Source organism: Nuphar pumila, chromosome 12 (genome assembly GCF_984573655.1).
Source record: "Nuphar pumila chromosome 12, dmNupPumi1.hap1.1, whole genome shotgun sequence".
Classification (NCBI taxonomy): Eukaryota; Viridiplantae; Streptophyta; class Magnoliopsida; order Nymphaeales; family Nymphaeaceae; genus Nuphar; species Nuphar pumila.
This window is the reverse complement of record NC_143260.1, coordinates 14,300,019-14,372,107: the sequence shown is the minus strand read 5'-3', so window position 1 is coordinate 14,372,107 and position 72,089 is coordinate 14,300,019. Positions and strand designations below refer to the sequence as shown.

Sequence of the window (72,089 nt, the reverse complement as noted above, 5' to 3'; positions counted from 1 at the left end):
ATGGTACTTTTCTGGTTAAGCTGAGAATAATAGACATTTTTTTATAAATATTGCATTTTTGTTCCCTGTTAGCTTATGTTCCCTGTTGTCTGTACGACTGTATACTGATTGGTAAAAGAAAAGAGGACGCGATAGGAAATGTTTTAGATATTCCAATCAATCTTTTTTTCAAGCAAAAAATTCATTTTTTTGTTATTTATAACTTGAAAAAAACACACCCAACATGAAGATCGGATCGTGCCGGCTCAGCCTGCCATACATACGGTCGTCATGCTGACAGCATAAAACTTTGAGGCTAGTACCCCTGCCCTTAGGGCCCATTCAGGGCATCAGCTTATGCAAACAGGTGACGCCTATGGGAATCAAATCTTTGACTGCCCATCTAGCAGCCAAGGCCCCACCCCACCGCGCCAACCTCCCTTGGAGCAAGCAGGAAAATCATCTTGACTTTGGTGTTGATTTTGAAAAATAGGCCTCTTTCTGTTAGTGCGTGATCTTTGGGCCGAAATCTCCATGGTTCTTGTGAAGGTCTAATTGCTTCCTTTTGTACAAGCACGAACGAGAGCTTTACTTCTAGATTTTGATGTGGGGACATCTTAAAGCTTTTGACATCAACTTGGCATCATGCTACTGCACTCTAAAAATCAATTTTTTGGTCCTTTCATATAACAATCTAATCGTATAGCTGAGAAATTTTAAACAATATTGCACTTGCATCCTGACCCTCAGGGTGCCTTTGCATTGATGGAATTATGTGGAATTGGAACCCGATTCTGCTAAATCCTTTGACCATTTTCCAGCCACAGGGGAATGACTCCAGTTTCACTGAATTCCATGAATCCAAATAACACCCTAAGATTTACGACTTTCTGATAAACAAACTATACGATCAAAAGTTCTGTACTCATTGTGTATATATCCTACCAAGAATATATTATATTATAACTTCGTAAGGCACAGCTGAATATAGCCGAGCCACCATTGTTTGAGCTCAGCTTAATGGGCTTGTAAGACAGGCTTATCAAGTAGAATGTAAAACTATTTCACGATTCCAAACATGCTTGATTCCGATCTGAACTGACCTAGAATTACAGGTGGCTTGTTTCACTTTCGGTTTTTGAGGCTAATTCTAAAACAAGAAAAAGAGATAAAAATTGAAAGAAAACTGGAGAGAAGTCCATTGTTTGATAGTTAAGATGGATGGCTTAGATTTATATATGCTCGAGCCCAACGGGCAGGGATAAATGGTTAGATGATTAAGAAACAAAGGTTTCCAACTGTAAAATCTGGAAAATATCGGCTAATTCAACTGTACTGTAATCTCTAGCAGAAACTTACTGGTGCAAACTTTATACGATAAAATCTGACCTCGTGTTCAGCACCGTTCAATTGTTAGGAATCAGTCTTTGGTTAGAGTCCACTCTATCTGACTTGACTCTCGCTTGGCTATGACGGAAAACCTTATTCGATAAATCAATGTCATATGAATGTTATAAATCTGAATCAATGTATAGTAATTGAGTCGTTAGTTGGTGATTGTTAGATAGTTGTTACATGCATGGCTGTTATTTAGCTGTTAGGGTTTAACGAGGAATTAATGGCTGCAGTTAACTGTAGCATATTTCTCTAGTAGAAACCATATTTCGTTGGGGGTATTATTTACAGAAAATGATCGTATTATACGACAAAAATGACATTTTCTAAAAAACTCTTATTTTTTTTTAAAATCAGCCCGATATTCAAAATTGTAAATATCTGGATTTAAAAAGACTATTTTACCCTTTGCACAAACGACCTCATGAGGTTCACGTGATAAATCGATCCACCCATCGACTATCACAAACGCTCACTTAAATGTAGATTCGCATGATTTTTTATGCAGACCTTATAAAGTTTGCATAACCAAATTTGCAAACCTCCTGTTAAACTAAAACATTGCAAATATTTCACTAAATTCAGATATAGTGAACGAAGTTCACATGACTAAATATGCGAAGTTCCATTAACTGAAATGTCGCAAATATTTTACTAAATTCACATATATTGTGCAAAAATCACATGATCATATATGCAAACTTTCACTAACTGAAACTTCACAAATATTCTACTAAATTCACATATATAGTTGAAGCAGAGTTACCAGAAGCTTCTTAGGTAGGTGGAAAGCTCGCTTTTCAGAAACTCGCTTCGAAAGCGCGATACTACTTGCTTTCGAAACTTCATGGCAATCTCGATTCCCCCACGCTTCTTCTATGCTTCCCACACACATGGTCTATGCTTCCTATATGCTTTTCTTACGTTTCTTTTCATGTTTTTCATGTATTTTCTCTCACGCTTTCACACATTTTTCATGTACTTTCTTTAAATTAGTAACCATCATTGTTAAATTTTGACAAAAATTTAACTCTTTTACTGAAAAATCATGAAATATAAGCATGATCAATTTTATTTTAGTTTTTATTTGTTTCTTGTTCGATTCCTATTCAATTACCATACTGTTTCATTTTTTTTTAATATTTCACTTTTAAATTGATACTTTGCTTCTCACTTCCTATAAATTTTAAAATGCCTCGCTTCTTACTTCCGCTTCCTGTATCGTTTTCTGCTTCTGCTTCCTAGTTTGGCAACCTTGGTTTGAAATTTGCAGAGAGCCTTGTAGATATCATTTAACTAATCATCAAGGAGATCTGCAAATAAGTGGCTATCTGCGCATATAATACATTGCAAAGTTTTATGAAATTCGCATGCTCATTGAATCATATATAAAGTCATTTTTGTTCATTTTTTTCACTTAATTCTGAAAAGAACCCTCAATATTTTCCCCCTTCCCTTGCAGTGATTCCTATGATTTTTTTTTTTTTTTGCATTTCGATGAGGTTGCAATATTCTTCGCATCAACTTTCCCAGTTAGATTAAAGGTGAGTTCCATAACCACTTGTGTATTTGTATTATTTCATTCTAAACTTTTAATTTTGTTTGTAGATATAAGCATTTAATACCCCAATGTGTAATTGTGTTTGGTTGTTGTTGTGGATATTTTTTGTATATTTGTCTATATTTTATTTAATATTTGTCACTAAATTTACTGTTTAATGCTTATTATGTTTAAGATTTTTTTACAGTATGTGAGATCTTTTTGCAAAATGTATATTTGTTAAGAGTTGTTTAATGAATTGCTTTTTTTATTCTTTGTATTTATCTAGTATTTTTAAATGAACTGATCCAATGTCTTATATTTTTTATGTATATCTTAGGTAGTTTGCGATGAATACTTATAAGTATAAAAGAAAACGTGATAGCAGAATGGGATCCAAACCCCCATCCTCACCCCCAAGCAAAGACTTAGTTGTGTTGCCTAAGGTATCTTCAATGTCCTGAGTCATGTGTCTATACAACCAATGATACAATTTTATGTATGTATTTATATTCATTTTTCAATTAATGATGAGAACATGTTATTGACATAAAAAAACAATGGGCTGCCAGAACTGAAAAAACATGAATTTAACGAACAAGCTTTATTGGCAAGTGATGTAAGTGCTAAGTTTATACATTAGTTTATTTGTTCCTTTGATACACTTGTATATACACTCATTTGAATCTAACAAGGATATATCACATACTGCTCTTATATAGCATCTAAAAAGATTCATAAAAAGACTATAAGTTGCCCACAAGAAGAACATGGGAAACTGCTAAAGACCATTTACCTAAATCTCTATATTTGTAAAACTCAAAAATAAGGTTTTTGATATTTTTTTGTCAACTAATAGAAATTAACTGGTAAACATTAATTGTTTAAAGCAAATAGTCGAAACTAAAGGGATATAAGATGGAGGCTCGTTCATACTTGAAGACTGGCAAATTATCGTATACTTTCGATAAAGCTGACAAGGTATTCACTCTACAAATTTGTATACTTATAAAACATAAATTTGCACGTGCACAACGACTTTAAACTTGATTTATATTGCAGATCTTAATTTTTATCAATTTGGGCAACTAACACTAGGTTCTTTAAAAAATGAATATGAATGCAAAAGAGTTCAAGTTGTACAATTTCATGGAAAATACAACTAATGCATATAATAAAAAATATAGTACGATAACATTACTTATTCAATAATGTGCTTATTATTTTCTTGTACTTGGTAGGTTAAATGTTGGCATTGTAGGTTTATTTGTTTGCATCGTGGTTTGTCTATGATTGTTACACTGATTGGATGGTTTGTCCCATGGATGGTATTCCTCAACAAGAAAATAGGTAATTTGCATATTTTTGTTAACTCAATTCGTACATGTACATGTGGCTGACTTGTATATGATTGTTACAGGTATGATTGTGGCATATTTGTCTTACTGTATATACATGAATTACGCAGAAACAATAAATTAAACTTCATGTAGGTACGTGTTTATATGTTGTTTTGTTAAGTTTTTGAGATATAATCTATAGTTAGTTATTTGCTAATAATATTTTTCAGAAAAATGTAACAAAAACCGAGAAGGGTATGATTCAATTCTATAAACTCATGAGGGAGAAGACAACTTCAGAGGATGTCAAAAAGAAGGTTGAGGAGGAGGCAAAAAATAGAAAAGACCACAACAAAATAAAAATATTCAAAAAAAAACAAAAGGCAAAGAATGAGACATCGAACAATAAGGTGTCAGAGGACGAGACATCAAACAATGAGGTATCAGAGAATGAGACATTGAAAGTTGGGTTGTGGACAATTTTAAAAACTATATGTTGATTAATATTGTAAAACATTGGATGCAAATTTGACATATTATTTAATATAAATTTGACAGATTTTTTGATATTTTTAAATTATTGATATTCTTTTAATATTTATTGTTTTGTATATTATTAATTATAAGTTTTGGATGTTCTATACATTATTTTTTATAAGTTCTGGATGTTTTTTAAACATGTTTGTATGTTTAACTTCATTTTAGGTTTGCAACAAGGACAAGCATAAAATGTATTGATCATTGTAAATCATTAAGTTATTAAATTATCTTTGATTGAATGATCTAAATGTTGTAAATTTGAATTTGTATTTTTAAATTCTGGATGTAAATTTAAAATTTTGAATTTGAATTGTCATTCTATTGGTCTTTATTCTCTTATTGTAAATTTGAATTTATAAGTTTTGGATGTTCTGATATGCGAGGATAAGGAAGTCTACAAAAAAAGATTTGCAAAAAATAACAAATATTTATGAGGCTGAGGAAGTCCATAAATTTTTTTTACAAAAAATGACAAATATTTATGAGGATGAGGAAGTCCGTAAAAAAGATTTGTAAAAAATAATCAATATTTGCGAGATTGAGAAAGTTCACAAATCTTTCTATAGACTACCTCATCCTCGCAAATATTAGTCCTATTGTTCACAAATTGTTTATTGCAGACTTCCTCATCCTTACAACTATTTGTTATTTTTCGCAAATTTTTTTTAGCGGACTTCCTCATCCGCGCAAACCTTGATTATTTTTTGTAAATATTTTTTTGCAAACTTCCTTATCCTCACATATTGACAGTTTTACTTGCTCAATTCAAATTTATAACATTTAGATAATTCACCTGTTACATTTAAATTTACAACATTCAACATAATTTGCCTGCTACATTCAAGTTCACCTACTCAATTCAAATTTAACTTAAAATGAAGTTAAACATACAAATTTGTTTAAAGAACATCCAAAACTTACAAAACATAATGTACAGAACATCCAAAACTTACAAAACATAATATATAGAACATTCAAAACTTACAAAACATTGAATATTAAAAGAACATTAGCGATTTAAAAAACATAAAAATCTATCAAATTTAAATTTAATAATTTGTTTTATGTATATACAATCGAAGATGAAAGACTATTGTGGATGCATTAGGCGCACTCATAGGTCCTCGGTGACCCGATATTTGTTAGCGATAAGGTCAGCTTGAGTCCATATAATAGACTCTCTTGCTTGAAGCATCTCCTTCAACATACGGATTTCAGCTAGTGCAAGAGCCAAGTGGTCATCCTCTCCACTTGTAGTCCTTACATGATTCAGACTCCTCGCTCCAAGTTCCTCCTCCTTAATGGCCCTCTTTATGGAGGGACTACTTGTAAATTAGAGGTTGTCAGCAGCTACATCCTCGTCATTGCAAGCACGTATCATGAATGACAAACTGATGTATTCGCCACCTTCGCATCAGTCTTTATGTTCGGAGAAGAAGATCATGGGGTAATCCTTTGTCTGGTCCTTCATTGTGTACAAGACTGCTTTATTAATAGCACAAGCACGATTGGGTGATTGTTGAATAAAACTAAATTACTGAACAATCGACTGGCCATTTGGTGCATAACTTCATTCATGTTGTGCAACTAAATGTCCCTCCTCATAATGTCCTTCGCTTGCACAACCACATATGAGTGGTCCTCCTCCTTTGCGTCATCGTAGGGGCACCATCTTACCAATAGACCAAAGTTTTATTCATGATTAGTCCTATATCATATTATTTATAAAAAATAGAGGACATTGTTTGAATAATACTTACATGTGTCTTGGTCAGCCCGTGCAATGATGCAACACAATGGTCCCTTCTCACAAGAGGACCCAACACTCTCTGACTAGAACCCTTTTGTTCGTTGTGTGATCAACTCTATATTTCAACACATAGAAATTTAGGAAGACAGTCATATCTCAAGAGCCTTCCAATGGATATGTGCTCTCATATCCAAACCTACAAACATTAATACAAGAATTAATATGGATTAATATATAATATAGTATATCAACAATGTTTGAGTACAATAAAGGAATAAATACCTCCAATAAAACCAACATGGTGACCTTGTTTTTTCTTTCATGCCTTATGTTGCTCAATCTTTAATATAGATATGCAAGTAAGATTGATCACCATGTGTATTCATCGATGTGATCCAAGTCTTGCAACAGTTGAATGTATGAGTTGTGGATCGACTTTGTACCAGTATCAATGAATACACATGTACCAAATAAGTAGAGCAAGAATGCTCTCACCTCCATGTCTAACCTAGAAACGTCCTTTCCTCCTAACACACGGTAGCTTTCCCTTATTCTCCTCACCCTGTTGGAGTCATAGTGGTTCCTCAACCATGATAACTTCATTATTTCACCTTTGAATACATTATCATTCATTTATAGATAAATATCACAAATGCACTTAAAATCTCTCCATTGATGTGCACTCACTGGTTTCCTATGGCATTTAAATCTAGTGACTCATATCACATCCTCCAACGTTATGATCATCTCAATATTTTTGAATTGTAATGTGTTGGTTGCTGGATTCCATAACTGCACAATGACTTATAAGAGATTATGACTAATGTTTCATGGTGTGATCTTTAAGAATGTTTAGAAATGCATTTAATCCAATCAATACTTCACATCATCTGTTAGTGTTACGCATAACTCATGTGTTTAGAACTAGTAAAACTATTGCATATAGTTTGTTGGATCCTCTGAATCTTGAGACTGCAGATCCTACAGTCAATTAATTTTGATGGAATCAGTCAAATTAATCATTTAATTACGCACACAGATTAAAGATTGAAGTAATATATATATATATATATATATATATATATATATATATATATATATATATATATATGACAAGTCTATCATTGATTGAATATAAATTTGATAATGATTGCAAACATCTTACAAACATGTATATATAAAATAACAAATTAACAAAGTACTTGTCCACGAGTATTGAAACTTGTTCTCCGCTGCAACACCATCCTTGGAGCATCAGACCTTGTTTCATGCTATATTTAATCTTGTGCACTCTCCAACACAACATTAACTTTTAGCTAAGCATTTGATCCATCCACCTTCTCTTTCTAAGGACCCTCATTCACCTCCACTTTTTGAAGACCCTTTTCATTAACCTCAACCATAGGGTTCACATCTTCTCTTATTGAGGTACCATTTCCATCTCACCGTTGCCACTACAGGTGACCATGTCTCTAGCTTTCTCTATCTGAAGATTGAGGTTAACAACTACCTCAGAGTCAGTCAATAGGTGACACTTCTTCAGTACTGAGTCCCCTTCCCCTCCTTAGATGCTTTTGGGATGGGAGACATCAATGTAGTCATATACTCGTCAACTATTTTTTACATTCATTCTTAGATTGGGCTACACTTGAAATGTTTGTTGGTGTTTGGCATGTATTAAATGTGTTAGCTTATGCAAGTTTGAGCGTATAAGTTTCGGTCTCAATTTTTTGATGTTGTATTTTCTATGAAAAATGTTAGACACACAGACTTTGACAATGAAGCAGGTTCTCTCTCTACCCATGTGTCAAGCCTACTTCGTACTTCATAATAAGAACTATCACCAAGTGTATAAATTTTTTTTTTGTGTTCCAATAATATCAGATGTTATGAGTGTGGTCTGCTTCGAGTCAGTATTCTCAATCGCCATATTAAACAAATTCAAAATTTTCTATAATAACAACATGGGGAATATAGATAAACAGGCAAGCAAGAGAGACATGGCATAGGCTATTGAAAAAATATTGCAACATAATGACTAAGAATAGCCTACAAAAAAACCTCAAATCGTTAAAAAAACAATCAAAAGAAACAAAAAGTGTTCCCTAATCATGTTTATAATACAAGATATGCAACATATAATCACACAAACACTCACACACAAATGATTTAATCAAAGAAAAAAATAAAATAGGCTATTGAACATGCAAAGATTACTGGAAAACCAAGAAATTCTTTCACAACATAACTAGCACATGCCAATGTTTCAAATAACAATTGTCAAAACAATGTTTCAAAAAATAACAGGTTCAACCGTTAAAGATATGCTTACTGAAAAAATGCCCCAATTTTGTATTTTCTGTCGATGATTCACTAAAAATAGTCACTAGAAATTATTGTCGAGGGGAAGCACACTGAAGACCACAAAAAATCCTAGTTTACATGAAAATGGCCCTAGAGTGTGACAATCGATTTTTATATAAATAAAGAAGAAGAAATATTGCATTTAATGCTCATACAAAAATTTGCAAACAAACATATTCACAATGACATGATTTGCAAAGTTAATACCTAATTTATGAACTTCTTGAGGATCATAGGAAGTTTGCACTATATCCCATGAATTTAGTACAGTATTTGCAAAGTTACTATATATTAACATGAAGTTCGGACTATATCTTGCAAATTTCATGTTATATATGCAAATTTAGTATGATATTTGCAGCGTTTTGAGGTTTCAGTTTAACAGAAAGTTTGCAAATTTGGTTATGTGAACTTCATTAGGTTCGCAAAAAAATTGTGTGAATCTACCTTTAAGTGAGAGGATGCGATACACAGAAAGCGTACTGATATATCGAGCGAACCTCATGAGGTCCGTTGACTGAAGGTTAAAATGATCCTTTTAATGACAAACATTTGTGGCTTTGGACATCAAGCAAATTTTCAAAAATTATAGGGTTTTTTGATAAACACACCAATTTTTTTCATACAATATGGTCATTTTTTTATATTGTTTATGGGATTTATAGTAAAAAAACATGTATTGTTTCATTATATTGCCCAATTAGGTTCTTTTTAATGGTTCATAATGCATAAAAATTTCACCATAGAAATGTAAATCATATTTTTAGGGTTTGATCTGAAAAAAGTAAAAAATAGATGGCTTCTACTAATGGGTGCATAACAAGCCGAGCTAGTCCGAGCTCAACTTGTTTAAGCTTGGGTTGAGCTTGTTCACTAATATAAATGAGTCAAGCTTGAACATAAGACCAAGTTTGTCCTAGATAAAATTGAGCTTGATCAAGTAACTGAACTCAATTATGCTCCAAAAGTTCGATTAGGCTCATATAAGTCATGTAGATTTTTATATTTCCATTATGACATAGTAGTTGTTTGGGATTCAGATTTGAATCTGGCCATATCCAGTCTGAGTCCAACCCGTTTGAAGAGATCCAACCCATAGATAGATCCAAGATGCACCCTTCTTATCCATTAAAATCGAGTTGCAACTATGTCATCTAGTTTAATTGCTCGTAGATATGTCAATGAGTCAGATTTTATCAGATATTTCCCCAAATTTGATTTCGGTTGCATTTGCTAAGCCAAAACTATATCGAATTATAATCAGATACATATATGGTTTTTATTTTTTTCTACTCAATCTGGCAAGTATTCCAATTTGATGGATGTCCTAATTAGTTTAAATGTAAATAGGGAGATTTGATATGAGTTTTTCATAATTCAAATCCAAATCCAAATCCAAATCTAATTCCATTTAGCCAAGGTTGGGTTAGACAAATATGGAATTAGTCACATCCAATCCGAATCTAAACCGCTTATATCCCTACTTGCTAGAGAGAGAATGTTACACATTGGATGGTCCCCACAACGGCCTAGTTGCAAAGTAGTTGCGCCTTGAGTGTGGACCACATGTCCAACCCACTTTTGGCCCCTGACACATTTGAGTGCGCAAAGACTGAGGAGAGCACAAACCTGATTGGCGGTGTCCCCCCTTTTAAAAGTTTTGCTCTTTTGGGACCAAACATGTCATGCGCCTATTTCTTCAATAGGTCAGTGTGGTGCAACGGTCCTTCCTTATCTGATCGCTCGCTTGCCGTTGCGAAAGCCTTGATAATAGAGAGTGCAAGAGAGTGAGACAGAATAGAGAGGGATAGAAATTACAATCACTTGAATGTAATCACAACAAGAATGAACAAAAGAAAGCTCAACGCATTTATATTCATTCATAATTTTGCCTGTAGACTCATTACAATTCAGATCTACTGGCTAACCCTTCAGGGTATTAATCAACCTGAACCAAAGTGCAAGGGTGGCCTGAAGAAAGTTACAAGTGACTCGACACTTTACATCAAGACTCAACCAAAGCAAAACAGACTCTAGACACAACTGTACAGAGTAGGTCACAAGGGAACAAGCTTTCCCCTTCAAATCATGGCTGCCCTCGACGCCATCAGTTTCATGGTAGGCCTCGAATTCGTCTGGATAGCGACTCTTCATCTGGAATGTTGGCTCCCACGTCAGCTTTGTTGTCTCCTTCCATTATATAAAATACTTCTTTGCTTTGCTCAAGTAGTTGACCTTGTGGCGAAAGATCTTGCTGAAATGCTTCTTGGCTCGTTGTGCTGTCGAGGCCCTTTGCAGAATAGGAGCGTGTTGTGGCATGCTATGTTTTGGATCCCCCTTGTCTGCATAGAATGATTTTAGCTTGCACACGTGAAACATCGGGTGCACCTTGAAGTTTTGGGGTAGGTCTAGCTTATATACTAGGTTGCCCACTTTCTTGGTGATGGTGAATGGTCCCTTGTACTTTCTGATCAGTCTACGGTGCCACCTACAAAAGATACTTGTGCAATCCGGTTAAAGCTTCACCAACAACTGGTCCCCCACACGAAACTCAGGAGGTCAATGACACTTGTCCGCCCATTTGTTCATCTTCTTAGCCGCCTTGTGCTTCTTTGATGCTCATGTCAGTCTTAAACAAACTGATAGTTGAAGGATGACCTTCCCTTCTCTTGTGTGGCTAGAGTATGCGGGGTCAGCGGTTGCTACCCTATAGCTATCTCGAACGGGTTATGTCCTGAAGACTTACTTTTCTGAAGATTGTAGCAGAATTGGGCCACGTCTAGGAGTTTCACCCAGTCTTTCTGATTGGCATTAACAAAGTGCCTGAGGTACTGCTCCAATAGTTCATTGATGCACTTTGTTTGCCCATCGGTCTGTTGGTGAAAACTTGTAGAAAACAACAGAACAGAGCTGAGTAGCCAAAACACTTCACACCAAAATTTGCCTGTGAAGCGAGCATCACGATTACTCACAATGCTTCTTGGTACACTCTAGTGCTTCACAATATGCTTGACGAATAGCTCTGCAGTTTTCTCTGTAGGATACTCTTTGAAAGCTGGGATAAAGGTGACATATTTAGAGAAACAATTCACCACCACCAAGATAAAGCTAAGACCATCTACCTTTAGCAGACTAACAATGAAGTTCATGAAAATGCACTCTCAAGGACGTCCCAGAATAGGTAGAGGCTCAAAGAGGTCGATAGCAAGGTTGTTAAATGCGATGAGGCGAAGCAAGGCGTTGAGCCTGCGCTTCGCCTCTGAGGCGTACGCCTCAGGTACTGAGGCGTACGCCTCTCACAACTGGTATGGAAGTGAAGCGGTGGGAGGGGAGGCAGGGAGCGGCGGAGGAGCAGTTGGCCGGCACGTGGCGGTGGATCCACCGGCACTTGGGGTTAGCACAGCCGACGAATCGGGCGGAGGAGGAAGACTTGGGGATGAAGGAGGGGGTTCTGGAGGTTGATGAGGGCAATTTGCGCATCACAACACGCCTCAGTACCTTGAGTGTGTGCCTCGCCTCTGAGGCGTACGCTTCAGGTACTGAGGCGTACGCCTCTCACAACACTGGTTGATAGTCTTCTAGTTGGTCTCCTTATCTTCCTGACAGAAGAGGTACGTTTGCACATACCCCTCCACACTGTCTCTCATCTGCGGCCAATAGTAGCCATGCTCAAGGAGTGCCAAGGTCTGCTTCTGACCTGGATGATCGGTCCATAATGTATCATGGCACTCCTTAAGCAATTCACGATGAAGGCTTCCCTATCGTGGCATGAAGATGCATCTCCCTTTAGTCACATGGAGGTCATCATGTAGCCAGAATCACCGAGTATTTTTTGCTTGTGCTAGAGAGACAAGGCATTGCGTTGTTGTGTCCTACTGTATTCCTTCGCGGATGTCGTCCACCAATGCACCCTCCAAGTGAAATTCAAAAGGCTCTACCCGTGTAGCCGCCAATTCTGCCTTGCGACTCAGGGCATTAGCAATAACATTGGTCTTCCCCACATTATACTCTAAAGTGAAGTCGAACTCAGATAGGAATATTTTCCATCATGCTTGCTTGGGCGTCAACTTCTTCTGCATCTGGAAATAGCTCGTGGCGACATTGTTCATCTTGACGATGAACTGGGCACCCAGAAAATAGTCTCGCCAGGTCATGAGGCAATGCATGATGGCCGTCATCTCATGCTCATGCACAGTGTTGTGCCTCTCCGCATCCTTCAGCTTACAACTCTTGTAACTGATCAGATGTCCCTCCTACATGGTAACTCTGCTGATGGTGAAATCTAAAGCATATGTGTGGACTTTAAAGGGTCTTGTGTGGTCCGACAACCACAACACTAGTTCTCTGACCAGGGCCTTCTTCAAGCCATCAAAAGCACCTTCACAAATTCATGTCCAGAGTCATACTCGATTCTTCTTCAGCAAATCTGTGAGGAGCACAGCAATGAGGCAGTAGCCTTCAATGAATCATCAATAATAGTTTGTCAAGCCAAAGAATGACCACAACTCTGGAACCTTGGTCGGCGGATTCCATTCCTGGATGGCTCTTATCTTCTGCTCGTCCATACGCAACAAACCATGCCTCATGACATGGCCAAGGAAGTTGATCTCTTCCTGCATGAAGAGACACTTCTCTTACTTGACGTAAAGGTCATTCTCTTTTAGCACCTGAAATATTGTTTACAAGTGCCCGACATGTTCCTCCATGTTGCTGCTATAGATCATGATGTCATCAAGATAGACTACCACAAACTTGTCTAGGTAAGGGTAGATGATCTTATTCATCAATGTCATGGATGTGGCTGGCACATTAGTTAACCCGAATGACATCACTAGAATTTTGTATGCACCATAGTGAGTGACGAAAGTCATCTTAGGCTCATCACCGTCAACAATCCTCACCTTCTAGTATCTCGATCACAAATCTAACTTAGAAAAGATACGGGCAATGCCCAGCTGGTCGAACAAGTCCGCTATCAGTGGCAACAAATACTTGTTCTTCAGCGTGACCTTGTTCAATGCACGATAATCCACACATAGTCTTTTGGAACCATCATTTTCACCAGAAAGAGCAAAAGGGCACCAAAGGGTGTTTTAGAAGAATGAATAATGCCTGCCTCAAGCATCTCGTCTAGCGGCCTGTGTAGCTCCTTCAATTCAGTTGACCCCATGCGATAAGGGATCATGGCAGGAGGCTTTACTCTAGGGGTCAACTCAATCCTGTAGTCGACCTCGCATTTCACTGGTAGACGCTTTGGCAGTTTCAGGGCATCACTTATCAAAACTCAACCAATAGTGGGGCAAGGGTCAGCGGCACTGCTACTTTCACCTTCCCTTCTTCGGTGCACACGATGACAATGAATGTCTCCTCTCACCGCTTGATACCCTTCTTCAATTGCATGGTAGATAACATTAAAGTCTTGCCTCAAAGAGTAAGGCACTGCACCATGTGTGAAGAGTTTGACCCCATAATTGTCAACGAGTTAACCTTCGACAACATCATCATATTCTGTCTACGAAGAAACTCCATGCCCAAAATCATCAAAAAATTATTCAGGGACACCACTGAGAAGTTGGCTTTACCAGCCCAACTCCCAATTCGGATAGCCACATCCCTTGCTTCATCAAGGATTGGCTTGGTTTAAGAGTTCACCGTTTTGATGGTCCTCTGCTTTGGCTTGAGCTTCAAGCCCAATCGCTCTGCCTCTTCTCGCGAGACAAAGTTATGCATGGCTCCAGAGTCTATCATTGTCATAGTAAACTTCTCATTCATAATGACTTCCAAATACATGAGTTCTTTGCTAACTGGTATGCTTTCGCCTGTACAACTTCTAACTGCATTGATGGTCTGCATAGCTCCCATCCTGGGTTGCACAACCTCAACATCACTACTCTCTGCCTGCATTGCATTGGCCTGTCCGTCGTCCCTCATGAGGTGCTTTAGACATTGCCTAGCTATATGTCTATCACCACAGAATTAACAAGTCACAATGGGCCCTTTGTTGCCATTAGTGTTATGCTTTTTATAATTCTTCCTCTTGTTGAAATAGTGTTGGATCAACGCCTCACCCTTAATGTCGCATTGATCCTCCTCCTTACTTTCATGGTTTGGCTTTTTCTCAACCTTAGTCAATGGAATAAAGGACTTGTATTGTGTATCCACTAGTTACTCGGTCATCACATACACGTCTTTCAAAGTCTTAAGATTGCTCATTTTCATTTTGGACTGTGTCCACGACTATAGTCTCACAATAAATCAGTTGAGTCTGTCTTCATCTGGCATATTTGGTACGTCTAGCATGAGCTTTTGGAACATCCTAATATAGTCTATCAAGGCTCTAGTGTGCTTCAATTCTGACACCATCCGATAAGCTTGATCTTATACATTTCTCGGCATAAAGTAGTTTCGTAGCTCGATTTTGAAGGCTTCAAAGGTATTAATTACACATTGCCCTCTTTCTATGTTGCTATGTTTCATTCTCCACCAGGCTATAACATCTCTATCAAGTAGAGCTATTGTTGACTTCACCTTGAGGTCATCAGCCAATATATTCTGAATATCCAAGTAGTCTTCCACCTGAAATAGAAAGTTCTCTATGACCTTGCTATCCCTTGAACCATTGAACTTCGTTGGCCTCAACATATGTATCTTTGATGGCCTATCGCCATTTCTATTATTTAGGGTCACTGTTTGCTATAGAGTGTGATTCTTCAACTGAAGCTCCCTTACTTCGGTTTGCAGGATGGTCATTGTCGTAGTCAGCGAAGTAACCTGTCTCATCAGCAAGTTCACTTGCTCTCACAGGCTCGTCACCTTATCGTGCAGTCCTCCGAATGACTCAATTGTATGTGAAATTGCTTCTTCATGTAAAGTCACATCAACCACCAGTTTATTGATAGTCTTGACCATTTGCTCATAGCCTCGAGGTGAACCCATCTCCTCGAGTTTGGCAACTGCTTTACCTTTAGTGCTACGCAAGTTGTATTGGGGCACCACGATGTCTTATTCACAAATCCTGGGTTGTCGGTACATCTTGCAACACCGACTCTAGAGTCTCTTTTCCAGCTCAAGAACGGACTTTGATACCACTTGTTACAAGCCTATTTCTTCAATAGGCCAATGCAGTGTGATAGTCCTTCATTACCGCCGCAAGCCTTTAGATCGCTTGCTTGCCGCGGTAGAAGCTTTGATAATAGTGAGTGCAAGAGAGCAAGAGGGAATAGAGAGAGAGAGAAATTGCAATCACTTGAAAGTAATCACAACTAGGGTGAACAAAAGAAAACTCAATGCATTTGCATTCATTCATAATTTTTCCCTCAAGCTTATTACAGTTCAGATTTATGGGCTAACTCTTTAGGGTATTGATCAACCTCAACCAAAGTGCGGCCTAAAGAAAATTACAACTTGATATTTTTACATTAAGACTCAACCAAAGTAAAACATACTCTAAACACAACTGAACAAAGTACGTCACAGGAAACAATACCACTCCCTTTTATAAAACCATTATGCAGCAGCATCCAAACTCCAAGAAGGCCACAGTCACAGTTTGAGTTACTGACTCACCCGCGCTTTGCCATGAGGCATTTTTCTCCCTCGTAATGGTGGGGTGGGGTTTCAATTTCATTGCCTTCCGTCGATGTATCTGTGGCTGGCACTTGGGCAGCGAATCAGGCGCTATCCGTTGCCTTCTCGGTAACCTGCAGCTGCAAATGCTGACCTGCTTTTGGTGTCTAGGACCACCACGTGACTGACAGTTGTATATGTCAGGAGGCAGGGGGCTAAATCAAAAGCACATCGCAGCAGCCGCACGTGGGAATCATTCACCTGGCCAAGCTTGAAGTGGGCCCCCGTCTGACAGCTTGCGTCCAGTGCAACATTGATCTTGCTTGTTTGTGAATGCCTGAACCTGATCACCCACCATCTGCTATTGAGTTCAACGGCTGACTGTCTCTGTCACAAAGATGGTGAATGATCAGGTGTGACAGCACACAAAGAGTGTGCAATATGATGGTTGATCAGGTGTTGCAATCACATTTCCCTTGATCTACTCTCTTTCGTATGCCCTAAAGTTTAAATTTTATAAAAACTGGATCCCCTTCCGGTCTGCCGCAGGTATTGCTAGAGATACCTAATTCTCTCAATCTGCAGGGTGAAGCCTTAAAAACTAAGTTGATTAGAATTGAAACCCATCTCAGATACCATCCTCTTGCTTAATTAAAACTACCAAACGCTAGCAACAAAGCAAAATATCATAACTGTACAAGCGGATCTCTCTTGGACTCCAAGTCAAAATACTGATCGTAAGTTACTGCATGGTTGCCCCAATGGACGTTGGCCTAGTGGGGTGGGGCCTTTGCTGTTAGACTGGCTGTCAAGGTTCGATTTTCATGGATGCATGTTGCCCATCTATGCAAGCCAATGGGCATAGGCCCTGGGTCCAGGGGTCCTAAATTTGGAGTTTTACTCTGCTGGTACAATGACAGTAGGTATGGCAGGCTAAGCCAACACGACCAGGTCTTCGTGCTGGGTGCGTTCGAGTTATAAATAAAAAAAAAAAGTTACTGCATGGTCCTGTACACGTATGCCGAAACACAGAGGTATGAGCAGTGGTCACCGCACAAGTGCCTAGATGCCCCCCTTGTATGAACCGTCCAAGTCGCTTCACAGTCTCAGATGTTAACGTTTCATCAGCTGGCGAGTTGGGACCATTTTATGAATGTTCCCTATGTATCATATGAGTCCTTGTTAGGTGCTCTCCATTGACAGCATATGTCAGGATCCCTTAAGAAAATTCCAGTGATGGACTCTCTCTCTCTCTCTCTCTCTCTCTCTCTCTCCATTGCCCAATATTTATGGAAATCTTTAGTAGAACCTGGAGGCATCCGGAAGTATTTGTTAAGGAGGAGTCATTTGCGCTAGATCTGATATTGGGGCCGGTTTGTATTAGGCGCAGCAAGAGGTGGAGGTTCATCTGGCGGACGTGGTTGCTTACCTCTTGGTGGTTTGTTTGGATGGCGCGTAACGATGCTCATTTTCGTCATATTCGAGTTAACATTCAAAACCTGGTGCATAAAATTTTGGTAGATGTTTATGCGATCTTGCGTATGCATCTTAGTGATCTTCCACTCCCTCCTGCTGATGCTACCTATCCTTTGTCACAATCTGGGCACGCGGCTATGGCGTGAGCCCATTTTATCTGTCTAATGTTCTTTTCTCTTGTGCTTTCTTTATTTGTTTTGGCTTTTGTTCTTGTTCAGTTCATGGGTTCAACATTTTGTTGATCTTCATGAGTGGTAATGTTGAATTACTTTCGGCTCTCTCTCTCTCTCTCTCTCTCTCTCTCTCTCTCTCTCTCTCTCTCTCTCTCTCTCTCTCTCTGAGGTGCAATATTAGGTATTTCGTTCCGATTCCCTTTGAGAATCAATAAGCAAACTAAAGTTCTCAAAAAAGTGCCATATAAGGGATCTTTTCGAATGGCATATGGCTTCCCCATTGGCCTTTTTTCATTGTGAACAGAGTCCCACCACCGACAATATCAAGCCGTGCACCAGAAACCAGAGTACACAGCCACATAGCCGTTACATCACAAGAATGTGGCGAGTGGTACAACCTAGCCAGCTACAAAAGCACCGATTCAACAAGGTGCGCTTGTATATGCTGCTGCACGGGCCTAATGCTCATTGACACAGGGCCATTCCGCCGTAGATGAGTGCAGACAGTGCAGTCACCCACAAGCACTGTTAGTGACCACCTTTTTAAATAGAAACCAGGTAGCTGATGCATTTACAACATTATGTGTCAAGTGTTCCATTTCTCTTTTTCAAAATTTAGTCGGCTTACAAATTTAACTTGAAGAAAAAAAAAGGCTCAAAGAATTCAGAAGAAAGCATTGTGGGAAATTAGCTAAGAAAACTGAATTTTACAAATAAAAACATATACAAGTGTGGGTTTATCTAACTTTCAACTAGTTATATTAGCATTAAAAAATTCAATAGTTTGAGACGACGAAAACACCCTTAAAACAAATGATTTTTAAAACATATAATGGCTTTTTAGGGTTGAAAAAAACCACTTACTTTCTATATTTATTATTAAAATTGTGTTCGAGTTTTCCTCTTTTTTTTTGTTTAATGTTGAGAAACCGCTGCTATGGTTTGGTCTTCTTGTTACTAACTGAGAGGTGTCACCTTGACCATGGACCTGAGTCGGGGAACTCCACAAGTACTCTCTCTACCAATCGTCCATAGTTTCTCATTTAGCTGAGGCCTTGCAACTTTTGGCCTTCTTTAACTTGAAAGCCTCAACCTGACCCACCAAGCCAGGTGTAGGGAGCCTTTGTGTGCATATGTCTGACATTTTGTTTGCTTGCAAAATAGAAGACTCACTCTGCTTTAGAGGTGGTACTATGAGTCTTGAAAAAATGTTGTTGCTGCTAAAGGTTCTTTAGTTATTTCAATCAGTTGACTATTAAACTTGGTCAAATATAACCAATTTAAGGTTAAATAAACCTATGTGTGTGTGTGTTTTACACTTCTCCAATAGCAAAAACCAAGGTTGTTAAATGTGATGAGGCGAAGCGAGGCGTTGAGCCTGCGCTTCGCCTCTGAGGCGTACGCCTCTCACAACATGAGACTCTCAAGTATCCATGGTAAACGAGCCTTGGAAAGCTGAAACCCCAATAATACGTATTCGACTGCATCAGAACGACCTTTGTTTAATGATCAGATTTGGAAAGCTGAAACCCCATCTGCAAATAATCAGATTTCTTTTTTTTATATTTACCCTAGGCGCATCACTGCAACGCCTCAGTACCTTGAGCGTGCGCTTCGCCTCTGAGGCGTGCGATTCGCCTCTGAGGCGTGCGCTTCACCTCTGAGGCGTACGCTTCAGGTACTGAGGCGTACGCCTCTCACAACACTGGCAAAAACAACCACTTGAATGGTGTTTATCATGTTCTATATATTTATCATTTTCATGTGTTAAAGTTGATTCTTTCAAAAAAAAAATTGTGTTAGAGTTGAAACCACAATGACGTTTTGGATCATTTTTAGATCATCCTATCTTCATGAAACACGTCAAAAATCCATATTCTGGTATATTGGACATAACTAGACCTGCTAATATAAAAACAAACTGTGCTAAATACATTTGTATACTTGGATCACACATTTAGTGCCTTGATCCATACAAATAGAGGGTGTACCGTTGTATATTGTTGGAGTTTAGAACCACAATATAGAAGTTGTTAAAAAGCTTACAACGAGCAAATTGAGATCAAATGATCTCTTAACTCATCTGTTACGTCAGGGACAGTCATATGACCATCTTCCTGACCATCTTCCATAAACCCCACAGTAACATAATGCAGGCCCACTCAAAATGCTGTCACCTTTGTTGCATGCCTCACAAAACATGAAAGCTGAAGCAGGAGTAAGATCTTCGACCACCCCACACGCATGCCCTTGGGGCTGCATCAGGTAGGACGCTTCCGGTTCTCCTACCAAGTCAGTCCCTGGGGTCGACCAGCCCATGACTCGCCAGGCACGAGCCTGGTTTTGGACCTTCATCGAGGCAATGATAGCCGATCCAGGCCGCACATTTCGAGCAAGACTCCATGGAAGCCGAGGCGCGGATCAAGTGCAATCACATTGCACAGAAAAATGTGATCCCCCATCTCAAAGAGGACAGATCAGGTGCAATCACATTGCACACTTTAGTGTGCTGCTGCCCTCCATTTTCTGTTGGACCCACTAGCTGACAGGCTGTACCCCAGAGATGGGGGGAGAAGTCAGGTGCAGCGGCACACTCGGTGTGCAATGTGATTGCACCTGATCTGCCGTCCATCTCCAAGCCCCACGATTTTCACTCTTTCTTTTCGTAGGGCCCAGCGACATGCGTCCTGCAGTGAGATGAGAAGTCCACATTTATTTTGAGCAATGTGGTTGCACCTAGTACTGAGTGGTGCGAACCATTTTCTCGCCTGGACCCCAGCACAGGTGGTCCACCCCCACACCCTCCTGTCCTTGTTATAGGACCCCCCTCCTTATTATAGGACATGGTCCCCTCTTCCGCAAACTGTTCATTATGTCCACGGACACGTCCCTCTCCCATGGGATGTCTATCCCAAATGACTACATTACCCTTGTATTTTTGCATCCAAAAATGCTAATTTATGTTTAATTAATTAATTATAACTGCTTTGAGTTTTTTTAACAAATCATAATAATTGTAAGCTTCAGCAAAATGGTATCGTGCCTATATAGCAACAAAATTGTCCTCTTTTATCTAGAAGTGCTGATTTCTAGTGCATTAGAACCAATTTCTATCGGACATGACATGTGCTCTTAAGCATTTGGGACGCAATTCCTTGATATTTGATATTGACATTATTATTCATTAGTTTGGAGCTGGTTTTTGGTACTGGTATGACTATGACTGATATGCTGTACCTTAGGGCATACCATAGTGACAAAAGTTCAAAATGACAACATATCGTCATCCAAAATCTCTCGAGAAATAGAAATTTGTGAAAAACTCATTTTTTGGCAAAATATCAGAATACTAAACAAATTAAAATTTTAAAAAATTAAATTCTATGAAAAACTAACATTAAAATATATCTAGGAATAAAAAACATGATTTTTTCACTATAAATAACCGTTAAAAGCATTATGTTATTATAAAAAACAGATATTTTAAAAAATATCATGAGAAATGTTCGTTTAAAACTTTCAAGTAATTTCTCGCAATAGTTTTGCGATTTTTTTATAAATATCCGATATTTCTCACACTGGGGTATATTAAATACTGATGCAAGTGTCTGAGCTAGAGGTCTGACCGCCAGGAACTGTGAGTCCCACCATTTTTATTACTGAGAAATTTCTAGAAGCAGCAAAAGTTGATCCACATTAAATTATGAGAAAGGAAGCATGAAGAATATATGGAAGCATAAAAAGGTCCTGTATTGATCATAAATAAACTCCAAATTAACCATTTTATGCCTCTTCATATTTCTGTAAAAAAAGAAGCGAAAAAGCACACATCCCCACGAAGGATATGATCGTCATTCTAGGAACTCTGAAATTTCTCGATAAATCAACACATTATTCAGCGGTGATTTGGTGGTCCCACAAGATTTTGAGCATCCGGAGATATGTTGGCAGCTAATTGGCTTTGCACGATAACAAAGCGCCGATTAACCAATGGTAAAAAGCAGGAAGCATAGTTGATAAAATGCAATCAACAAGACGATGGAAATGCAACGGCCGATCCAAGAGTCAGAAAAAAAGAAAAGCGAGGTTTCATGGGGGGGAAGCTATCCTGGTGTTGCATTTTATAAATGCAGAGACGATCCATTTAAGGTGATAAGGCTTATCACCTGAACCCCCCTTCTTCACTCATAGGTCCATTGAGAGAGAGAGAGAGAGAGAGAGAGAGAGAGAGAGCACCATGACGGCTCCACCAACACGAGAGCTCTACTTCGTTTTCATGGACTACGATCCAGAATATGAGCGCCTACGATCTAATCGGTTGCTTTCTCCATTCACCTCAACTTTCTTCTTCTTCTCTCTCTCTCAAATGTTGCACTGCTTAAAGCTTAAATGTGTTTTTGTTGTTGAGATTTTCTTTTTTCTTTTTGGTCATTGTTTATAGCTCAAAAGAAGCGGATTGCGAGTTGGATATGTATCTGAGTAAGAAGCATGACATCTTGCTGGAGAGGGTGTTTGAACCGGGTACCTATACCAAGAGGTTTTCTTGGGTTATTGTTGATGGATTTGGTGTTGAGATTACCAACGAGCAGGTGAGCTCTTCTTCTTCTCTTTTCAAACATAAAATTAGTATATGGTAAAGTTGTTTATTCTTGGTTATTTAGCGTTATAACGTTCATTTAATTCATTTTTTGTTGAACAGGCAAACCGGCTTAGATCTGCAGAGGGGGTGAGGGTTCTAGAGAAGAATCTAGAGTTTATCTGATAATGGGAAATAAAGAAGTCTCTCTCTCTCTCGCTTTTGAGAGGGGAGCAAAGAACAATGAGAGCTATGAGGTCGGCTGAGGGATGGTGCCCAAACCGGGGAACAGGGTCTATTATGATTGAAACTCTAGGTATAAAGTGATAGGAGATTTGCTGCAGTATAAAAAAGGTCTTCATAGTAACTAGCAAGTGTTTTTTTTTCATCCTATGGATGTCAGGCTGGAATATGGGATTGGTTGGCTATAGGTTCATGGTAGAAAAAGATTTGAGAGAGAGAGAGAAGTAACTTTGATTCCATGTCATTGTACTTATTTGGTTAAATATCAAGGGAGCCTGATTGTATGAAACAAACGAGTCACATTCCTTTCGAGTGGTACTGTTTTCGTGTCTGTGTGAGGCCGCACGTGTGGGCAGATGGGCTTCTCTGGGTTTCTTTGCATGCCTTCCGCTTGGATACGTGTCTTCATGCCTAAGACGTGCACTCTTTCTGTATGTGCATTTGTGTGTGTTTATGATTCTTATAGGATTTTCAGTTCCACTCATCCCCTATGTCATCCCCATCTTCATACCCGTCTTAAATCTTATGATGCAAGCTGTTTTGATCAAATCTAACACTATAGATGGATTCCCCATGGTCAATTTAATAAGATTCGATACTTTGCCAGTATTTCTTTGACGAAAAAACTATGATTTTTTTAAATCACAAAAAATTGTGTTTTGTCAACTGTTGATCTTTGAATCGCCAAAAACTCCTGCACACAAGTCGGATTTCGGTTTAAATATTGATCTTCATCAAATGAACGACGTAGTTCACATCTATAGAGTATATTTTGCTCAAAATAACTTGCATCAAAGAAATCCCAAGGAGTATGAAGATGGGGATGACATAGGGGATGAGTGGAACCGATTTGCTGTTTCTCTGCGTTTCTTTGCATCCCCTCTGCTTGGGTACATGTGCTCATGCCTAAGGTGTGCACTCTTTGTGTGTGTGTGTGTTTATGATGCATATAGTACTGTGTGTGTACGTGCTTCTGCAGAGCTTTCTAAGGCGTGTTGCACTCTGTTTGTTTCTGTGCACGTGTGACATGTCTGCTTTTCTCTCTGTCACAGACACACACACACATGCACGCACGCACACGAATAAACCATAAGCACTCACATATGCACCAAATTATTCTTGTCTGGCATTGGACTTGTTGAGGTGTTTTGGGAAAGAATCTATTCCTTTTGCTCCATTATTGGCTTAGGAACATGACCGATTTCACTAGTTAAGGAAGGGTTCATATCTCCAAATATCTACTTTCCAGTCCAGTAACTCATAAAAGCTGCCACAAATGTTGTGCGTTTCTATCAGCTCTAAAACTTTTGAAGTTTCTAATGGGCGACGGTCGCTGTAAGTGAGATGGGAAAAGCAAAGCAAACGCGTATCTTCTCCATTCTTTTTTTCCTACTCATCATGAGCATCATCTTTACTATTCTATGCCATCTAGCGACTAAAGTTTTGCTAAAATACCAGTACTTATTCCTTCACCTTTTATCAACATTCAAATTATTTTGTTAACCCTACGCTTAATTTTCTTACCCTATATCAGAATTCCTCAGCAGAAGATGGGCACAACAATTTTTGACAAATCTAGATATTTGAATCTTCTCTTGTTTTTTGAAATGAAAATTCATAATCCATAAATGGTTAAAAATCAATGGAACATATTAAGGAATCCTTAAGAAGAGAGGAGTTGTGTAGCATAATAGAGATTTATATGTACTGGCCTTCATTTCTGTAATATAACAGTTATAGATTGTTCCGCATTCATGGAGATCTGATTACTCAAAAGGATTGAGAAAAAACAATTACTCTGAATTTAGAAAATGACATTAAACACTATTTGCTTATAACGTCATCCAAATTTGTATACATTAAACTTGGTTTCTGTAAGATTTTTAGTATCATGTAGTACAACAATACGGTAAAGTTCAATTATATATGTGGCAATCAATACTGTAATTGAAAATAGAGGTCATGGAGAAGGTTTGCATCCACAAACTGCTTTGCAACATTTCAATCATTGGAGGCCATGGAGAAGGTCAAGGAGAGGCTGGGAACCAACATAACCTCAAATCTAATTGTGTCAATTTTGCAATAAATCTGGTCATGCTGTACCAAGTGTAGGGATTTTTTTCACACTTTTCAATAGAGTTTCTCCTCCACAAGATGCACACCACTCCGTTCACATATGGAAATGGGAGTTGGCATCTAGACCTAGGAACAACCACATTATATCAGACCAGAATAAATTTCTTTCTTTCCATTAAGGATGTCAAGGAAATGATTCGGCCAAAAATTGTAATAGTAGGAGTTTGGCAGCTAAACATATTGGTTCCTCTAAGATTTCAAACTTCTGTGAAATAACAAAAAATCATGTGAATCTGATATCAGTTGATGATTTATGGCTTTTACGGATTCGGCTCAAATGCAAATCCTTCTGGACCCAATTGGATCTAGACCCAATTACAAATTTAATAATGCATTGTATCAAGAAGTTAGTTATATATATAATCTAAAAGAAGGAAGAGATTGCCTATACTTCACCTTAGGACATTGTTGATGAGTGTTAGAAAAAAAGAGCTGAGAATAACGCACGAGATAGTGAAGCTAGTCTCAAGTTTTGCAACCATCCTAAATTTAAAAGCAAATGAAATGAGGGCAAATTAGGTTTGCCTCTTGGCTATAAAGTACAAGGCATCCCTTGTTATTAAAGTAGTAATCTTCTCTAGGAGAGACACTACACGAATAAGAGTCTGAGAACCCTTACACTATGTTTGGGAGTCAGTGTTGGGTGTTTAAGCTACATTGAAAGAAACTCAAAGGGATCCATATCCAATGTAGCGCCCCAAAATTTTACCTAAAAAATACAACAATTTCTTTTTTGTAAAACAAGCAAAGCAAAATTAAATCGAAGTGGGTTAAAATCCTAGTCGGGTTATAGGTGTTTGCATCCGACACAAGTATTCAATCATTTGAATTAAATACAATTCACACATAAATTAAGAATTAAATTATTTACATTGAGTTTATCAAATCAAAACTGAAGACTATTCAAATAATATCTAAGCAATGTCCTAGATTCTAAGAAAAGATGGATCCCATGGCACCAATCGCAACATCCTGCTCCCACTCCTGTTCATTCATTCATGACCTATAAAACTTGTAGTAAATGTGAGTCAGACTTCACAAGTCTCAGTAGGGAACATTTCCTAAAGCACGCAAATAGTGTATCAACATACAAGAGCATGCAACATTTGAAAATAAAATTCTAATCATTCGAGACAAGTGTAAATAAGCTCATTAAACACCATTGAAGCCTCTATTGAGCATTCACACACATTTGGAAAATCTCTAAGAATTAACAGTAGTGCATCAATATGATTAAAACATGCATCAGTAACATTTGCAATAAAGTAAAGCTATAGAGGTAAGATTTATGTTTCACTTGATCAACTCTTGCAGGTATGCACAATTTACTTACGTTGAGACAGATGAGACCACTTGGTGGTTTATTATACTTATGTGTTTTAATATCCTGAATGACTATTTAAATCAAATTCCTAAAGGGGTGGTATAATGATCGAAAGAAAACCCTTAAAGGCTGAGCTAAACAGGATGCATCCAACTTCTGCAGAAGACACAAGACATATTGCTTATGACAATTTGGTAGTTCAGGTCCCCTTACTCTGTGGACGAGAGATCAATCGAGTCATTGTCACTCATAGCACAAAAATAGCAGTTCAACAAAGTTTGTATCATCTACCCTCTCTACCCGAGATTGGATAGGTATCAATCTTTTTAGGTTATTTTATAAATTTTCATGTGAATCTTACATGTACCTGCCTTATTGAGCATTCAGGGCTTCGAGAGCCCAAGTACCTCTTCAAGGTACTCAGCATGCCTGCCTCCATGGCATGAGCAACAAACTACACAAGTATAGTAGTCAAATCATTTATTTTTGGTACATTAATATAACTCATATAGTGAGCTCGTGGTGCCTTTAAACTAATCATGCATCAAAAGCATACCTCAATACCTTTAAATCGATCTGTCATTAATTTAGGTTATTTGTGCATGCAACATTCAATTTTACAAGCTTGGGTGTATGTATCGTACTCCATTGGTCTTTTTCAACCGCGTGCCCAGTCCTGGGCAAACATACATGTGTATGTATCACATCATTGCATCAAAATACATTCATGGCATGTCACACATACAAAATTCCACAAGTGCTTGTGTGGCACCACAAAGGTTCAGCAAAACTGCATGTTCAGTTTTAAGTTTTCGCATAATCATGACCCTGCAATTTTTATTATTTTGCAAAATTATCAAGAACATGCAATTATCATCAGGCGGTCCATACACTAGACATGGTCATGACCAGGGGCGGAGCCACATGGTGTGTAGGGTGGGCACATGCCCACCCTAACCTAGAAAAAATGCTCAAACGGTAACCCTGACCCGAATCTTAGGTGTGTAGTTCCCACGCTAACCCGGTCTGCAGGTGGGCATTGCGGTGGGTCAGGGTGTGCACCACTAGTGCTCAACCCAAATGGGTCAGAACATAGTTGGCAAAATCGTTTGATTCAAATCGTTGACTCGGTCTAAGTAGACACCCTAGCGATTTTTTATCTAAAGTAGAACCGAAAGTTGCCAAAAAGTAGCGAAAGCTAGACATAAACTAGTGAAACTCGTTTGAGTGGTGAGTTTTTGAATAATCGTTGGAGTTTTTCATGTTTCCTTATTTTTTGTTTTAATATTTTATATGAATTATTTATTATTTAGAAAATTTATTTATAAAATATACAAAAAAATCAAAGTCATCTGAGTCTTGTCGAGTCATAAGTTGGACCCCTAACGTTTTTTGGCCAAGTCATCTGGTAGGCCAACTATGGGTTAGGGTGACCCCGAGCCGAGTATGGTTAGCTCTCTCTCTTTCTCTATTCCTTTGGATAGACAATTAGGTTTTTTTTTTATTTTCAGTTAGAATAAATTTATGTTTTTTTTAGAAATTAAGGTATTGATTTGAACTTTTCTAAATGATATAAATGTTTAATTAGGGGTTTAATTTTTTTTGTGTGTTCTTTTTCTTAGGAATTATCTGATAATAACATTGAATGTTTTGATTTTAATGGTTTTATTTGCTTTTTTTAGCATGATGCATGATGCTTGTTAGGGTTTTTGTTTTATTTATTTATTTTTAAAATAGCCTAAATGTTTAATTAAGGATTTAAGGTTTATATATATATATTAATTAGTAATTAGGCATGTAATGAATGTCTAATTTTAGTTAGAATGTTAGGGATTTTGCTTTTTTTTAGCAAACATTAATCAATGAACTTTTTAGAGATTAGGGTATTGGTTAGCATTTTTGTATATTTTTTAATTAGTAATTAGGCATGTAATGAATGCTTGATTTTAGTTAGAATATTAGGTATTTTTTTTTCAATGAACATAGATCCTTGAACCTTTTAGAGATCTGGGTATTGGTTAGCATTTTTTCAAATGATGCAAATGTTTATTTACAATTTTTGGGTTTTTTGTGTTATTTTTTCTTTTTTATATATCATTAAGTAATATTCTATTAATGAATGGTTGGTTTTGGTTATTACTTATTAAACCCCTAAATCTTTTATTTTTTTTTTAAATTTAATTCTTTTACTTGGTTTCTTAAATGCCATGAATATTTAGTTAAGAATTTTTATCTTTTTTATTCCAATCAACATTAAACATGATTTTTTGAATACATAAGGGTTTTATCTTTCTTTTTCAATTAACATATTTATGAATTATGTTGTTAAAATTCATGATTTTGATTTTTTTTCTTATTGTGCATTTGTGTCCACCCTAGTTTAGATTCTTGGCTCCGGCCCTGGTCATGACATTCACATGTGAAACAAGGCAACACGTATAATATCATAAGTGAATCAAAAATCATAATTGATATTTCATTCTTTCACAAAGCTCAATGAACGCATAACACTCCTTTCATGTACATGTAATAAAATTTGCATTTTTGCAAAAACATACGCATGTATGCTCATTCCAATAACATGTTGAACACAAAACTAAATTAATCATTCTTATATCATTTTATCGGGTTTCCAAATAGAAGAACCACCTTGGATGAGTGTATGGCAATACCTTTGAGGAAACAATCATGTAATATTCTAATGTACATAATGAGCATCTATTTCAAATATATAAATATAGTTTTTTAAAAACCTTGTGGTTGTAGTAAAGGATATATATATATATATATATATATATATATATATATATATATATATATATATATATATATATATATATATATATATATATATATATTGACTGAGTTACGATGGACCACTATCGGTCCTACCGTGTACCCATCATAGTTGTACCAGCATCATGCCAACAATTGGTAGTGTGCGCTACCCGTTACACACACTTATTTTTTTAGTAACATTTTTTTTTTTTTTGTAAAGCAAGCTTGGCTATGCAAACCTGTTGTCTGCCACAGCTCATGGCTTGCAGGTACACCAGCAGGGTAGCACGCCATGTTGGATGACTACACAGAGGAGGAGAGAGAACAAGCTGGGGGTTGGGCAGACCCCAGCCTGATATGCCTAGCAGGGGGCAGCGTGCAACAACAATGCCCAGCAGGGTACAACATGCCCTGCTGCGCCCTACTGCGTGCAGTCAAACGGAACCCCGGCCATGCTGGATCAGTCCGACCAGTCAAGTATGGACTGACCGACAACACACAAAAAATCAGACAGGCTGGGGTCGGCCATACTCCAGCCCACAGTGTCCAAATAGCAGTTGTATGTGTGCAATCACAAAGCACACTAGCTTAAGAAAAGGGGTGGAATGGATAAGTGGGTTGGGATCAGACAGACCTCTGCCCGTTCCCAAATATGACCACACACAACACTAATTCCTTTTAATACCGATTACATGGCCGTCAACATATACCTTTTGAAAATCCAAAACAACATGAATCTACACCATGTATACATTTGTTTTTGAAATCTAAATACGAACAAATGAATCATGAAGGATCTAATGCATGAACATGGGATTCAAATGCATGATGAAAACAATGTAGATCTATATTATAATATATTTTATATATAGATTTTTTAGAAATCTAATTTAAATAAGCACACAAAGATTTATGCATGGACATGTTTGTATACATCAATCTATGTATGATAAACTAATATCTATACGCATATATTTCCTTCTTTTTATTCATTTAGTATTACACGCATATTAGTATGAACTAACTACATGTATTATGCTATTGATCTCGCCATTTAAGGTGGATCAATACACATAATGACATGCATCTCAGCATAGTCATGTATGTTGGCCCATTATTCTCATAGGAAGGTCAATGATGCTACCTCGAATATGGATCAGTTGGATTGGCAAAATCAAGCACCATTGATCGATTTAAACCGCTATGGTGGTCGGCTCTCGGATGTGTACCCTCCTTCGGCCAACACGAACTCTGTCAATGAAGTTCCCTCACCCTTGTCATGTGGAGGAAAATGAGAGAGAAGAGAATCGAGAGTGAGAGAGAGATTGGGGCGCGTGAGGTTCCCTACTATGTAGGGCCTCACTTGAAATGGGAAGGGAGAGAGGGGCACACCTCCTTTCCCTTTTGGTGCCCCTCCTCCCACAAGATATGTTTTCAAGTTTTGTTTCTTACCTTTGTTTATTTTATTCCCTTATAGAGAGAAGGGGGGTTGATTCACCCTTCCTTTCTCTTCTTAGATTCACAAAAATTGAGTCTCTAATGGGATCTCCCATTTAGGTAGGAGGGCCCCACTTGGGAGAGGCAACCCTCACATGCCTATTTTATTTGATTTTTTTCCTTTAGTATTTTAGGTTTATATTTAGGAAACCTTATTAAGGTCATTTTTAGTTTTAAGCAATATATTAGGTAGATATGTTATTTGAATTTTTGATAGGTTTAATTCAAGTAGGAGAGCCCACAAGGGAGGCAAGCCACCCTTGGGATCCTATATACAATAATTAAAATAGATAATATTTAATTAAAATTTTTAATTTAAAACCCTAATCTAGGTTTTCTATTTGATTTTGGATCCAATTCTATTTGGATTAAACATAAATTCATATCCAATTTCAAAGTGGATTTTGTACCTATCTGAGATCCAAATCCAAATACCAGATCCAAACAAATTTAATTAGACCAAATCCAATTTAAAATAAATTCTAAATTCTCTTCAAATTTCAATTTCTTAAGTTAAATTCATTAAAACTTTTAAATTCATTCAAATTTACAATTTGAATTCTCATTCACTTCAAATTCTATTTAATAAAAATTTAAATTTAAAAATTGAACAAATTTCACCTTTATTGATTTAAATAATTTTAAAAAATTTATAGGTCTTACATTCTCCCCCCTTAAAGAAATTTCATTCTCAAAATTTGATACAAGTTTTACTCAAACAAATGAGGGTACTTTTTCCATATACCAACTTCGGGTTCCCATATGCACTCCTCGATGCCATGATGTTGCCCACAATCGTATGTATTATATAAACTCCATACCTCTATTTATAGATGAGAAGCCTGGGATAGAGTCCTTATCTAATCAAGATATCCTAAATCATAAAGACTCCTACTAGAAAATAAAGACTCAATAAGCACTCCTCTAAAATGAACTCCTCAAAAGAACAAATCAACTAAGGATTCTTCCACAATTAATAAAATACCTAATTAACTCTAATGAGCTTATAGACTGAGGGGACGTCCCTTAGGCCTCTCCAGCATGGCACACCCCCTAGGTGGACCCGACTCCTTAATTGGCTTGCCTCCTTTGCTTGACACATGTCCTGCTTCTTTTTCTCTTGCCCTAGACTCTAAATCTCTATTTTGTCACTTATTAGAGAAGCCATGTCAGCTTCCATATCATCAACCTGAGCCCCACCTAGGCCAGGACAAGCAATATTCATGTATCTTTATTGTACGTGAGTTTTTAAGTAAAAAGTTGAACAAATCTATAATGGTTCAATTCACAATTGCGTTGGATGCAAATTGGGTTGTCACTATTACTTGTCAAAATTGCAGCCGGCATAGAGAGGATACCACTAATCTAACTAATCTATGGATCTATAAAGTTAGGCATAGTCTCGATCTGGATGTTGGTTCAAATCGGGTTACAATGTTACAATCCAAAGTAAGAGACATTTGTGAGGTATAGACGATTTAACAGAGCATATGATAAACTATTAAATATTGTTAGGTGAAATTTAGCAAGGGTAAAAACTAAAGTCCCACGGATCCACGTTGCAACTTAACTTATGGTACTTTTTACATGTATGGTTGCATGAGATGGCGAAGCAGGTTATATGTCCCCCCCCCTCGAACATGGCATCTCATGCTCGGAGGTCCCAAAAAGCACCACGTATTTAAGCCTGTGTGTTTCGTATCCCCATGTTTGTCAGCATTAATTAGCATTGGAGTTTGATGCGATTGCAAAGACTTAAGTACCCTCTCCTCCATTGGTGCCAAAAAAAAATAACGATTCTAGAAAAGAAGTGATTGTAAAGACTTAAGTGCCTCGAAGATGATTATTTAAGACCCAGTCTCTACACTGCAGGATTATCCGAGAAAGAAATCTCTCCTGGAGGAGGCCATGAACATCAACCCTCTCTCTCTCTCTCTCCCTTCTCTTTCTGTTTCTGTGCACATCCAGCAGAAGATTCTACATTGCTCCATCAAGCACTGACTGACCTGCACATTGACTGTTCTGGAGCCTGATTTAGAGTTTTTACCCTTACAGAAGGAGGGTTTGGGGGCTCCTCCCAGCGTGGGTAGCATCATTCAACTAAATGAGTTGTGGATCCTGATTCAGAGTTTTTACCCTTACAGGAGAGGGGTCTGGGGGTTCCTCCCAGCGTGGGTAGCATCATTCAACTTGAAGAGTTGTGGAGCCTGATTCTGAGTTTTTACCCTTACAGAAGGGGGGTCTGAGGGCTCCTCCCACCGTGGGTAGCATCATTCAACTTGATGAGTTGTGGAGCTTGATTCAGAGTTTTTGCCCTTATAGGAGGAAAGTTTGGGGGCTCCTCCCAGCGTGGATAGCATCGTTCAACTTTATTCTTTGTGGAGCTTGATTCAGAGTTTTTGCCCTTATAGGAGGGGGTTTGGGGGCTTCTCCTAGTGTGGGTAGCATCATTCAACTTGATTTGTTGTGGAGCCTAGTTTAGAGTTTTTGCCCTTACAAGAGGGAGTCCGGGGGCTCCCCCCCCCCCCGGCGCGGTCAGCGGGCGGGGGTCCAAGGGGGCCGCCCCTGGCGAGGGGCAGCGCCCCCCAAACCAATTTTTTTTGGGGCCTTGTATAATTTTTTTATTTTCTTTCTCTCTTTTAACTATCGAAAAAGAGCAATAAATCGTTTTGTTTAATCATGGGGCTCATGTTTCCTTCGGTTGTTTCTTGCTCGAGGTTTTCGTAATACCTCTTCTCATGATTTTTCGATTTTTCTTTTTCTGTTTCTTTCCCACGATTTTTTCAATGACTCCTTTACAGTGATTTTTAGTGTTGTCAGGTCTCCAACGAGCCCCACAGTGATTTATAGTGTTGTTCGGTCTTCTAACAACGATTCGTAGTATTGTCGGGCCTTCCTACAATGATTTATAGTATTTTTGGGTCTTCAAGGAGCCCCACAACGATTTATAGTGTTATTCGGCCTTCCAACAGCGATTTGTAGTATTTCTCGGCTTTCCTACAACGATTTGTAGTATTTTCGGGTTTCCAACGAGTCCCACAATGATTTATAGTGTTATCCGGCCTTTCAACAATGATTTATAGTGTCTTTCGCAAATCACTATAGCGATTTATAGTATTTTTTGGGTCTCCAATGAGCCCCACAACGATTTATAGTGTTGTTAGATCTCACTATAGCGATTTGTAGTAGCTTCCGCAAATCACTATAGCGATTTGTAGTGTTATTCAGTAAGAAAATCGCTGTAAATTGCTACCCGAATTAGGACCAACTTGTGAGGGCCATATCTTCCTAACCGGAGGTCATATTCCAAATCCGTAAAAAGTGATATCTTTGTTATTGAGTCTAGTTTATTCTTGTAAAATTTCAGTGATTTCTATTGTCATTTCATTCCTCGTTTTAACTAAAAACCAGACCTCTATTATTCTGTGTTATTTGAGTTGCACAACACTATAAAAGTGTAGGCACTGGGAATATACATGAAAGTACATTTGACTATGTTCCGGTAGAAGGAATGTAGTTTAACAATAAGGAAGCTGCATATAAATTTTATAATGATTATGCCTTAAAAGTTGGCTTCAGTGTGAGAAGGTTTTCTTGGTCAAAAAATGCACAGGGTGTCATGGTGAGAAAGACATATGTTTGTTTCAAGCAAGGTTGGAAGAAATCAATGGGAAATCCAACAAGGAGCGTGCAAAAATCAAGATATGGATGTCAAGCGAGAATGGTGTTGTGCAACTTAAATAACACAAAATAATAGGGGTCTGGTTTTTAGTTAAAATGCAGAATAAAATGACAATAGAAATTACTGAAAATTTACAAGAATAAACTAGACTAAAAAATGAAGACACCACTTTTTACGGATTTGGAATATGACCTTCGGTTAGGGAGATATGACCCTGACAAGTTGGTCCTAATTCGAGTAGCGATTTACAACGATTTGCTTACTGAATAACACTACAAATCGCTATAGTGATTTGCAGAAGATACTACAAATCACTATAGTGAGATCCAACAACACTATAAATCGCTGTGGGGCTCGTTGGAGACCCGACAATACTAAAAATTACTGTAGGGGAGTCATTGAAAAAATCGTGGGAAAGAAACAGAAAAAGAAAAATAGAAAAATCATGGGAAGGGGTGTTACGAAAACCTCGAGCAAGAAACAACCGAAGGAAACATGAGCCCCACAATTAAACAAAACACTTTATTGCTCTTTTTTGATAGTTAAAAGAGGGAAAGAAAATAAAAAAAATTATACAAGGCCCCAAAAAAAATTGGTCTGGGGGGCGCTGCCCCCGAGCCCCCCTCCGCCAGGGGCACCCCCCCTGGACCCCCGCCCGTTGACCACGCAGCGGGACCTGCGCCGGGAGGGGGGGGGGGAGCCCCTGGACCCCCCTCCTGTAAGGGTAAAAACTCTAAATCAGGCTCCACAACGAATCAAGTTAAACGATGCTACCCACGCTGGGAGAAGCCCCCAAACCCCCCTCCTGTAAGGGCAAAAACTCTTAATCAGGCTCCACAACGAATCAAGTTGAACGATGCTATAGTCAGTGTGCAGGTCAATCAGTGTTTGATGGAGCAATGTAGGTTCATCTGCTGGATGTGCACAAAAGTAGAAAGAGAAGGGAGAGAGAGTGAAAGGGTTGATATTCATGGCCTTCTCTAGGGGGAACTCTTTGCCTCCTTTGATTTCTTCTCTAGAGAGAGAGAGAGAGAGGGTTTTACAGTATTTTACGGAGAAGGAAGAATAAGAAGATGATGATGAAAAGTTTAAACAAACATTTTTGATGGCTTAGGTTCGTTTCGTCGGATGACCATCGGATCGCTGACTCACCATCGGATCGTCGGCTCACCATCATTTCGCCGGATCACCATCGGATCGTCGGCTAAGGTTCGTTTCACTGTGTAGACTTTGAAGAGCCAACATCATCCTCGACTTTCTGGATGAAGGACATGTTTGTCCTTTTTTTGAACAGTTTGTTTTCCTTTTTTGAATGAAGGACATTTTTGTCATTTTCTCAAACCGTCGTTTTATGGCAAGAATAGCAAAAAAGGGTACTTGAGTCTTTGCAACCAAACCAGACTCCAATGCTGAGTGATGTCAACATAGACGGGAATACGAGCCCCATGTGCTTATATACGTGGTGCTTTTTGGGACCCCCGAACACATACGTGGGATTCAGTGAATCATCGAGGGTGAACATACACCACTCACGTGGAGGGGGGTGGGCATCGGCGGCCAAGCCCGTCGGGCTTTAAGTGCTAAACCACTGCTCAGTTCATAATAGGCTTGGATTTGAAGAGCTGCCTATGGCCTTGCCCATTGGTCCAATGCGAAGTGGGTCTGATTTGGCTCCGCCTGGCTCTACCCAAATTCATTTGTAAATAGTAATAATTAACAAATTCTCATGCACTCAATTAATTATCTTTCTAGTTTTTATAAAAATTAATTTTATTAACATGACTAATTAAGTAATTAATAATAGTTATTAAGTTACTATATAATAGTTATTTTTTTAGTTTTAATATTATTAAAAAATTAATAAATAAATCGACTGGCCCAATAGGGCGCCGACGGACCCATCCAGGCTGACCCACGTATATAACAGGCCGGATTTCAGCCTGGTACCTAAGGGGCCTGGGCCTAAAACCTTGGCTCAAACCCGACCTATGGTGGGGCCTGTCAACTTGGCGCTTTGGGCCACCCGTCTCTTACCCACCGTTAATCACATGTTATTTGGAGTCTTGTGATTTCAAGTCAAATATTCCCCTTATGATTTAAAATCACATGCGATTCACTCAAATGAGATGGTATTCCGTTTTGTATTTTCATTTACTGATGTGTTTGCTTTGGGGATTTGGTCACAAGTGAGAGTAAAATGTTCGAGAAAGTATGAGTTGTGATTGTGAATCACAAGGTTAACCTTGTCATCTACTTTCACAAAGTTCAGAGTAAATTTTTTTTAAAAAAATCACTGCTGGCAATCACAATCATAACTCACTTTTACATGTTCTGCTAACTTTGAGAAAATATATTGATTTACAAGATCCAAGAATCACAGGGCATAGCTGAGATTCTGAATCTTGCGAGGGGTTACCAAACATGAGTCGACGATAAATTTTTCCGCTAATACCATATGGGGGAATCAATCTTGTTGCGGCTTGGTGTGGCGTGGAAGCATCTCACCCTCTCTACGCTCGTACTCTTAACATGTTTCAGTACCTACGTACTGAAATATACGAGAACCCCCGTTTTCAGCCACATAACATCTCCCTCAGTTTCTAGAGAAACCTGATTGTGAATGCCATCCTCTCATCCTCACAAGCCTATATGGCACCCTCTCATTGGTCATTGCCACGATGCCAAAACCTTGCCTATCACCCAAACTTTCTTGCAGAGAGAGAGAGAGAGAGAGAGGACCCAAAACTATCCCCTTTCTCAAACTAGCTAAGGTCTTTCATGCAGGCCCAATCATTAAAATAGTGTAGTTTTACCCGAGGAGCAAAGTGGGTGTCTTTTGTTCACTGGTTTGGGTTCTGCAATGGATGTTCTCACTGCAGCTGGCCTTGTGCCATTCTCAATTCACAAGATCACCTCTGCTTCTGAGAGGAGAACGGAACCCAGGAAACTCTTCTCCTTCAACCCCTTTAATCTCTCACACAAACTCTCATTGTCACCTTCTAGCCTGAACCCATCTCCCAATTTTGCTTTTCTTGGTGCTGCTTCAGTGTTCCTGTCTTCTACATTTGGTGGTGGTGGTTTTGCAGAGGCTCTTACGTATGAAGAAGCACTGGAGCAGTCCGTAGATGCCTCTACGTACGGGGGCTCTCCCGAATTTGATGTTGGGGGTGTGGTTGATAGTGTGTTCAGGTTTGGCACTGAGAATCCTCTGATTTTAGCAGGAGGGTTTGCTGCTTTAGCGGTTCCTCTGGTTTTGTCATTGGTTTTGGGCAATCCGAAACCATGGGGAGTTGAATCTGCTAAAAGTGCTTATGCCAAATTGGATGAAGATGGGGAGGCACAATTGTTGGACATCAGAGGATTGCAGGAGATAAGGGAAATGGGTGGTCCTGATATCAGGAGTTTGAAGAAGAGGGTGGTGTCAATTGCATATGGAGGTGACAATGAGGCGTTTTTGAGGAAGGTTTCTGCTAAATTTAAGGATCCAAGCAACACTACATTGTTCATTCTTGACAAGTGAGGATAATGAAGCGCTTTTATTGTTTAGAGTTCTATGAAAGCACGTTTCAACTCTTTTTTATTTCATGTTAACTTAGCACATTGTTTATTGGATTTGTCTGATTTAACTATGAAACTGTCACAGAAGAAAGAAACTTTCTTCACAAGGAAACAAAGTTACGATATTGTAAACTAAGTGTAAAAATCAATAGTGGTGAAGATTTTCTTTGACTACCCCCTTGAGAACACATGCAAGTGTTTACCGTAGCTAGTGGATAGTGATGGCGGCACCTCGCACCTCGGATGGATCAGATTATTTGACCTCGAGAATTGTAACATGAAAGAAATTGAAAATGATTTAAACCATGTGGAGTACTATGATACTTGGAGCGTATTTTTTTCTCAATATGTCATTGGTGTTTGAGTTGTTCAAAACACGTCTTCTCCAATGTCTGTCATTATTATAAGACAAAAATTTAAGTTAAATTTCCACTTCCTGTAATAATATTATCGTTCCTGAATAATGTTCTTGCTCTTGCATTTCTTAAAGTTTTCTTTTTGCTTTCGTTATTTTCTCCTTTCCTTCTTTTCCTTATTAAAAATAACGTCATTCTTAGCATTGTTGAAAATCTGTTGAATATCAGATTTGATGGAAATTCTGCAAAGGTTGCAGAGCTGGTCACTACCAATGGCTTCAAAGCTGCTTTTGCAATAAAGGATGGAGCTCGAGGATGGACGGTATCTGATTTAAAATTTATTACCATCTTTTCTTCTGTGATTGTTCTTGAAAAAATATATATCTGAGATGTTTCTCTTATCCAGAATAGTGATCTTCCCTGGTTACAACCGAAGAAAACATTCAATATTGATCTCGACAATTTATCAGAAGCGATTAATAATGCACTAGGGGTATGTTGTGTTTTTCTCTCTGTTGAATGTGGAATTTGTATAAACAATGGGAGATTATTGCATGTTGGAAGTTTTTTTTTTTCTGGAGTAATGTTTTCTCTGGCACGAATTGTATCCTTGTGTTTATTTCTGTTTCAAATTGGGCCATGCTTCATATTCTCATCAGGGTATTGATGAAAAAAAATTGCTGCAGGAAGGCACTGATGTTCTTCCTACAACTCTTGGTCTAGCAGCAGCAACTGGGCTTGGTGCATTGGCCTTTTCAGAGGTTGGAAGTTGATATTTTCTGAGTTTTATACAAATGCATACCGACCCAAAGTTAGTCTTGTTATTACAAAATCTTGATCTGCTGATTACTACTAGTTACTATTCTACAGATAGAGACAGTGCTTCAGCTCTTGGGATCAGCTGCGGTTGTGCAATTTATTCTTAACAAGCTGCTATTTGCAGAAGTTGGTTCCTGAATCCTCCTAGTTCCTACCTTGTACAGTTTTATAGAAATAGGATAATATTGATTTCTCATTTATTGTGCATGATATCATGGACTTTTTGCAGCATAAACAATGGAAAAATTGATTGTTTAGATTTCATCTACATGCCATGGTAAAACAGTAGTTCCCAATGTACTGATTTGGACCTGAAGAATGTTTAGCACTAAATGTACCATGAAAACCAATTTTATTAAAAATTGGCCTTGAGGCTCACTTTTTTTCCCTTGAGGTGAGGGCTTACGCCTCAACGCTTAAAAATAAAGCTCAAAGACTCATGAAAGTTACACCTCAAGCACCTTGAAGTGCATTTCCCAGGTTGAGGACATGCCTCATGTTAAGAGCTGGGCAATGGTGGCTGACGTCAACTTTCGGCTAGAAAAAAGAAACACTAAGAAAAGGAATTTCATACCGAACTTCCACCCTCACACAAGTACACAAAGAATTTTGATAATGTTACCAAGATCAAAGGCTGCTACCAAGATCAAAGACAGTGATTTCAACTGTTGTTGATGTTTTGGACAAGTGATTTTTCTCTTAGGTTATTAAAATGAATATTGGGTTAAATTAGAGGGAAAAGAAACATTATTAACTCTATCTACATCAAGCCACACCACGTTGGTGTAGGAACTATTAGATATGAGATATGGTAACCCACTTTTTCCTAACCAGTAAGCTCCCCTATCCTCTTTGTGTCTGTTTTTGTTTTTCTTTCTTTCCTTCCATTTGACACTGTTAACCTTAATCTTTGTTCATGATTGCCTCTTTCTTTCTCTTCTTGGGGTAGCCTGTCCATTGTGGAATTTTCCCCACCCTCTGCTTTTCTTCCTCTTCTTGGCTCTTCTTTCTTGACTTGTATGTATGGAGTGTTGATATCATAAAGAATGTATTTATGTCCATCTGCTTGCACTTTTTTTTTCGGTTTTGATAAATTTTTCTATATTGTAAGGTATATGCTTTACACTTTGAGGCTTATGCTTCAGATGGAGTACCCTTAGCACCTCTCCTTGCACTATCTCTTTTCACAATGTTGGTGAAAATGTATCCTGTCTAAAGATGATTTCAAAATTTGCAACCAACATATGCGGATTTTGATGCCACTGTTATATATGACAAATCAATTTTATGTGAGCTCTCATTTTCTGCTTCACTCACTTCACTGGAAGGATCCATCTGCAGAACTTATCCTGATGTTTTGGTCATCTAGAAAAAGTTTAGCATTAAACCTGCCACTACATACATACATACATACATGCATACATTTGTTTGTTTATATTTGTATATTTGGTTGATCAGGTTGCAATCAGTGCTTGCAATTTATGTATACAGATTTATTGATCATGTCATTTGTTTTGTTTCTTTGATAGGACCGCAAGGTCACTCTCCGTCAGATCGATGAATTCTTGAATACCAAGGTGGCCCCAAAAGAACTTGTCGATGAGATAAAGGTATAACCTGACCTCATGTTCGCATCTTATAGCATGTTGTAGGACTGTGTTGAAAAAGATAATCCATAGTAAGTACTTTCCTCATTTTCCCTTTCTCCTTCACCTGAAGCCAATTCATTTAATTATTCTATTCATCACTAAAAATGGAGCTTTAACTTCACTTTTTATGAGCATATAAACTCTCAAGCACTTTGGTTGCTATATCAAAGCTGCTGTTTTACTGTCTGAGACATCTGAAAGTTGCATGTATTTTGCCTTCTTCATATATTTCTTTACAACCTGAAATTACGTAAGGAGTTCGGGCCTGCTATGGTGAGAATCTAGATTGTTTAGTATTTATCTAAACTGTGAATTATTTATCTACTTGAATACTTGACGCTTTTGCCAACTATATAAGTTAAAATAATCCCTATATAGAAAAGACTACAGAAAAAATGCACCAACATCAATAATTGGAACCATTGTCATAAATTTTATGTTACACTTGACTAGGTGATACTGCTGTTGAGATAGAATTCTGACATAGGGCAGTTGATAGCAGTGAATCTGGTTGAGTGCATATCATATCACCACTAAATGAGAATCAATTCTTACAGATTGAGATACTAGTCTCTTTCTGATTGGGTACACAGAGGCAGTGGACATTTCTTGCTGCACCACTTCTCAAACTTAGTTTCCAATACTCCTACCATAGAAAACACAATTTTGAGAAATGGCCTGATCTATTATTCCTTCATTAGTCAATAATTAGAGGCACACACCACTTTACCATGAAATGTGTAAGTTATAACAAGTTCATATCTAATCACCAGTAAGCTACTTACTGGGGTGTCACATGATATTTATGAAAAAAAGAAAACTGGATAGTTAGCCGTCATCAATTATTTAATTGAATGTTGACTTGACCTTTCTATGTTGATTGAGGATGGGTGCAAAAATTATTTGAATTTGTCCAAGTTAAATTAGTAGGTCTGAGGTGAGACATCAATTCACGTCATACATCACAAAAATTTTCCAGAAAGGGAATCATGGGGATGTGTACACATACAGGGCAGTCAGAGTTCTGAACTGATTAACAGTTAGCATTGTCACAAACTGGTGCGAAACCCAAGATACTCCAAAAGATTAAACTAAAACTTATTAGACAAATAAAACTCAAATGCCATATCACAATGCATTTGGATATGAACAAGACAAAAAACAAAAGTAGAATACAAGAGTTGTGAATAAATAATTTCATTAATAAGAAATATAAAATACATTCAACCTCACTATAAAATACACTCATACACACACCTAATCTACCCATCACTCTCTCACTTTACAAAGCACACAGCCACCAATATTTATAAGAAAAGAGGGAAAGAAAGAAAGAGGGTAGAGAGAGAAGAGAGGGCTCTCTAGCCGTCGGACTGGTTCCAATGGCTAGTTTGACTAGTAGTCCAACGGCTAGAATGACTAGTCATTGGACTAGCTCCCAACAGCTAGTCAAAGTTAACTTTAGTTGACAAAATATATATTATAAAGATACTATACATATAAATATATATAGGTATATATGTTAAAATGTAAACCCAAAGATCCCATTGTACACACATATATATATATATATATATATATTTATTTATATATAGAGAGATACATATACATATATTATATATGTATGTATACGTCTCTCTCTCTCTCTATATATATATATATATCATAATACCCAAAAGGGTATTTCTGTAATTTCCAGTTTTACGCATATTTCACTTGGAATATGCTTATATTTTCATTTTTTATTTTTTCCTTTTCTTTTTCTATTTCATTTTTTTCTTTTCTTTTTTTTTATGTCTTTGTCATCACCTTTGGGGCCTCCCAATAGAGTCGTTGGGGCCCCCTAACGACTCCTTTGGGAGCCTCAAGGTGGTTCCTTTAGCTCTTGTATAAATAGGGGTGTTTCCCCATTGTATTTTCAAGCTTGAGAGTCTCAAGCATTGACCTCTTTCAATAGATACATGCCTTTGTGCATGTTTGCTTATTTTTACGCCTTTGTGCGTATTTGTTCAAGTGTTGTGTGAGTGCCTTTGTGCACATCTTTTTCAAAGTATTTGTGCTTGTATGCGTATTGTCTCTTTGTAGACATTTTTACATGGTATCAGAGCAATGTTGAAGACAGAAGATCGTGTGATTCTTCACTTTGTTGGTACCTCGAAAAGCGTGCCTTTGATTTTTTGAAGATTGAAATGGTGGATTCTCTTACTTCAATATTTTAGAAGGGCTTTACAACAAGTAAGATTTAAAAATCTTATTGTGGTACGCATTTTTTCTTACATCTTTCCTCTCTAATGGGTGAAAAAGAGTCTCATTTCGCTCTCAGTTTTAAACTAAATGGCTGCAACTATCACGTTTGAGTCGGGAACATGGAGGCTCATATTAAAGGGAAAGGTCTTTGGGGTTATGTGCAAGGCACAATCCTGGAATCGGAACAAAAAATCACCATGATAAATAAAGGTGAAATCAAGATCCTTGAGGGGGACGAAAGAACCAAAGCCCTTGAGGATTATTCTAAGAAACACGATGAATGAAAAATGAAGAATTTCAAGATTCTTTCTTGGATTTTTTCATCAGTTGAAACTAAGATTAATGCCAACATTATTAAATTTAAGAAAGCTTCGGAAGCTTGACATTACCTTGAGAAAATGTATACGTCAAGGGATTTATCTCATAAATACTATCTTCAAAAGAAGGCTCTTACTCTTTGTCAATGTGACATGACCATTAGGGAATATTTCGCCTATCTTTCTTCCATTTGAGATGAGCTTGCTATGCTCAAACCAAAATGGAGTAGAGAGGCAATTGAACTTCATCACAAATAACTAGAAGAAGATCGATTATTCAATTTTTTTAATGTGCTAAGACCCGAATTTGAGCAAATAAGGTCTTCTCTTTTGTCATCTTTTGCTCCTCCTCTTGAGGATGTTCTCACCAAATTAAGTGGTGAAGAAACCCATATGAGTATAAGTAAGCAAGGGCCAAATGTGCTTGCAGTTCCCTCCAACTCTGAAGACAATGATGGAGTCAATACGGTATCTAGGCCCAAAATTGAGAAAAACTATAGTAGGGCTACTAATGATAAATACTTGCACAAGTATTGTACACGTAATGCTTGAAAAAGAACATAGACTCAAAGAAATATGAAATGAATCTTCAATACGTTATGTTACATTTTTTGTTGCTTCTGAAGCAGTTGTGTTTCATATTCAGTATTTGATCTTTCTATTTATTATGAAGCCTAAGTATTTAATATTGCTTCTCTTGATATTTTTTTCCTGTTGATCATTTTCTTTTTTATGATTATCTGAATTCATTACTTGCAGTTTCTTATCTATTTTAGTGCATGTTTCTTGATCCCAACTTTTTCTTTTGAACTTGCAGCTGGTTGGGAAGGCTTTTCTACCAGTCAACGCAGAGGCAGCTTCTGGTACAGCTGCCTCTGCTGTGCAAGAACAGAAATCTGACATAATTGTAGTTACTGCCAAAGAGGAAACAGAACTAGAAGCTAATTCTTCTGTGTCAGAAACAAAGATCAACTCGGTACCAAAGCCAGAAGTTACATCAGCAACCCTTCCACAAATATCAAGACCTTTATCACCATATCCCTATGTAAATTCGATTTCCATCATGGTTATCTTCCTTGCATAGCACTTTGTTCTTCTGATATATAACTGTCTTATTACTTTTGCATTTTAATTTTTAATTGTTTTAAAAGGTGATGGCAAATTCCCAATTCATTCTACAGTTATCATTCTCTGCATTATAGCCACAATCATGCATCAAACATGCCCAGCTGACAAACGGCACACAAGAACACATACCCGAACAACCAACCACACTACCAATGTTCAAAATGCAGTGGATCAAGAGCCTAAATCAGTCATTTTCCTTCATCTTTCACGCATACAATATCCAAAACATGCATTTAACATGCTTAACAGACCAAACTTGCATCCTAGCAAGTCATTCCCAAAGTTGATGGCCTTTAATAACCCCTTTCACGGTTATCGCCAGCCACATACACCTCAAAAATCATCAAAATAACCTTCATATCATGAAATAAGGCACACAAATTATACCCAACAGTCTTCTACCATAAAAATGACATGAATGGACCATTTTTGGGCAACCCAACTTCACTTATAAGATCAGCATAACCCAAAAACTCGAATCTGGACATTGTTCACCGTGAAACTCAGAAAATATTAAAAAAATAGTAGAAAATCAGATATAAATCCGATGACCATGACTTTTTATTCCTTGAACTGCTAAAATCATTCAGTACCAAAACCCTAACTCAAATCAGGTAAACTATTAAAATATAGTTACTTGTTTTCCCTTAATGGGTCTTCTATTGTATTTTCGTGTGTTTCATTACATGGTATCAGAGCCTAAGGTTCTTGGGATTGTGTAAAGCTTCTCCAAAGTTCGTGGTTGCAAAAAAAGGATCTTCCACAAGCCTTGTTTCTCTCCATCAAGATGGGCGAAAAAGAATCCATGACGATGATCATGTTCAAGCTAAACGACTCTAACTATTTGATGTGGGCCGGTGCTATGGAGTACCATCTTAACGGTAAAAAGTTATGGGGGTATGTGAGTGATACTACATGTGAAGCACAACTCATACTCACCAAGAAGTATTAAAATGTATTGTATATATATATATATCTATATATATATATTCAATATATCTGTATATATATTTGTGTATGTAAACTGAAATACTCATCAAGGGTATTTCAGTCATTTCAGCTTGTAATAGGTGTCAATCCACTAGGGACTGACTTCTTTTTTTATTTTTCTTTTTTATTTTCTGTATTTTTCTTTTTGACTGTGGTAATAGAGGTTAGCCCCAACGACTACAAATCTAGTCATTGGGGCTAGCCCAACCGCTGGTTGGGCCAGCCCTTTGTGTATGGGAGTGCTTATTTAAAGGCACTTCCTCCCTTGTATCATGTTATGCTTGTTTTCAAGCATATTTGAATAAAGACCTATATTTTTAATTGTGTTCTTGCTCTCTTTTGAGAGATTGTGTGTTAGCCCTTAGTGGCTCTTTGTATTTGGCCCATTATAGGCTTTTGTACTTGTGTGTGCACCTTTATAGCTACTTTGTGACATTGTATTTGTGCACTTCTTGTTTCATCACATGGTATCAGAGCCTTCGGTGCTCTTAGGTGAAAGCTTGTACATAAAGAGGAGGATCGTGGGATTGGTGGAGCATTAGTTCGTTGGCTTGTTGCCTTGGAAAGCACTCCATCATACTTCAATACTTTTTTCTTGCTATCTTCTTCTCTTCTTTCTTCTCTTTCTTTTCCCCACTATGGTCGATAAAGAAATTGTAACGGTTATTTTCATCAAATTTGATGAAAAAAACATGTGGGCTGTGGCAGTGACAAGAATTCTCATGAGTAAAGATTTGTGGCATTTTGTTGATGGTTCCGCATTGGAACCTCAACCAATTCTCACAAAATTGGTTATTAAAACCGATGGTGAATCCAAAGAAGAGAGTCTTAAGGGAATTAAAAGAGAAAAGACTATGCTTGAATACAAAAAGGCCTATAAAGAGTGGAAAGTAGTCCATGTCAAGGTTCTTTCCCTCATGAGAAACCTTGTTCGGATATTCTTGAGTTTGAAAGAGCCGATGAGACTTGGAAATATGTTAGACAAACATGCATCCAAAAAGATGTGACACACAAATGAGACTTCAAAGACAAAATACATAGTTGCCAACAAGGTGATAAAACCGCGAGGGAATACTATAGTACCTTCAAAAGACTTGCTAAACTTGAGCCTATATAGGAGTCTCCTAATAATGCTAAAAAATGGAAAAAATACAAGCATAAAGAACAATTGTTCTAATTTTTAGAGGTCTTAGACCCGAATTTGAACAAGTTCGAGTCAATATTATTCATAGGGAAAAACCTCTTCCCTTACACGAAGTCTTGACTCAAGTATGCATGGAGGAGACAAGATTAAGATCTATGTATGAATTTAAGGATATAAAAGATAATGTGTTGGCCGTCTCAAGACCGGGTGCCAATACAAATGTTTATAAACCACCACATTTTTCAAAACCTTACCATGAGAAGTCTAAATATGATGACAATAAGAAGAGAACTATATTGACTTTTCATAATTGTGGAGAAGTGGGCCATATTATACCATTTTTCCCCAAGTTTAAAGGAAGAAAAGACATAAAGGTAGCATCTGTGGGAGCGTTTCACGAAAAAAGGTGGAATTAATAAAGATTCAAAATCTATTGGAATCATGTTCTCTCAAATCATGGAGTCTAATGTGAGTCGTATCCTGCAAGTTGAACATGTGATATATAATTTGCAGCAGGGAGATCAGACCTTGGCCCAGTACTATGCCTCCGTCAAAGCTGCGTTTGAAAGACTCAATGCTCACAGGCTTCTTTGTTGTTTGAAGCAAAATGATCATCAAGAACATACTATGGTTGCTCGGTTTCTTACAGGTTTATCCTCAGAATTCTCTGTTGCAAAAGTCCAAATGTTGACGGGATCAGATGTACCTACTCTTGCTGATGCATACAATCGTCTGAGTAGACTTGCGATCTCTCTTCCACAATCTCATCCTGTGTCCCAGTCATCTGCTCTAGCTGTCTCATCTGGTTATGGGCGTGAAAATATTCAGAATATTAGAGGACGAGGTCGTGGGAGAGTTATGGGAGGCAGAGGAAAACTTCAATGTACATTCTGTGGAAAATCTGGACATTTAGAAGATCGTTGCTAAGATAAGCATGGTCGGCCAACCTCTTCTTCATCAAAGTCATATGCTCCAAAAGCAAATGTTACCACACTAGAGGCAACAAATGCACATGATAATACCTCTGCAAGTGACAGTATCACCCTCAGTCGAACAGAATATGATGAGCTGATAGCTCTTCGCCCTTCGAGTTCTACCTCTCCTGTAGCCGGTGTTGCCTACTCAACAGGGAATCATCTTCATCTGAATGATAGTAAGTGGATTATTGACTCTGGCGCATCCAGACATTTGTGTAGAAATTCACTTGTTTTTTCAGATCTAAAGGATATTATTGTTCATCGAGGAGTCTCATTAGTCGATGGGAGTTCCTCACCAGTTGTTGGTCAGGGAAATATTTCTATATCCTCCACCTTACAGTTGAAAAATGTTCTTCATGCTCCCAACTTTCCTCAAAGTTTACTCTCTGTTAGTTGCCTTACAAAAGAACTAAAAGAACTAAACTGTAGAGTGATTTTTGATCCGATGGGTTGTCATTTTCAGGATTTGCTGACGGGGAAGAAGATTGGTGGAGGCTATAAAGAAAATGGAGTCTACTACCTATATCATCCAGTGGGTAAGGTTTATACTGCAGTGGAACACTCATCCAGTCCTGTTCAGTGGCATCGTCGTCTTGGTCATCCTTCATTGTCAAAGCTTCGTTATGTCTTTTCTCAAATTCCTTCTACTACATCATTTCAATGTGAAGCATGTCAGTTGGGCAAGCATCATCGAAGTTCGTTCCCTTCGAGTCAGAGTCAGTCTAGTCATAAAGTTTTTGAACTTCTTCATGCAGATGTATGGGGTCCTAGTAAGATTCCTACTAGGACTCAGTGTCGATATTATCTTGTTATTGTTGATGATTTTCTAAGTTGTCGTGGGTATTTTTAATAAAAGAACGATCTAAAGTTCCAAGTATTATCAAATCCTTAATTCTTGAAATAAAAACTCAGTTTGAATCTGTTGTCAAGATTGTTCGTACTGATAATGCTTTTGAGTTTAAATCAAAAGTTTTGTTACAATTTTACCAAGATCATGGCATTCAACCCCAAACTACATATGCCTATTCATCTCAACATAATGGGGTGGCTGAGCGCAAACACCGGCACCTGCTTGATGTTGCCCGAACCCTTATGATTCAATCCATTGTTCCTGCGTTATATTGGGGTGATGCGATTAGCACTGCTTGTTATCTGATCAACCACATGCCTTCATCTTTTGTGGGTGATCAAATTCCATTACATATCCTAAAACCTAATGCCCCACTCTTTTCTTTCTCACCAAAAATATTTGGATGTGTTTGTTTTGTACACAAACTTGGCCCTGACCGTGATAAATTAGCTGCTCAAGCTACAAAATGCATATTTATAGGTTATCCAAAAAATCAAAAGGGATATCGATGTTATGATCCTATTTCTCGCCGAGAGTATGTCAGTGCAGATGTATCTTTCTTGGAATCCATTCCATATTACTCTAGTACCGGTTCCCCGCTGCAGGTTGATCCAGCTGAGTCTTTTCTATTACCTATACCTCATTTTCCTTTGGAATCTGTGCCCCAATTACCGGACCAAACTTCATCCTCTTCACGATTTCATAATCCTCCATTGGTATATGTGCGTAGAGCTCCACCTCCGCAAGTGCCTTCATCCACTTCTTCTCCTGAGGTAAGTACTACTGACAATAGTGATCTTCATGATGATGATAACAGACTTATCGCTCTACGAAAGGGGACACGACAATGTACCTTATATCCCATATCTCATTTTGTCTCTGATGTTAGAATTGGAAATCAGACGAAGACTTTTGTTTCAGCCTTATCTGCTGAAACTATTCCTCTGAACTATCAATAGGCAGAGCTAGATAACCGGTAGAAGCTGGCTATGCAGGAAGAAATGGATTCTTTATTGTCTCAGCATACATGGGATCTAGTTGATTCCCCAGTGGATGCTGACATTGTTGGTTGTAAATGGGTATATACCATAAAGTACAAATTGGATGGTTGTATTGAAAGGTACAAGGCCAGATTAGTAGCAAAAGGGTATACTCAGACTTATGGTATTGATTTCTTTGAAACCTTTTCTCCTGTTGCATGGATGGGCACCATTCGTCTTGTTCTCTCAGTAGCTGTTCATCATGGTTGGAGCTTGTGTCAATTAGATGTGAAAAATGCATTTCTATATGGGGATCTATCTGAGACAGTTTACATGCAACAACCTCCAGGATTCGAGGTTGAGGGGGAGTGTCAGAAGGTGTGTAGGTTGAGAAAGGCGATTTATGGCTTGAAACAGAGTCCACGTGCATGGTTTCAAAAGTTGTTTGAAGTGATGTCACGCTGTGGCTTTAATAGGTCAGCGGCAGATCATACACTATTTATCAAGAAAACTAACTCAGGCATAGTTGTTATGGTGGTATATGTGGATGACATCATTCTTACAGGAGATGATGTGAAAGCTATTGAAGCCACAAAGGCTCATCTTCAAAAACACTTTGTTACAAAAGACCTTGGTTCACTTAGATATTTTCTGGGTATAGAAGTTGCCAGGAGCCATGAAGGGATAGTTTTGTCTCAACGAAAGTATATTCTTGACTTATTAAAGGAAACTGGAATGTTGGGAGCTAAACCAGCAAATATTCCCATGGATCATAAAGTTCAGTTGTTTAAAGAAGGGTCAAAACCGGTTGATAGCAAAAGCTATCGCTCACTAGTAGGGAAGCTACTTTATGTAATTGTGACCAGGCCGGATATTGCTTTAGCAGTAAGCAAAGTTAGCCAATTTATGGATAAACCAACTGAGGTACACTGGAATACAGCTATAATGATTCTCATGTATTTAAAATCTTCTCCTAGAAAAGGGTTATTATTCAAGAAAAGTGGAACTCTGGAGATAGTGGCCTACTCTGATGCTGACTATGCATGATCTGTAGTAGATAGAAAATCTACCACAGGATTCTGTGTGTTTTTGGGAGACAACTTAATTTCATGGAGAAGAAGCAAAATGTGGTTTCTAGGTCGAGTGCAGAATCATAATATAGGGCTATGGCCCAAACAACTGCTGAATTAATGTGGGTCCGTACTGTTCTTCATGATCTTCAGGTGAAGGTTTCCTCTCCTATGACCATGATGTGTAATAACAAGGCTGCCACATATATAGCGAACAATCCTGTCTTTCATGAGAGAACAAAGCACATTGAGGTTGATTGCCACTATGTAAGAGATATGGTTCAAGCTGGTCATATCACTACCAAATATCTAAAGTCGGAGGACCAAGTTGCAGACATGTTTACAAAGCCTCTTGCTAGACCAAATTTCTCAAAATGTTGTGACAAGCTGAGCATGATTGATATCTATGCTCCAGCTTGAGGGGGAGTGTTGAGATTAAGAGGTTTTAAGTTTAAGTTTTCTTAAACTAGAGGTTATTTGATATTTAGTGTTTAATGAGGGACTTGAGTGTAAATTTTTACATTGGCCTCTCTCTATTTAACATAGAGATTAGCCCTAATCATATTAACGAGTTCTCTCAGTCGATCTCTCTCTCTCTCTCTCTCTCTCTCTCTCTCTCTCTTCTCTCCTCTCCTCTGCCTCGGCTCGGGTGCTCCTCATTCAAGTCGCAACACTTTCTAAAATACTTAAAGGCATATCTCCTTTTCAAAAACTATATGAAAAAACTCCAAACTATGATATGTTGAAGGTATTTGGTTGTGTATGTTTTGTCCTGCTAGCTAACAGATACAAAGACAAGTTATCTCTTACAGTTGTCAAATGTTGTTTTCTTGTTTTTTTTGAGGGCCAGAAAGGATACAAGTGCTATGATCCGGTTGGAAAGAAAATGTGGGTATCCAGACATGTTTTTCAAGAGAATGTGCTATACTTTAATCAATATGGAGAAAAAACAGAAAATGAGATTGACTTTTCCTTTTTGGTTTCCTTTGGAGAAAGGAAAGGTGAGACCTACTTAAGGGAGAGTCAAAGGGAGCAAGTTCTAGCTAGAGGAGATAGGTTTGGTCTGACCTACTCAAGGAGACATGAAGGTGTGATTGAAATTCCATTTTTAGATCAAGTGGAAGAGTAAAAAAGTGACTAGACCAATCTTGATCTCATTCCTACAACAGTTGATCCAGGACAACAACAACAAAACTTAGAGTTACCATCTTCTTCTTCATCTTCTGGTTAAGTACTTAAAGGTTATAAACCTTTTGTACTTCCATTTCGTTTTGTGTCTTGTGAGTCTTTTGCATCTTATCATCTTGCTTTCTTAGTCTTAATCCATTCCTATGTTGATCTTAAGTCCTATATAGAAATAACAGGAAAGCAATAGTGACAAAGTGTTGTGGTTGATGAAATGAATGTACGGGAAAGAATGCAGCCTTGGGAACTAGTAAAACCTTCTCTTAAGAAAAATACTATTGACAACAAATGGGTGTACAAGGTAAATATAAAGGCAAATGAGTTAGTGGAGAGGTATAAGGCTAGATTGGTGGCTAAGGGATCGTCAGCTGTTTGGAATTGACTTTGCAGAAACTTTTGCTCTGATGGATCATATGACCATGATTCATACTCTTCTATCTGTGGCAGCTATACAGTAGTGGGAATTTTGTCTGTTAGATGTCAAGAATGCATTATTGAATGGAGATTTACAAGAAGTGTATATAGAATTACCACATGGATACTAACAAGTACCTTGAGCGTGGTTTGAGAAGTTCAGTTCAATAGTGAAGTCATTTGGTTTTGAGCAGAGTCATCACGACCCTGCCTTGTTTGTGTCTTCCTCTGCTCTTAGAAAATATATATTTCTTCTTTATATAGATGATATGATTCTTACTAGGATCGTCTTTCCACTAAGGTTTTGTGTTTTTCTTGGAAGCCCCTTGATCTCATGAAAGAGTAAGAAACAACAAAGGGTGGCCTTTTCCACTACAGAAGCATAATACAAAGTGATGACTCAAGTTGTGGTTGAGATTATTTGGATTTGATGCCTATTAATGGAATTAGGGATTCTATGTGAAAAGAAAACACAACTATATTGTGACAATATGAGTGCTATTTATAACGCAAAGAATCCAGACTTTTATGAGCACACTAAGCACATTGAAATAGATTGCCATTATACAAGAAGAGCTTATGAAGTTGGGATTATAGCCTTGGAGCATGTCAGCTCAAAGAATCAAATTGCAGATGTGTTTATAAAAAGTCTTTCTTCTTTGCATTTCAGTTCTTTCCTTTCCAAACTTCTAAGTTTGAAGGGGACTATTGAAAGTTTATGTAACATAGTGTAGCATAGTGTTATGTAAATTAGCTTTATATAAGTTAGTATGTACATACCTTGTAAAGAAAGGGGCATACTAGTCATTTCAGTTATTTCATCTTGTAATAGGTGTTAGTCCACTAGGGACTGGCGACTTCTTTTTTTGTTTCTCTTTTTATTCTTTATTTCTCTTTTTGACTGTTGTAATAGAGGTTTTAGGAGATGTCCCAACTAGGTGTAGAGTTGGGGCTGGTCCAACAGAGGCACTCCCTCCTTTGTATCATGTTATGCTTGTTTCCAAGCATATTTGAATAAAGACCTATATTTTTAATTGTGTTCTTGCTCTCTTTTGAGAGATTGTGTATTAGCCCTTAGTGGTTCTTTGTATTTGGCCCATTAGAGGCTTTTTTGTACTTGTGTGTGCACCTTTGTAGCCACTTTATAGCATTGTATTTGTGCACTTGTTTCATTACAAAAAGGATGGTGATCAAGTTAAAGCTCTTAGTGATGATGAAAGAGAGAAAACACTCAAAAAATACCAAATCAAGGTGGAAGATTGGAAAGTCAAAAATGCCCAAATCCTCTCTTGGTTCCTTAATAGCATGAAACTCAAGATTGCTGCAAACATAGTAAAATTCAAAAGGGCATGTGGGGCTTGGATTTTTTTTAAGAACATGTTTATGCAAAAAGATTTGGCACGACAATATTTTCTACAAGAGAAAATTTGGACCATTAAGCAAGGAGATACGAGTGTGAAAGATTACTATGGTACTCTCATCCCTTTGAGACAAGTTAGAGTTGCTTGAGCTTAAGTGGTAAGGTTCCGCTATTGAAATGAGATGAAAACAACTTGATAAGGAACACTTGTTTACTTTTCTATTTGGGTTGAGACCCGAGTTTGAGCAAGTTAGGTTCAACATCTTACATAGGACCACCGCCACTTCTCTTCATGATTCTCTTGGAGAGGTGTACCAAGTCGAGATCCAACTTGGCATGAGTAAAGGAAGTGAGGCAGTTCTCGCCATGTCAAGACCTAAAAATAAATGTTACTTCCTCATTTTTGAAAAAATAACAATAGAGGATGGAGAATTATTTGCTACTTTTGCCAAGAGTCGCGACACATCATACCTGAGTGTCCTAAGCTCAAAAGTAAGGAAGCAACTGTTGAAGAGACACCCAAAAAAAAGTGATGAAGATATCATGAAAGGAGGGGACCTTAAGGATTCTATTCATCATTTAATGAAAGCATTATAACTATTTCTTAAGACATCCTCCGCATCTACTTCTGGTGTCGCCGTATCCACTACATCTCCAGGTATGCTCTCTTGAATTCTTGACTCTGGTGTCTCCTTTCATACGACTCCTGTAGAATCCCTGTTTTCTGAATGCACAAAATCTCTTTATAATTCTTGTGTTTCTATGGCCGATAGAACCAATTTAGAAATAAAAAGTATTAGAACATTTACAAACATTTCAAAAAAAATTTAACTTCCTAAAGATAGAGTTATTCCAAAACTCAATCTAAATTTGTTTTCAGTTTCGCAAATTTTGGATTATGGGTATGAGATCTCTTCATCAAAAAAATGTTGGGTGCGAGATTGCCAGTCGATGCAGCTGATTGAGGAAGGCCATAGGAGGGGAGATCTCTACTACATGGATTTTCTTCGTCTTCCTAAAGAATCATTTTATAATTTTGTTAAGGAAAAAGATATTTCTTTATAGCATCAAAGATTAAGCCATCCAAATGTATCTAAATTAACACTTTTTCCTTTTTTAAAGACTTGTATTGAAGAGTTCAAATGTAATGATAGTATTATTACAAAAATGAAGAAAATTCCTTTTGGCTCTAGAACTTTTACCTCTTCCAAACCTTTTGAACTTGTGCATTCGAATGTATAGGGATTGACTCCGGTCATGTCAAAAGGAGGGATTTCATATTATATTATATTCATTGATGATTATACTATGTATACTTGGATTTATTTCCTTAGGCAAAAATCCAATATATTCTCATGCTTCAACGAATTTCACAAAATTGTGCAAAGTCAATTTCAAACTAATATTGTTATTCTTTGATCGGACTCAGGAGGAAAATATTTGTCTAATGATTTCAAAAATTATTTGAAAAAAAGTGAGATTTCACATCAAAGATCTTGTCCAAATATCCCTCAACAAAATGGATTAGCCGAGAGCAAACACTATCATATCATTAAAACCACGAGAAATTTGCTTATTTCAAAAAATATTTCAGAGGTTTTGAGTTGAAGGTGCTTTAATTGCGATATATCTTATCAACCAAATGCCCTCATCCTCTTTACAAAACATGTCTCTAATTGAAAAACTTTATCAAACTTCTCCAAATTTAAGTAGATTAAGAATTTTTAGAGGTAAATGTTTTGTACTTATTGAAAAAAGAGATAAATTATCCCCCGAAGGCATAGAATGTGTGTTTCTTGGTTATGCCAATAACCAAAAAGGGTATAGATTCTATGATACGAAAAATAATAAATTATATATTTCAAAAAATGCAATTTTTCTCAAAAATGAAAATGATTTTGATTTTGATGAGCCTATGGACGATCTTGAGTATTTCTTTTTATTTGACTTACTGCCTGTTAAAATATATGTAATACCTATATTTATATATATATATATATATACATATATATATATATATATATATATATATATATATATATATATATATATATATATATATATAAATATAGTTCTCTTTCACTACCCGATAAGGGGTAGTTTTGTAATCTCGCCCAATAGGGGCATTTTAGACTTTTTTCCTTTTCTTCTTTTTTCCTTTTTCTTTTTCTATTTTTTCCTTTTTCTTTTTTTGTTCTTTTTATTTCTTTTTGTGCATTTAATGCACAGCCATTGGGGGCCCCAACAAAGAGTCGTTGGGCCCCCAACGGTCACAATTGTGACCGTTGGGAGCCCAACGACTCCTTGTTGGGACTCCCAATGGTCCCTCTCTCTTGCTTTTCTCTAACTCTCCCTCACTCCTATCTTGCCTATAAATAAGTGGGGTCTCCCCCTTTGTAATGTGTGGCTTCTTCAAGCCCTTTTGTGCATTTATAAGATTTTATGCTTTCTAGCCATTATTGGCTTTTGTGTATGTCCTCTTTTGGACTTGTTCTTTGATTTCTATGTGTGAATGTCCATTGTAGGACATACATTTCTTTTCCGCATATTTCATTACATGGTATCAGAGCCTTGGTTGTGCTCTTGATTTATATTGCTAGTTGTCTTGTTTTATCTCTCTTTGTTTGTCCTCCATTCTTGATTATATAATGGAAGGAGAACAAAAGATTGATCTCTCCTTCAAGCTCAATGGTACTAACTACATGATGTGGGCCGCCGCCATGGAGAACAATCTCAAAGGTAAAAAGCTTTGGGGATACGTTATGGGCACCATTAGGGAACCTCAACTTCAACTTACGAAAATTGATGGTGATCAAGAAAAAGCTCTAGAAGGAAATGCTCGCATAAAAGCTATTGAAGATCACCAATCCAAGGTAGAAGATTGGGAAAGTAAGCATGCAAAAATTCTTGCATGGTTCATGAACAACGTGGAGTTAAAGATTTGCGCCAACATTGCTAAATTCCGCCTAGCAAATGAAGCATGGTTCTTTATGAAAGGTATGTATATCCAAAAAGACCTTGCTCGTCAATTTTTCATCCAAGAAAAAATTCGTACCATTAAGCAAGGTGAAATGAGTGTAAGAGATTACTATAGCACTCTTGGCCCTTTGTGGGATGAGCTATCCCTTCTTGAACCCAAATGGGTATCAAGTGAAGATGTTGAAATGAGGAGAGAACAAATGGAGAAAGAACACTTTTTCCAATTTTTACATGGGCTTAGGCCCGAATATGAACAAGTTAGGTCCTCCCTCCTTCATAGATCCAAACCACTTCCATTGGAAGATGCCATAGCCGAAATATGCCAAGAAGAAACACGTCTTGGCATGATTAAAGGAGGAGATGAAGTTCTTGCCGTGTCTAAACCCGGCAATCATATGAAAGCATATAAGCCTCCACACTTTGGGAGGCAAAATAACTATAATGGCAATTATAGGAAAGCCATTTGCCATCATTGTCGAGAACCGGGTCATATAAGACCTAATTGTCCAAAGATAAATGAACCTCCAAAAGGTAAAGTTGCTATTATTGAAGAAATCCCACAAAAGAAGGAGGAGACAATGAAAGGGAAAGAGTCCTTCTCCCTTGCTCAACTATCCGAAGCACTACAAATTCTACTCAAGTCGCCATCAACTTCGGGAGCCGCCATTGCCTCTTCTTCTCCTCCAGGTACGCCTTCTTGGATCCTTGACTCTGGAGCATCTTTTCATATGACCCCTATTGAAAATGGACTATCCAATGTATGTAGCAACTCCAAAAATTCCTTTGTTTCCACCGCCGATGGTACCTCTTTACAAGTTAAAAGTTTTGGAACATTAGATTTTTCAAAAGATTTTTTTGTACCAAATGTAAGAGTAGTACCTCAACTTAATTTAAATCTTTTATCGGTCTCCCAAATATGTGATCATGGATGTGAAATCTCCTTCTCAACCAAGGATTGTTCTATACAGGATCTCCAGTCCGGGAAGCGGATTGGGCAAGGCCATAGGAGGGGAGATCTCTACTACATGACCCACTTGAAACTTCCTACTAACTCATTTTGTAATCATGTCCAAGATAAAAATATAGAAACTTGGCATCAAAGACTTGGACATCCAAGCTTCTCAAAAATGTACTCCTTTCCCTTTGGAAAGAAATTTTGTAATGAGAAACATTTTGTTTGCAAGAGTTGTATTTTTGGAAAAATGAAATCCACCCCATTTCCAAAGAGAACATTTGTGTCAAAAAGACCTTTTGAATTAGTTCATTCGGATGTTTGGGGTCCTTCTCCGGTCATATCAAAAGGAGGATACTCATATTATGTTACTTTCATTGATGATTTCACTCGATATGTGTGGATTTATTTTCTCAATCTAAAATCCGAAGTTTTTAACTTCTTTAAAAAATTTCATATGATTGTCAAAAATCAATTTTCAACTAATATCTCCATTCTTCGATCCGACTCCGGTGGAGAATATCTATCAAATGAATTTCAAGAATATTTGGAAACCAATGGAATTTGTCATCAAAGGTCATGTCCTAGGACTCCCCAACAAAACGGTCTAGCCGAAAGAAAGCATAGACACATCTTGGAAACCACTAGGACTCTTCTTATTTCCAAAGAAATTCCAAAATGCTATTGGGCCGAAGCCGCCTTAACCTCCACTTATTTGATAAATAGAATGATATCCTCATCCCTACAAAATATATCTCCATATGAAAAACTTTTTGAAAGAACACCCGATTTTAATAGATTAAGAATTTTTGGGTGTAAGTGCTTTGTCCTTACACATAAAAGAGATAAGTTATCTCCCAAGGCTATCGAATGTGTGTTCTTAGGATACGGAGAGAATCAAAAGGGTTTTAGGTGCTTCGATCCCAAAAGCAACAAACTATATGTATCCAAAGATGTTACATTTTTAGAAAATGAGAACGGTTTTGAGAAAAATAAAGATATTGATGAAAGCGAATATGCTTTCTTATTTGATCTTCTCTCTCAAGAAGATGTGACTCCTCACGAAGAGGATGTTCCTAATGATTTAGAGGATACTCCTCTTAGTAATGTTGAAAATGCAAGTAATGATGTTGAAAATAGGTCCATTCAAACCTATGCTAGGCGTGGTCAAGAAACTCCCATTAGCGCTTTAGAAAAATATTCTCAAAATTCCAACATAGAAGAAACCTCTTTAAGGAGATCTAGTCGGATCTCCAATCCTCCTAATAGGTTTGTTTCCTATGAGTCCCTGACACCTAAATATAGGGCATGCCTAATTGCATTACACTCTTATCATGAACCGTCACACTATAATGAAGCAAAAAACATTCCTCAATGGGTTGAAGCCATGAAACTTGAACTTAGTGCCCTTGAAAAGGCTAAAACTTGGGAAATAACCTCATTACCCACTGGAAAGAAGTCCATTGGATGTAGATGGGTCTTCAAAATTAAAACTAAAATTGATGGGTCATTAGAACGTTATAAAGCTAGGTTGGTAGCCAAAGGATATGCTCAAGAGTACGGAATAGACTATGAAGAAACCTTTGCTCCCGTAGCTAGGATGACTAGTGTTAGGACTCTTATTGCGGTTGCATCCGTTAAAAAATGGCCTATCTATCAATTGGATGTTAAGAACGCATTTCTTAATGGCGAACTAAGTGAAGAGGTCTATATGGATCCTCCACCAGGAGTATCTATTGGTGAAAACAAAATTCTTAAACTAAAAAAGGCACTATATGGGTTAAAACAAGCTCCGAAAGCTTGGCATGACAGATTTAGTACTGTAATGACTAGCTTAAATTTTCGTTCATGTTATACTGACACTGCGTTATTTGTGAAAAGTGCAGGGTCATCTGTAGTTATTCTACTACTATATGTTGATGATATGATCATCACTGGGAGTGATGAGCAAGGAATCCATGATATTAAGAAAATTTTAAAAGAAAATTTTGGCATGTCTGACCTTGGTTTCTTAAGATATTTTCTAGGTATTGAAGTTGCATATTCACCTCGAGGGTACATCCTCTCTCAGATGAAACTTGCTGCTGACATCTGTGCCAAGTCTGGAATTTCGGATGATAAGAAGACAGAAACCCCTGAGGTTATCAATGCAAAGCTGAGACTGGAAGATGTGACACTTCTTGAGAATCCTACTCCCTACCGTCAACTCGTTGGGTCTCTGACATACTTATCTATCACTCGGCCAGACATAGCTCATGCAGTTCACTCCGTCAGTCAGTTTCAACATGCACCTACAACTGTGCACATGAGTGCAGTCTTAAGAATTGTCAGATATATTAAAAACACCATAACTAAGGGAGTTTTTCTTTCCTCTTCATCATCCCTTGATTTAATTGCTTATACAGATGCTGATTGGGGAGGAAATCCCAATGATAGAGTCTCAACCACTGGTTTTTGTGTTTTCCTAGGTGACTCTATGATTTCTTGGAGATGCAAGAAGCAGCATAAAGTATCATTGTCCTCAACTGAAGCCGAATATCGTGCAATGGCCACTACAACCATGGAGCTTGTGTGGCTTAGAAGTCTCCTATGTGATATGGGCATCGTCATCTCAATTCCTTCGAAGATGTGTTGCGATAACAAGAGTGCTATCTATATTGCAAGCAACCACACCTTCCATGAGCGTACTAAACACATTGAGATGGATTGCCACTATGTTCGAGATGAATACCTAAAAAGAACCATAGCACTGCCCTATGTCACATCCGAGTACCAGTTGGCGGACTTTTTCACCAAAGTTCTTGCTGCTCCTCGTTTCATGTTTCTTCTCAACAAGCTTTCCGTTGTATCCCCGTAAAGCTTGAGGGAGGGTGTTAAAATATATGTAATACCTATATTTATATATATATATATATATATATATATATATATAAATATAGTTCTCTTTCACTACCCGATAAGGGGTAGTTTTGTAATCTCGCCCAATAGGGGCATTTTAGACTTTTTTCCTTTTCTTCTTTTTTCCTTTTTCTTTTTCTATTTTTTCCTTTTTCTTTTTTTGTTCTTTTTATTTCTTTTTTGTGCATTTAATGCACAACCATTGGGGGCCCCAACAAAGAGTCGTTGGGCCCCCAACGGTCACAATTGTGACCGTTGGGAGCCCAACGACTCCTTGTTTGGACTCCCAATGGTCCCTCTCTCTTGCTTTTCTCTAACTCTCCCTCACTCCTCTCTTGCCTATAAATAAGTGGGGGTCTCCCCTTTTGTAATGTGTGGCTTCTTCAAGCCCTTTTGTGCATTTATAAGATTTTATGCTTTCTAGCCATTATTGGCTTTTGTGTATGTCCTCTTTTGGACTTGTTCTTTGATTTCTATGTGTGAATGTCCATTGTAGGACATACATTTCTTTTCCGCATATTTCATTACAACCTAAGAAGGCTTCTGATGCAATTATACATGATGATGATCATTATATGCATATTGATGACTCTGGTATTCTCATGGAGGATGCCCAAAATCGTGATATTCAAAATTATACTAGAAGAACGATTGAAAATTCTCCATGTGCACTTGATAGGTATTCACAAAATTAAAATCTAGGAGAAACTAGTATTAGGAAATCCAGTAAAACCTCTAGACTTACCGAAAGGTTTGTCTTATGAGACTTTTTCCCTTAGATATAGAGTTTACCTTATGTCTATCCACTTATTTCATGAACCTTCAACCTACAATGAGGCTAAAGAAATTCCTAAATGGATTAATGCCATGAATCTAGAACTAGGAGCCCTCGAGAAGGCTATAACCTGGAAAATCCAACCATTACCCATAAGGAAAAAGACTACAGGTTGGTGGTGGGTTTATAAAGTCAAAACAAAAAGGATGGATTTTTAGAAAGATATAAGGCTAGACTAGTGGCCAAAGGTTATTTCCAAGTGTATGGTATAGATTATGAAGAGACTTTTGCTTTTGTAGCTCGTATGACTAGTGTTAGAACCCTCATTACCTTAACATTTACTAGAAAGTGACCTATTTACCAACTTGATGTCAAAAATGTCTTTTTGAATGGTGACCTAAATAAAGAAGTATATATGAATACTCCTCTTGGTATTGAAATTGAGCGAGAAAAAGTTCTCTGGTTAAAAAAAGCTTTGTATGGGCTCAAGCAAGCCACCAAAGTTTGGTATGATAGGTTTTACATTATTATGTTGAACTTGGGTTATAAATCTTGTTATACTGATACATGTACTAACATTGTTATTCTTCTATTATATGTTGATGATATAATCATTACAAGGAGTAACAAAAAGGAAGTTGGTAAAAATATTTTTAAAAAAAATTTTGATATGTCTGACCTTGGTTTTCTAAGATATTTCCTAAATATCCAAGTGGCTTACTCACTTAGAGGGTATATCTTGTCTCAAATAAAGCTTGTTGCAAATATTATTGCCAAATTTAAAATTTTTGATGATAAGAAGGTTGACACGCCCAAAGTTGTAAATGCAAAATTAAGATTAAAAGATGAAACTTCTCTCGAATATCCAACTCCATACCAACAACTGATTGGATCCTTAACCTACTTATCCATTACAAGTCCAAACATTGCTCATGCGGTGCATTCAACCAGTCAGTTTTAATATGTACCATCTATGGTCCATATGAGTGTTGTTCTACAAATTGTCAGATATATCAAGAATTCTATAACCAAAGGTTCATTTCTATCCTCTTCTTCCTCTTTAGATTTAATTGCTTATACAGATGAAAATTGAAGAGATAACCCTAATAATAGAGTCTCAACTTACTGTTTTTTGTATGTTTTTAGGAGACTATTATATCTTAGAGGTATATGAAATAACATAATGTATCTTTATCATCCACTGAAGTTGAATATCAAGCCATGATAACAACTATGGAAAATATTTGATTGTGGTATCTTCTCAAAGATATGGATTTAGTTATCTCTAGTCCTTCAAAGATGTATTGCGACAATAAGAGTGTTATCGACATTGCAAGCAACCACACCTTCCATGAACAAACCAAGCATATAGAGATGGACTGCCACTATGTCTGAGAAGAATATCTAAAAATAATTATTAAATTGCCCTATATGACTTCGGAATCTGAGCCAGCGACCTTTACTAAGGCTTTGCCTTTACCTCGATTTGTATCTCTTCTTGGCAAACTTTCGGTTGTCACACCATAAGTTTGAGCGAGAAACTGCAACCTTTACCTGGATGTCTTGATGTCAACACCTCAAGATTTGTGCCCACAGAAATAGTGCCAACAATCCTAGAATGAAACTCCTGATACTCTCCTTCCAATCTCATATGTCCTCTTCTTAGAGCTACGGAGGCTTTGATACCATATTCAAAGAGATACATGTGTTAGGGTTTCTCAAAGGAGGAACAAGAAAGGAGAGGGAAAACTAAACTTCATTAGTTGCATAAAGGAGAAGGTGGTACAATATAAGACAAAAGAAAAAGAAAACTTACACGATGAAACTACCCCTGATTATGTTATAATGTACAAAAGAATACTAAAAGGAATTGGGTAGCACATAACTAGTGATACAACATTTTACACATTTCTTAACATGGTGGACCACCTCGCTCTCTCTCTTTCTCTATGAGAGATGGTTGATCGACTCTCTCTCTCTTGGGTGTGGTCAACCACCCGTCTATCTCTCTGAGAGTGGGCTGATCGACACCCTCTCTCTTAGTTTTCTCATATTTTCTATTCTATTTTTCTAATGCTACACAAACAAGTGAAAAATTTTCATTTAGAAAAGTTATCATATCAAAACTTTTTATAGGCACATTTTTTTTTCTTGGGAGAATTTTTCTTGCTTCCAAACATGGTACTTGTTGATGAAAAAGATAAGCGCTCTCCTAAAGCTATTGAATGTGTGTTTCTTGGTTATGTCAAAAACTAAAAAGGATATAGATGCTATAATTTAAAAAAATGACAAATTGTATGTTTCAAGAAATATAAATTTTCTTGAAAATGAAAGTGGTTTTTGTATAAATAAGCCTAAGGATGACATAGAGTATTCCTTCCTAATTGATTTATTGCCAAAAAATGCTAATGATGGTTATAAATTAGAGATTGAGCATGATAATGATGAAATTATGGATATTGATAACTCTAGTGATTCTTTAAATGTTGATATGTCGACTCGTCATATTTAACATTATTATCGATGAACGGTTGAAAATCCTCCATGTGCACTTGATAGATATACTCAAAACAAAACATCCGACGAACCTAGCAATAGGAAATCCAATCATACATCTAGGCCTTTTAATAGATTTGTATCCTATGAGTCCTTTGTGCCTAAGTATAGAGCTTGCCTTATGTCTATTCATTCATTTCATGAACCTTCATCCTACAATGAGGCTAAAGTCCTTCAACATAGGTAGATGCCATAAACCTAGAATTAGGAGTATTAGAAAAAGCTAAAACTTGAGAAATTCAATTACTACCTATAGGAAAAAGATTATAGGATGTAGGTGGGTTTATAATGTTAAGACTAAAGGAGATGGATCTTTAAAGAGATACTAGGCTAGATTAGTAGCCAAGGGTTACTCAATTGTATGATATTATCTATGAGAAAACATTTGCACCTGTAACATGTATGACTAGTGTAAAGACACTTATTGCCTTAACATTTATTAGGAAATGACTTATTTACCAACTAAATGTTAAGAATGTCTTTTTAAATGGTAACCTAAATGAGGAAGTGTGCATGGATCCTCCTCCTGGTCTTGAGATTGAAAAAGAAAAAGTTTTTTGTTTGAGAAAAGTTTTATATGGACTTAAAAAAGCTTCTAAATCTGGTATGCTAGATTTAACAAGGTTATGTTGAATTTGGGTCATAGATCTTGTTATACTAACACTGCTCTTTTTATCAAAGATACAAGTTCTAACATTGTTATTTTTCTATTGTATGTGGATGATATGATTATTATAGGAATTGACAAAAATGGAGTTAAAAAAATTAAAATTATCCTTAAAAATCATTTTAACATGTCTGATCTTGGTTATTTGAGATATTTTCCAAGTATAAAAGTGACTGACTCACCCATAAGATATATTTTATCTCAAATGAAGTTGGCTACAAATATTATTGCCAAGTCAGGGATCTCAGATGATAAAAAAAGTAGATACGTTGGAAGTTGTCAATGCGAAATTAAGACTGGAAGATGAAATTCTTCTCAAACATTCAATGCCATATCAACAACTGATTGAATCTCTAACTTGTCCATTACAAGACTAGACATTGCTCGTGTTGTCTATTCAGCAAATCAATTTCAACCATAGTTTAAAAACTCGTTGGGTCAACCCAATGACTAGGTTGACTTGGTTTGAATTGCCCTATCACTGGGTCAAAAATGAGTACAAACTCGTTTTGTACAAAACTCAGCCGAGTTGACCCAACCGAGTCATGAACAAGTCAATCGAGTCATGGACGAGTCAACCGAGTCATGCATATATATATATATAATATTTTATATATGATTACATATTATATGAAATATAATATAAATATATATATTATATATAAAAATATGGTTATACATATATTAATAAAATTATACATTAAATATATTATAAAAATATCATATGCATATTATATATATAATATATTGCTAAAATACTATAAAATATACATAGTATATACATATATTTATATATTTTATATTTTATATAAAATATAAAGTTAACATGACTCGGCCGAGTCACCAAGTTGACCCGGTCGAGTCACGAGTCTCTCAAGGATGAACCGAGTGACGAGTCAACGAGTTTTAAAATCATGGTTTCAACATGCACCAACCACAACACATATGAGTGTCATCTTGAGGATAATCAAATATATCAAAAATACTATAACTAAAAGGTTTTTTTATCATCTTCTTTAGAATTGCTTATACTCATGCAGATTGAGGAAAAAATCCTGATGCTAGAGTCTCAACTACTGGATTTTGTGTGTTTTTAAAAGACTTTAATATATTGGAAGTGCAAGAAGCAACAAAATCTCTCGCTGTTTTCAACGAAAGTTGAATATCGTGCCATGGCAACGACAATTATTTGGTTGAGAAGTCTTCAGAAAAGATATTGGAGTTGTCATCTTTAGTCATTCGAAGATGTGCTGCGACAATAAAAGCACTATTTATATTGCAAACAACCACACATTCTATGAACGAACAAAGCATATAGAGGACTACCATTATGTTAGAAAAGAGTACTTGAGAGAAACAATTGAGTTACCCTATGTGACTTCTGAATGTTAGCTGGTAGATTTTTTCACTAAGGCTTTACCTTTACTTCATTTTATTTCTCTTCTTGGCAAACTTTCGGTTATCACACCGTAAGTTTGAGGTGTATTAAATTGTATAATTATTATTATATATATGTGTGTGTGTGTGTTAATACACATATACACACGTGTGTGTGTATATATATATATATATATATATATATATATATATAAATAAAAGATTCCTATGAATTTTGCTTTGTTGTGTATTTATAATAGGTCATGCCCATTAGGGGCATTTTTTGTCTTTTTCTCTTGTTGTAATAGGTTATGCCCATTAGGGGCATTTTTGTACATTTATATTTTTTTAATTTTTGTTTTTGTTTTCTTTCTAGCCGTTGGGACTAGCCCAACGGCTGGTTAGGCTATCCTTCTTGTTCCCTTTGCTCTCTCTATATGGGATCTCTCCCTTATTTCTTTGTGTGCTTTTCTTAAGCAATTAACAGTGAATAAAATATTAATTGTGCTCTCATGTATGCTATTGTGAGTATGCTTAAGTGCCCTTGTGTTTGCTCATTAGTGGCTAGTGTTTTGACTTTGTGGGCTTGTGCTTAAGCACTTTCTTGTATGCTCGTAGTGGTGTTATGAGTGTTCTTTTGGTTGTGATTTCATTACAGGGAGGGGTCCGTTTTACCACCATGACTGGGGAATCATACTATCAGCTTTCTTGACAACTATTAAGAAAAGGATATCAGTGAGAAATTATTGGAATGATATGTCAGCTTATTGGCTTATAGCTTGAATTAGGTGGCAGTTTAATGACATAGATGATGGGAAAATTAGAGGCTCTCATTAGTATGAAGTGCAAGTATTTAATCATTTCTTATATTGCTTGTCAGAAGAGGCCCTTCTAAAGGTTGATATGTCATGGCTTATTCTCTTTCTCAATTTGTCATAACTGAAGTTTGTATGTCTTCATTATGTCATGCTTGCTATATGTTTATTTCTTCTTTTACAGTATCCAGATTTTAAACCTCCAACATCGCCTTCGCCCTCAAAGCCCTGAATGCTGGTCTCATGCATTAGTCATGCAACGTGCTTTTAGCATTCTGTCTTTAAGTGTGAAGGACTCTTGGCAAGAGAGAAGCAGATCATTCTGTTGGTAGCTTACCAAGTTTGGGGATTACAGAGAAATGTCATGTCAAGATTGATAAGTACCCTATTCTGGTCTGCGATTCTCCATGTCATTTTAACCAATTTGTGTCTGTAATTTCTTGTAATTTGTAAATTTTCAGTCATTTTAAATACTTCCTATCGCTTTGAGTCACTTGGTTATAATATGGTCTTGTTTCACTGTGGTGATAAAACGTCTGCACGAAACCTCTCAGCTATCTTTTGTTTCCGGTTAATAAAATCCAAGTTGACAAGCATAATCATCTCTACCATATCATCACATACGTGCAGTAGGGTGAAAATGTTGGACCTATGCAGATTATGCCATTTCCACATACAGGCATGCACGTGTGCACACACACACACACACACACTCACACACACACTTACTGCCTGCATGCACATGCATGCTAGATCCAGATCCAAGCTGAATCCAACTGCTATTTGTGTTATATGGATCCTTTTTTACTAAATAATTGGCATGCCAAGGACTAGACTTTGGCAGTTGTGATCCAAATTGGATTTACTCCTGCCCACTTCAAGGGTTTTACCAACCAATGGTCTGTCAATGTATGGTAGGTGGAGGGTTTTCCCTTAGGCTGTCAAATGTACACATTTTTACTGTTAAAAATAATAAATAGAAACATTGTTTATAAATATTTATGAGCAATAGACAAGTACATACCGTCATTATCTGGATGACAAACTATTGGTAACAATATTTGTACATTTGTATGTGCCGGCATTGCTTCTAGGCTGGATCTAATGGGATTAAATGATTTTAATGAATGCAGAGGTTAAACAATGAATTTAATATCGGTATGGTGCAATATGATTGCACAAATATTTATGCATTAAGTACCTCATCACCCTCCATCTTGGGGACAGGGTCTGTCAGGTGTGAGGCCCAAGACCTGATGAAAGGGATCGGGTGCTTAATGCACAAATTTTGTGCAATCATATTGCACCTGATCCGGACTCATGAACCACAGGGATAAGTGTCTTAAAAAATAAGTGGATATAAACAGGAAAAACTTCAGGTGCAATCACATTGCACATTTCAAATGTGCTGCCGCACTTGAGCACCTAACTGCTGTTGGGCCCCACAGATGACAGACTATGGGAAAGATGGAGGGTGCTCAGGTGCAGCAGCACATAAAAAATGTGCAATGTGATTGCACCTGATCCAATTTCATATAAAACGTAATCCATGTTAGACCTAAGAGAGTCATATTGGTTTGAAGTTGGTACCTGAACGGTACATTAACGGTTGTAAACTTTGCTAAACAAATTGGGTTAAATATGCTATGATAGTACAATATAAACAAAAAATAAATGAAGTGACCTCCAGCTTTTTATCAATTTGCTTATTGCTTCTTAACATTGCACAAAGGGCAAAAGCTATGGTGTTTGCTTTGGCTTCTGCACATACTGGCCCCGGCACATCACTACAGTTAAAAAAAAGGATTTCATGACAAAGAGTGAGCTTAAGTGCGTGTTTGAAGCACCTTTTGAGGAGGCCATTCTTCCTGTAAATAAGGGTAGAAAAGTTGCGTGGGAAAGCTTTTAATGTGTTTGACGAGGAAAACACATCCGAGGGGTACATTCAAGCAATTTGTGTCTTATTACCTTGGTTACTTAGATCCTTTTCAGCCCGAAGTGAGGGACAAAACATGCCCTAGGATCAAGAACTCAGGATGTAACTTGTAAAATTACCAAGCTTTTCCAAAATTTTTTTATCGTCCTTCACTTTTTATATTTCAGTACGCCACCAGGTCATCGTTGGTTAAATGCTTTGCACACTGGGTGGATTGAGTTGTCAGTATTGGAATCGGACCTGTATCGTCTGGCCAACAATTCAGGTGTTTCGGCCAATACCCCGATACTCAAGCTTATTGTTCTGAATTGCTCAAAAATAATTAAAAAAATATTACGGTGTCAATCAGAACGTGACACATGTTAAAACCATTACAATTATATTAAAAAAAATTAAGCTATATTTATAGTTATTAAAAAATAGTCAATTCAAGTCAGTGTCAGATCGATTTTCTGGGGAAAACCATGTGCAGGAGGAGGGATCATGGAATTTTACACTGAGTATATCAAAACAAGGCCATGGTCAGTGACACTACTTGCGCTGATGTCCAAACCATACTTAGGAATGCAAATGGGTCATATCTTTTTCTGAAAAGAGCTAAATGCATGGGGAGTCGGATTCAGATCCGATGAAGAACAGCTAAAAGAATCTCCATCCTAGATTCGACACATTTGCATACTGGTGGTGGTTTCTCTTTGTAAGCGTGATAGTGGGGCCCATGCGTGCCTCCATCAAGTGAGATGTGCGGTGGAGAATGGATATGACTGAGGGATCTCTTATGTACGATGTGACCTCTGCTCTGCACCTTTAATTCCACGAACGTTTCGTTGTGAAGATCTCAACGTATGGGTCTGACCACTCTGTAGGTCGACAGTAGCATTGATCACAACCGATTGTCTTTCTACTAGGACAACAGCTCGTTTGATCACTTGGGTCTTGATTGTACGCACGAGATGGCTCCAAAGTTGGCGTCGTTCAGAAGCTGGAAACATCACCGTGAGAAGGCACACGATTCCCGTTGGTTGGCGCGCCAAGCGTTCGACGAAATGGCTCAGAAGGTTAGCGAGCCTCCGTTACTTGTTAAAACCAACGCTGAGCGCCGTGATATTGATGAAACGTCGGAAGGAGACGTAGTTCTCATGAACGTCTTGATAACCAAGCATTCACAGAGTGGAGAGCTGGATAAGGCTCGTAGGCTGTTTGATAGTATGCTCAGTAGAAATGTAGTGTCATGGAACGCCATGATTGCTGGGTATTCAAAGTGGGGACTTAGAACTGAAGCCTTGAAATTGGTTGCGGAGATGCACCGGGTTGATGCGAGACTCAACTCGATAAGTTTTCGATCTGTTTTAAGTATCTGTGCTGGTTTGAAGAATTTATGCTTTGGGAAGATGATACATTGTGTTGTGTTGAGAACTGGCTATGTCGATTGTGAGTACTTAGGGTGCTCTTTATTGGATTTTTACGCCCAGTGTGGAATGGTGGATGATGCACGGCAGGTTTTTGATGAGCAGAGTCAGAGGAGTGTGGTCTTGTGGGTGCTACTGTTGGTGGCCTATATAAGGTGTGATCGGATGAATGATGCCATTCTTTTGTTTGATACGATGCCAAGTAGAGATGTTGTCTCATGGACTGCGATGATTTCAGGTTATACGCGTAGGGGAGAATCAACAAAGGCTATTGAATTATTTAATATGATGCTGGTTTCTGGTGTGGCTCCGAATGAGTTTACGTTTGGCAGCATCGTTAGAGCTGCTGCTTGCTTGAAAGATTTGAAATCGGGGAATAAGATTCATGGTTGCTTGATTGCAAGGGGCTACAAGGATGATTTCTACATCTCTACTGCACTAATTGATTTCTATTGCAGGTGTGAGAGAGTTGATGATGCATTGGATGTATTCTTTCAAACGGAGAAACCTTGTTTAAATTCCTGCAATGCATTGCTAGATGGTTTAATATCAAATAGCAGACTGGGTTCTGCAGAAAAAGTTTTCTCTAAAATGGTCGATTTGAATTCTGTAACTTATAATATAATGATCAAGGGATATGCACGATATGGTAGGATCAGGGATGCAAGACGTGTCTTTGATTGCATGCCTGAGAAAAGTCTAGTTTCTTTTAACACCATGATATCAGGCTACGCATGGAATGGTGAGCTAGATGAAGCGAGACGATTATTTGAAGCGATGGAAGGGGAGAAGCAGAATACGGTAACTTGGAATGCTCTGATTTCTGGTTATCTACAGAATGAGCTTCCTGGTGAAGCACTCATGGTTTATGTGCAAATGCATGACTGTGCAGTGCAACCCAACAGATCAACATTGTCAAGCATATTATGTGCATGTGCAGGTCTTGGATATCTACAGCTGGGGAGATTAGTTCATGCTCAAGCTGTTAAATTACCTATTGGTTCAGATGTATATGTCGGAACTTCCTGTGTTGACATGTATGCAAAGTGCGGTGATATAGGCAGTGCTCAACGCGCATTGTTTCTTATGCATGAGCGTAACGTAGCTGCATGGACTGCACTGATCAATGGATATGCACATCATGGATTAGGAAAAGAGTCAATTTCTCTATTTGAGCAGATGTTGAAGGATGCCATAAAACCAAACCAGGTTACTTTTGTGGGCCTTCTATCAGCTTGCAGCCACAGTGGGCTGGTGAATGAAGGGATGAAGTATTTTAAATCTATGAAGGAAACATATTCTCTAGTTCCTACCTTAGAGCACTATGCTTGCATTGTTGATCTTCTTGGTCGTTTTGGATACCTGAATGAAGCAGAAGAGTTTGTATGCAATATGCCAATTAGACCAGATACTGTAGTTTGGGGAGCTTTGCTTGGTTCTTGCAGGTTTTTCTCGAATGTGGAGATGGGTGAAAGGGTAGCTGATAGGATATGTGCATTAGATCCTAAACAAACTTCTTCATATGTGACAATGTCAAATATTTATGCTGTAGGTAGTAGATGGAATGATGTGCGAAACATTAGGAAGAGGCTGTTAGTTGAGAAAAATCCAGGTTGTAGTTGGATAGAAGTGAGGAACACTGTGCACATATTCTATGTAGAAGACAGATATCATCCTGATGCAGCTGAAATTTATGAAATGTTGGATAAATTGGCAGTTGTTATAAATTGCATGGCCCATCTTGATTGCAAAAAGTTCTCTTCACAAATATGATAACAATTCCTAGATTCTCCAATTATGTGAATAATGAATTGCATCCTTTCGGCCCCTGGTACCACAGAAAACTGTCGCAAAAACACTCTCCTAAATGTACCTTTGCCAATTCTTTTTGTATTTGTATGATACAAATAATAGCAAAATTTTCAATTATTGGGAAATCTTTCTGCTATAAAGCTACAGTTTTATGCGTTGCTGGGAATCCAAACGGCTGATTGTTGTCTGCGCCCACCACTGCAATTACTAAATATACAACTATACGAGGCCTCAATATTATCAAATGCTGTGAAGATTTTGAACTATCCGCTCTCAAGAAATTCTTTCTTATGTGCTACTCTAGATTAAGAGTACAAAAAATGACCGTACTATCCTAAAACGGTGCATTTTTGGAAATATCAACTAATTTGTCGAAATTCTGTTCAAAATTGTTGAACTTTATTTTTTTAAAACATTTTTACCTATTTCACGGATATGACAACATTCACATAAAAAAATTGCGAACATGGCTATTTTGAATCCCAACACTGGAGATCCACATATGAAATG

General features: G+C 37.5%; 3 protein-coding genes across 4 annotated transcripts; all 3 read left to right on the top strand.

Annotated features, from left to right (window-relative positions):
- The first annotated feature begins 22,334 nt into the window (after window positions 1-22,334).
- LOC149820074 (subtilisin-like protease SBT2.5) lies at window positions 22,335-23,173 on the top strand. The gene is made up of 3 exons (XM_089982097.1): window positions 22,335-22,440; window positions 22,565-22,712; window positions 22,823-23,173. Exons 1-3 carry the CDS (start codon window positions 22,361-22,363, stop codon window positions 22,883-22,885), a joined length of 291 nt encoding a protein of 96 aa, XP_089838223.1. The 5' UTR covers window positions 22,335-22,360; the 3' UTR covers window positions 22,886-23,173.
- A 13,863-nt stretch (window positions 23,174-37,036) lies between these two features.
- LOC149820073 (rhodanese-like domain-containing protein 4, chloroplastic) lies at window positions 37,037-66,912 on the top strand. 2 transcript variants are annotated; one of them, XM_089983203.1, is made up of 9 exons: window positions 37,037-37,875; window positions 38,502-38,595; window positions 38,680-38,766; window positions 38,960-39,034; window positions 39,144-39,218; window positions 40,622-40,702; window positions 44,123-44,350; window positions 66,266-66,504; window positions 66,607-66,912. In XM_089983203.1, exons 1-8 carry the CDS (start codon window positions 37,220-37,222, stop codon window positions 66,317-66,319), a joined length of 1,350 nt encoding a protein of 449 aa, XP_089839329.1. In that variant the 5' UTR covers window positions 37,037-37,219; the 3' UTR covers window positions 66,320-66,504; window positions 66,607-66,912. The 2 variants fall into 2 exon arrangements, with proteins under 2 accessions (XP_089839329.1, XP_089839331.1); XM_089983205.1 differs by lacking the exon at window positions 66,266-66,504.
- Window positions 66,913-69,311: 2,399 nt separating this feature from the next.
- On the top strand, window positions 69,312-71,540 carry LOC149820072 (pentatricopeptide repeat-containing protein At2g13600-like). The gene has a single exon (XM_089981737.1). The coding sequence runs from the start codon at window positions 69,312-69,314 to the stop codon at window positions 71,538-71,540; it is 2,229 nt and encodes a 742-aa protein (XP_089837863.1).
- Window positions 71,541-72,089: the final 549 nt, after the last annotated feature.

Excerpts from the sequence above, each read along its gene's own strand:
- LOC149820074 (XM_089982097.1), top strand. The coding sequence starts at position 22,361 with ATGACGGCTCCACCAACACGAGAGCTCTACTTCGTTTTCATGGACTAC. Across the intron at positions 22,441-22,564 it reads GAGCGCCTACGATCTAATCG|CTCAAAAGAAGCGGATTGCG; the intron begins GTTGCTTTCTCC and ends CATTGTTTATAG. Across the intron at positions 22,713-22,822 it reads TTGAGATTACCAACGAGCAG|GCAAACCGGCTTAGATCTGC; the intron begins GTGAGCTCTTCT and ends TTTGTTGAACAG.
- LOC149820073 (XM_089983203.1), top strand. The coding sequence starts at position 37,220 with ATGGATGTTCTCACTGCAGCTGGCCTTGTGCCATTCTCAATTCACAAG. Across the intron at positions 40,703-44,122 it reads AACTTGTCGATGAGATAAAG|CTGGTTGGGAAGGCTTTTCT; the intron begins GTATAACCTGAC and ends TTGAACTTGCAG. Across the intron at positions 44,351-66,265 it reads CTTTATCACCATATCCCTAT|GGAGGGGTCCGTTTTACCAC; the intron begins GTAAATTCGATT and ends ATTTCATTACAG.
- LOC149820072 (XM_089981737.1), top strand. The coding sequence starts at position 69,312 with ATGGCTCCAAAGTTGGCGTCGTTCAGAAGCTGGAAACATCACCGTGAG.